The sequence below is a fragment of the Erythrolamprus reginae genome, chromosome 2, assembly GCF_031021105.1.
Source record: "Erythrolamprus reginae isolate rEryReg1 chromosome 2, rEryReg1.hap1, whole genome shotgun sequence".
NCBI lineage: Eukaryota > Metazoa > Chordata > Lepidosauria > Squamata > Dipsadidae > Erythrolamprus > Erythrolamprus reginae.
In genome coordinates, this window is record NC_091951.1 from 165,443,389 (window position 1) to 165,515,477 (window position 72,089).

A 72,089-nucleotide genomic window follows, 5' to 3' on the forward strand; every position below is an offset into this window, starting at 1 on the left:
TATAGTGTTGATTTGCTCTACTTCATTTATTGTTTGTCTGCCATTTTCCATAAATTATAAGGGCTATAAACTCAGCTGGATAACTTTCATGGTTTACAGCTTGCCTGTTTTATATGAGCATCAGACAGCATAGAAAAGAAGATTGTCCACAGAACTCTTTGCCTTTAGAATGGGAGTAAAAGTCATCTGTGAATAGAAGAAAATCTTTCCCTTAAAGGTCAGAAGAATGTGTGAACAGACCAGTGGTGGGTTCCGCATTCTTTTACTGCGGGTTTGCACAGGGAAATGCAGTGTGGGTGGGTGCATGTTGTACACCATGTGCATGCCATGCACGCATGCACAATACTACAAGAAGCTTCTGTGCATAAAACAAGATGGCAGCATCTATGGCTTCTTAAAAAAAGAGTTTAGATATAAAATATAGATCCTCGATTGTTTAAATGTTCACTTAAACGATGATTCAAAGTTATGACAGCTTGGGAAAAATGACTTACAACTTGTTCTCAGACCTAAAGACAGTTGCACCATTCCCAAGGTCACATGATCACAATTTGAGTGTAAATATTTCTGATTGTTTGCGGCATTATATGGTCACATAATTGTGATTTGCAACCTTTGTGCCGATTCCAGCAAAAACACTCATTGGGGGAGTTGGAATTGTTAACAACAGCATGATTCAGTTATTGACCGCTGTAAAAATCATCAACTCAAGGTATGATACAACAACTTATGATGAAAATTCCAGCTCCAATTGTGATTGTAAGTTGAGGGCTACTTATATGATATTTTTAGGCCTTGATCAAGGGACCACAGCAAAATTGGCAAACAGAGCTCTACTGAAGTAAATAGTGTTTGTGGCATCTAAAACAAATTTAGAATAAAAATAATTTAAAGAATGATAAAACATATCTAAAATCATGCAGAATCAAATCAAATCTTGTGAGATTTCAGAAAATTCATTTGGGATAAGGATAAGCTTGCAGAAAGAATCTGCATAGTTCCTTATGTTATAGTCATTAAAATCACTTTGCATATTAGCCAGAATAATGTTCTCCTGTCTTCAGTTGAAAATACAGTATCCAAAATTTCAAGTGTGAATCATTTTGACTTCAGTAAATGAATCAGAGAGATTTCTATTTAACCAAGAGATAAGCCATGAATGAAAGCATCTTCACCGAACAATTCGTTTCAAGACCAATTGGCTTAGGATTTCTTTCACACACACCCATGGATATTTCTCACATTAACAGCAGTCTTTAAGAAATTACTAATAGTAATGAGAACAAACAACATGGACACCCTCATGTTGTTTATTTCGCACTTTCACACAGTCTTTGTACATATATAGACATTTCTTCTCTAAACAGGTTGCATTTAAATATGCAAGACAAACGCATACTGCTGTTTTCCTCAATCCATCTTCTGTAACCAAAGAGGAATACAACTGCATCTGACAAATTGATTAGGAAAACTGTTGAATAGGGTGAAGGCAGACAGAAGCATCTTCAAAACAACAGCTCTTTATTTTGCAACTATTTACAATCCAGCAAAGGCTCTATCTGACAGACAGCCCTTTTATAAGGAGCTGTCAGTCTAGTCAGTCAGCAGTCAGTATTTTCCCATCAGAATGGAGGACTTGACTGATTGACTGTAGCCAATCTAGGTGGGATTGTAGTCGGTGACCCATTAGAAGTTCCAAAGCTACCAGTGGTGGCTCTGGCAGTTGCCTTGGTAGTCAGTCAGCCTCAGCTCTTGGTACTGCAGTTGTTTCTTCTGGATTCCCTGGACAGCATGGCCCAAGATGCAATGTTGAGAGACAACCCAGTGTCAATCTCCATGCTGCATGGTGAAACATAGAAACATAGAAACATAGAAGACTGACGGCAGAAAAAGACCTCATGATCCATCTAGTCTGCCCTTATACTATTTCCTGTATTTTTATCTTAGGATGGATATATGTTTATCCCAGGCATGTTTAAATTCAGTTACTGTGGATTTACCAACCACGTCTGCTGGAAGTTTGTTCCAAGGATCTACTACTCTTTCAGTAAAATAATATTTTCTCATGTTGCTTTTGATCTTTCCCCCAACTAACTTCAGATTGTGAACCCTTGAGCAGGATGGTAACTCGCAACTTCTTTCATTGTGGCATGATTGCTTGTCAGATTGTTGTTTGGCAGGTCTCAGTAGCACTGGCCCAGTCGGTTCTCTGTTGTAGTTACCAACCACCATGTTGAGGCTTCTTGGTGTAACCAGGCTTCCTCAGCGCTCCTAGTGTTTTTATTTTATTTTATTTTATTTTATTTTATTTTATTAATAGAGTTGAAAGGGACCGTTAGGTCATCGAGTCCAACCCCCTGCCTGAGCAGGAAACCCTACAGCACCCCAGCCAAATGGAAGTCCAATCTCCTCTTGAAGGTGTCCAGAGTTGGGGAGTTCACCACCTCCCCTGGCAGGCAGTTCCATTGGTTGATCGCTCTGACCATCAGGAAGTTCTTCCTTATTTCCAGGTTGAATCTCTCCTTGGTCAGCTTCCAACCATTGTTCCTCGTCCGGCCCTCTGGTGCCCTGGGGAATAAAGAGACCCCCTCCTCACCGTGGCAACCCCTCAAGTATCTGTAAACTGCTATCATGTCCCCTCTAGACCTTCTTTTTTCTAGGCTGTCCATGCCCAGTTCTCTCAATCTCTCTTCGTAAGTCTTGGTTTCGAGTCCCCTAATCATTTTGGTTGCTCTTTTTTGCACCTTCTCCAGAGTTTCGATGTCTTTTTTGTAGTGAGGTGATCAAAATTGGATGCAGTACTCCAGGTGGGGTCTGACCAGGGCATAGTAGAGTGGTATTAGTACTTCCCTGGTCTTGGAGCGTATTCCTCTGTTGATGCAGCTTAGGATTGAGTTGGCTTTTTTGGCTGCTGCTGCACATTGCTGACTCATGTTTAGTTGATTGTCCACCAAGACTCCAAGATCTCTTTCGCAGTCACTACTGCTGAGTGGGGTATCTCCCAGGCTGTATGTATGTCTAGGGTTCTTTTTTGCCGAGGTGGAGGACTCTGCATTTGTCGGTGTTGAACCTCATTTTGTTGGTATGGGCCCACTGTGATAGTCTGTCTAGGTCTTCTTGTACTCTGAGCCTGTCCTCAAGGGTGTTGGCTACCCCCGCCAGCTTGGTGTCATCTGCAAATTTTATTAGTTCCCCTTTTATTCCCTCGTCCAGGTCGTTGATGAAGATGTTAAAGAGTACAGGACCCAGGACAGAGCCCTGTGGTACTCCACTGTCTACTTTTTTCCATGTGGATTTGGTGCCGTTGAGGACAACTCGTTGGGTGCGGTTGGTCAGCCAACTGTTTATCCATCTACATGTGTAGTAATCTACTCCGTTTTTTTCTAGTTTGTGGATTAGGAGATTGTGGTTGACTTTATCGAAAGCCTTACTGAAGTCCAAGTATATGAGGTCCACTGAGTTGCGTTCGTCAACTGACTTGGTTATGGTGTTGAAAAATGATATGAGATTGGTTTGGCATGATTTGTTTCTGATGAATCCGTGCTGGCTATTGGATATGATCTTGTTTGTTTCTAGGAAGTGGGTAAGTTGTTTTTTGATTATTTTCTCCAGTATTTTTCCAGGTATAGAGGTCAGACTGATTGGTCTGTAGTTACCTGGGTCGGTCTTTTGCCTATGTTGAAGGCAGCTTGGTGCAGCAAAGTCTTGCTAGATGATTGCGACAGTCGTATCATTGACAGACAGCCTCGTAGTATCAGCAGTCAGTGTAGTGATGTTGCCCACAGCTGGCATCTGGCATCAGATGCATTTGCTGCTTCATACTTTTTCAATTAAAGTCAGCAAAATTCCTCATCACTGTCAGGTGAGAAGTCTCTTGCCGAACTCTCGCAATGCACACCAACCATCTTCCACATACTTTTCAGGCTGCTTGGTTGCTGTAACACCTTACTCAACCTAATGGATGCCTCAGCTGCCCTGGCCTCATCCAGAGCAATCTGGAAGTGAGGGTGGTCTTTGAAAGTAACCTCCATTGGAGGATAATGTCCCAAGTTCCACAGATCACTTGGTCAAGCAGTGGAACATACAATGGGCAACAGCCTTGTGGAATACACATGGGCAGCAACCTTGCAGAGTGTGGAACACACAATAGGCAGCAGACTTGCACAATGTGGCAACAAATTCATGAATGGACTCCCCCTCCTTCTGGTTCTGCAGGTGTGCTGTCGTACAAATTTGGAGGGTTTCAGGTCTTGAGCATTGTCTGTAGGGTGCAGCAGATGACTGTCTGGACCAACATTGGTTCGGTGAGTGCCTGGGTCATCTTGAACACATCTGTGCCACAGTAGCTCAGGAAGAGTGCTTGTTTGTGGTTGTCCAAAAGCGGAAGGAGGTCATTAGCCTCCATGAAGCATTTGAAGTGAGGCATGTAAGTGCTCCCATGCTGGGTTGAAGTGACTCGGTGGTGTGTGCGTCCTCATGTCAGCTGAGTTGACACTTTAGAAAGTCCATTTGTCAAAGATTTACTGCCCCAGGATGGATTGCAAGGTTGCCAGCTCTTTTGTGGCCTATCTGCCTTCCAATCTCACTGTTAAATAGGGTGAATGGAAGAGGCAGACAGAAGTGGCTTCAAAACAACAGCTCTTCATTTGGCAACTATTTACAACCCAGCAAAGGCTCTGTCTCACAGCCAGCCCTTTTATAGGGAGCTGCCAGACAATCTAGCCTGCCTGCCTGCCTGCCTGCCTGCCTGCCTGCCTGCCTGCCTGCCTGCCTGCCTGCCTGTCTGCCTGTCTGTCTGTCTATCTTCTATCTATCTTCTATCTATCTATCTATCTATCTATCTATCTATCTATCTATCTATCTATCTGATTGATTTCTATGCTGCCCTTCTCCTGAGACTCAGGACGCCTTACAACATTAGAAATCTACATAAAAACAGTTTACTGAAAGTCAACATTTCCCCTCCAGAGTGGAGGATCTGACTGAATCCTGTGTGCTTCAATCTGAGAATGTAACAAAAACAGAAGTGGAAGGAAAGATAAAACACAGAAATCTTATTACATTTTGCTTGAGATTCAGCCCAAATAGTCCAATGGTTACAAGAGATGGTATTTACCCAACAATCTGAAACTTCCAGAGTTTCAGAGAGTTTCTTGCAGTCTATTAATTTCCTTCTTGTTCCTGGTCAAAAGTGTGTTCAATAAAAAAAATGTTTCCAAATTATAAAGTCAAATTAGTACATGTTTATTTTAGCTCTTGGTCATCTCATAAAAGAACAAAGGTGCAACTAAATTCCCATACAGCAATAATGCCATGCCAAAAAAACCAGATTTGCAGGAAGAAGAACCACCTTGTTAAAACAAGAAAATTTGACTATTATTGTACTCACATTTGTACTCAAGACTTAAAAGAGCAAATTCAGTTTTACTCAGTAGCTGTTAGAGAATACTGTAGTGCCCTCTTTGGTGTTACCTCAGTAGTGGCAGACACAACAAATACATTCAATTAAAAATTAAATAAAAGCTCAGAAGTTACAAGTAGAGCTGAACTCTCCTCCTGGCAATGTGCAAAGCAAAAGATGATTTTTAAGCAAATATTTCTACTGTGGTGGAGAGCAATTAACTACCATGGAGAAGAAATAACTTTCCTCCTTACAGTCACTGGATACTCTTGATAAATTAATAATACAGTCTTAGCTTATGGCAATATAATATTAGTATACCTTCATTGGAATCATGTGCTTCCCCAAAAAGAAAATTGGGGTAGAAATGATAATAATGCAGAAGGAGACAGAGAGAAGAACATTGTAATTCACACAACCACTTCATAAAACCTGTTACAGCTCTGCCAACATTCATTAACTTGTAGCTTCAGTACACAGTAGATAGGTTAGGTTTATTGGTTAGGTTTATTGGATTTATATGCCGCCCCTCTCCGCAAACTCGGGGCGGCTCACAACAATAATAAAAAACAGTACAGTACATAATACTAAATCCAATGCCCACCCATCTAGTTACAATTTAAATTAATAGAAGGCCTAAATATCACTTTGCAGGTGGTTCCTCTGCAATTTTGAAGAGCCAAGAACCCTCCCTACCTTCCTCCCTCCCTCCCTTCCTTCTTTCCTTCCTTCCTTCCTTCCTTCCTTCCTTTACATATTATATTACTGTGTATATATGGCATGTAACTTTGTTTGCAAAGCCCATATGCAAACCAGTCAGAATGACCTCATACAGAATAAAGCTAACTTAAACTTTCTATCTCCTTCCTACTTCATATTAGAATTTCTTCTATTTTGAGGGAGAGAATTTTAAAAAGGAAGAAGAGAAAATCCACACTTGACCTTTACTGGATCCTGGAATGAGAACTAGAATCTAAACCACATTCGTTTTGTTTTTAAAGAAGATGGAGCAGTATAATAACAATATTTTCTACACTTTTAACAGGATTCAGCCATTTGTGCTGATAAATTTAAGAATACTTCAGCAAATAAATGCAGGATATATTCAATCTCCATAGCTTTCCTATATAATCCCTGGATTATCTTGACTTTTGGCTTGAACTAATTTAGAATAACTGATGATTTCTTTTCTTTTTCCCACAACTGTCCCAAACTGGCATTGAATTTAATATTAGATCTCAATAGCGATCAAATCTAATCGACCTCACAGTCCTTTACCAAAATGTTGCTTGTTGCCTAATCTCATAAATGAAGAAGCTTTCTTTAGTTAAATCAGCATGCAAAAAGCTTTTAGTCCTTCTCTCACTGCTTATCCCCCTTAGGTCCCAAAGCTTTGAAATCTGAAGGCATTTAGCATTGTAATCTCCCTCTTGATTGCTCTCAAATAATTGCATGTGGTTGCTTTCTTGTGGGTAACAAGTGATGGAATGTAGATCGTATGTCAATCTATTTTCTTGATTAACTGGGTTCAAAATGAGTTCCTCTGTTAGAAAGTGCTACGTGATCTTTTGAGTAACCCAAAGGCTACATCAGTCTTTGAAAAAAAATCAGTGAAGACCACACTGTATTTCAGGAGGGAATTTCAAGATTTTTACTGAGTAGAATGTGGACATTAAGCCTCTACAAGACTTTGTCTTGTTTTGTGTCATTGAAAAAAAGCAAAGCAACCAATCCAAAACTCCTATTTTGGCCCTAATCACAAAACAGATATTGGCAAGTCAAGTGCAGCCCCTGAGCCACACATTTTTCATCATTACCTTCAGTTGTGTTTAAGACAAAAATGCAAATACTATGTGATTTATTAGAAAAGTGCTACACAAAGTGTGTTTATTCCAGAACAGAGAAAGTTGAAGCTCCAATTTGAAATAGTGCGGCTATCAGACCTAAAACTAATTCTCACAAATTTCATATATATAGTGCATGAAAATTTTGCTGTTTACTTAATGCTACACACAAAAAAATACTCCAGCACAGCACATGCCCAACACCATCTATGCCTTTACCGCTATATCACGTATCCTGCAAACAATTCTCTGACCATACTATGGTTTAGCCAGTTTGATTGGAATTTGCACGTTTCTAATTAGTCAAGTAATACAAGCATCTTCAAATATTTTAAATTACTAATTCTCATTTTGTGTTACAGAACTGTTTTGTAGACTTTTCCTGACCTATTCTGCTCTAGTGATACTGTTTGTCCTGTCTGTTTGCCTGCCTGCCTGCCCATTCCTCCATCTATCCATCTATCAAAGCATTTATTTGTCTGTCTATCTGTCTGTCTGTCTGTCTGTCTGTCTGTCTGTCTGTCGGTCGGTCGGTCGGTCGGTCGATCTGATTTATTTGGCCTTAACTTGCTTGTACTTTAAACTCCATTAGCTTAGGATGGAACTTAGGATGGGGTCCAGGAGAAAAGATTTCTCTGTTATAGCACCATCCCTTTGGAACATCCTTCCCCACCTCCCGGGATGAGCTCTGCTCCCCCCTCCTGTCCTTCTGCAAGACCCGAAGACCTGGCTTTGCCAGTTGGCCTGGGGTCCCAACCACAGTGAAGGTGGCTACTATTATGGTAGTAGCAGACCCCATCTCTCCACTGTACATCCTGCTTCCTCTCCACCATCTTTTAATTCATATTGCTGTACTTTCATTGTTTTTTTACTGTTTTATTATTTTCACTGCTTTTAAAGTTAAATTTTTGTAGGTTTGTTTTACTGTTCTAAGTGGTCCAGAATAGCCACATGGAAAGGTATATGGCAAATAAACAAACAAACAAATATCATCAAAATGTAACTGTGCAGCAACTTACTTCAGTTAGCATCAAACCTTTAGAGTTTCACAAAGTGAATTTAGTTAGATATTTTCACAAAGTGCAGATTAGAGTTTCTTATTCACAACCTTTCTCTCTCTTTTTTATACATACACATATACACAAGATGTCTGGATTGAGGGGGGGGGGGGGGAATCTTGGCACTGAATATTTTTCCAAAAAAGAAATCTTGATCAAGGGAGAGACTGCACAGTACTGGAACAAAACTTTCCATTTTAATGAAATGCATTTTTCTTCTTCAGCAGAACAGGAAAGTGTGTGTTTGACAGGATATCATTTTTCACCATCTGTATAATGAAATCTCGCAATCTGGCCCAGGTGGGTTCATCCAGATCAGAAGGAAGAAACTGGAATTTGATTTTGTGATATTGCTGAAAGTTGATCACCGTGATTTTTTCCAGCATTCTTCTAAAGGTGATTCCACATACAGTAGCTCAACACTCTTAACATGTGAGGCACCATGAATGCTAGTCAGCCTTCACTCGTTTATTCAGGATGAGGAAACAAGCCTGAAAGGTAGGTATAATAATGAACATAGCTCAGTAGGTAAAGATCCTGAACTTGTCAGCTGGAAAGCTGACAGTCTAGGTTCAAGATCTTCATGATATAAGATAGGGTGAGCTCCCATTACTTGCCCCAGGTCCTGCCAACCATAGCAATTCCAAAGCATATAAATGAGTAGATAAATAGCTAACATTTCAGTGAGTAGATAAATAGCTAACATTTCAATGGGAAGGCAACTGTGTTTTCTGCACCTCGGCAGTCTCATGATCATGGAAGCATCTTTGGGCAAGCTAGGGGACAGAGTTGAGTACCATCCCCTAGAGTTGGATATGACTGGACATGGGAAGCCTTCACCTTTACCTTTAGATTGTTTGAAACGGAACTGAAATGAGGTCTCATTCTTCTCACTTCCTGTATCTATACCCCTTCCAAAAGTGATGACGCCATTTTTACTGGATCATATCACTGAATAAAAGTATTTAACATAATAAGGTTTTAACATGGTAAGACCTCCAAAATATCTTTAATCAGGGCTGGAACTCTATCCAACACAATTCTAGCTCAGGAAACAGTCAAAGAAAGAGAAGCGTCATAGAATTTTTGTCCTCCGTTTAACTGTGTTTAGCTCTGATTTATTATGATTTAGTCCAGTCTATGTTTCTGCAAACCAATTCCATATCCAATTTAGGGTTTTGTTGGGGTTTATTATCCTTTTGAAATATCTTCCACTCCCTAAACCGATTAAAAATATATGATTCTCCCATAATTGCTTTTTAGTTAACTAAAATAAGTTAATAGATATTACCAGTCTTCCCACTAAATAGGAAGAAGCTTAGCCACTTGCAGTAGGGAGCTACCAAACTAGCAGAATGCATGATCTAGCTGAATTTAATGTTCCGGTCTACACATTCTCTAAATCTGTGGAGTAAGACTTTGGGAAATTCCTACCTAAATTCCCCTTTCTATAGGCTAATTAGTTCTTATGATAGGATCTGAAGCTGTTAGAACTATTTAAAAAATAATGTTTTTTTTTTTAAAGCTTAATTCTACTATTCCTAGACATGTCATCTATGGCCACCTTTCTCTGTGCAACAAAGACATTTTATACAAAGTTAGAATGTTTAATCCATCCTTGTCCAGATCCATTTGAAGACTTTGTGTGAAGGTGCTAGGGGATTGAATATGACACTTTTACTTGCAGTTGTGGGGGTTGGTTTTTGTTTTTTATTTTCATTTCCGTTGAGAGAAACCAAGAGGCAGCACGGAGATTATCAGGACAACTGGCAATTTCATGGAATAGGAATAGGTCTATTCATTATCAAAGAGGTAAAACATTGTTTGCCAAGGAAGAGATTGTTCTTTGGGAGATAGAGAAGGCTTGGCTACACAGCAGCAGGGTGAATAGAATAGAATAGCATAGAATAGAATAGAATAGAATAGAATAGAACCAGAGTTGGAAAGGAGCTAAATAGATATGGATTATGAATTTTTTAAGATTATAAGGGGCGTACATAAGTGCACTGGTGTACCTTTCGTCCCCTGTCCAATTGTCTTTCCTATATATTTCATATATATTTTCTTTCTTTCATATATCCTCTCCTCTAAGTTCACTTTACCCTTATATATATTACTACATGTCTATTTTTCTTCCTATGAATTTGTGTATTGGACAAATGAATAAATAAAATAAATAAATAAATAAAATAAAATACTTGCTGATTAACATTATATTTATTGTACAGTATTGAAAATGAAAGTTACATGGTATTGCATGTGTGTGTGGAGAAAAATTGAAAAAAATTTTGAAAAAAAACCCTTCCAGTGTTGGAGCATTTATTTTTCTGGAGGCAAATTGTTCCACTGATTAATTGTTCTAACTGGATGGAAAATGATGATTCTGCAATGGACTAGCAGGAACCCTGCATGTCACCAACCTTCCTCAAATTCCTCTGCCATGCCAGTCTGAATGTTCCTGTAGGAAATGCTGCTGCATTTTTCCAGTTTTTTTAAAAAAACCTTTTTCATGCCAGATTACTTTGATCCGGCTTAGCCTGCTACAGCAATAAGTTAATACTATTTGTTGAGAGAGACTTGTCCTCATCCAATAGCTAATAGTCCATGTCAGTAGCAGAGCAAAGAGGCTGGGTTTAACCTTCCATAGTACTAAGAAGAAAGTTGATTTCTCTGAAGATATCTTTGAACGTGTCCTTAAAATTATAAAAAAAGCAGCTCAGATGTTGCTGCGATATACAACCGATTTTGATTTTTTGATGCCTAGCAAGAATTGTGGTAGAATGAATATTAGATCTGTGTTTCTCTATGCTAGAAAATTATCAATGTAGAAGCATATACATATATGGTAACTACCAACATTATCTTAAAAAGAAAATCTGTGGAGAGGGGCGGCATGCAAATCTAATAAATAAATAAATAAATAAATAAATAAATAAACAAACAAACAAATAAACAAATAAATAAATAAATAAATAAATAAATAAATAAATAAATAAATAAATAAATAAATAAATAAATAAATAAATAAATAAATAAATAAATAAATAAATAAATAAATAAACAAACAAACAAACAAACAAACAAACAAACAAACAAACAAATAAATAAAATTAGATAGCATGTACATGCATGGATGTTTAAAATAGTATGAATTTATTACTTTAAATATACTACTTAGTAGAGAAACTAAATAAAATACTTCTGACTTTTTGTATGTAGTGCAAATAGTCCTTAACATACGACCCCAACTGAGACCAGAATATCTGCTGTTTAGATAGCACTATCACACATATATACCACTTTGAAGTGCTTTACAGCCCACTCTACAGAGTCAGCATATTGCCCCTTTCCCCCAAGAATCTGTGTCCTTATTTTACTAACTTCGGAAGGATGAGAGAATCGACACTCATCAAAATTAACCTGCAATACTGCATTCTAACCATTCCACCACCTTGACTCTTGGTGGTGCAGTGGATGCAGCCTGCTTGCTTGATTATAATTATATTTATTTCAATTTATCATAATGAGGTTCACGGATGGCTTTAAATGTTTGTGTAATTCCTTCTACAGAGAAATTATTGAGTCTATCATCTGCACCTCTAGACCTGTCTGGTTCAGTCGACCTCTAGGTTGCTCCCTTGTGGGGTGCCTCAGGGGTCAGTCCTCTCCTCCCTGCTATTTAATATCTACATGAAACCACTGGGTGAGATCATTCAAGGGCATGGGGTGAGGTATCATCAGTACACTGATGATACCCAGCTGTACATCTCCACCCCATGTCCAGTCAGTGAAGCAGTGGAAGTGATGTGCCGGTGCCTGGAGGCTGTTGGGGTCTGGATGGGTGTCAACAGACTCAAACTCAACCCTGATAAGACAGAGTGGCTGTGGGTTTTGCCTCCCAAGGACAATTCCATCTGTCCGTCCATCACCCTGGAGGGGGAATTATTGACCCCCTCAGAGAGGGTTTGCAACTTGGGCGTCCTCCTCAATCCACAGCTAACATTAGAAAACCATCTTTCAGCTGTGGCGAGGGGGGCGTTTGCCCAGGTTCACCTGGTGCACCAGTTGCGGCCCTATTTGGACTGGGAGTCACTGCTCACTGTCACTCTTGCCCTCATCACCTCGAGGTTCGACTACTTTATCGCTCTCTACATGGGGCTACCTTTGAAGAGTGTTCAGAAACTTCAGATAGTGCAAAATGCAGCTGCGAGAGCAATCATGGGCTTCCCTAGGTATGTCCATGTCACACCAACACTCCGCAGTCTGCATTGCTTGCCGATCAGTTTCCGGTCACAATTCAGTGTTGGTCATGACCTATAAAGCCCTTCATGGCATCAGGCCAGAATATCTCCAAGACCGCCTTCTGCCGCATGAATCCCAGTGACTGGTTAGGTCCCACAGAGTTGGCCTTCTCCGGGTCCCGTCGACTAAACAATGTCATCTGGCAGGACCCAGGGGAAGAGCCTTCTCTGTGGCAGCCCCAACCCTCTGGAATCAGCTCCCCCTGGAGATTAGAATTGCCCCCACCCTCCTTGTCTTTCATAAACTTCTTAAAACCCACCTCTGCTGCCAGGCATGGGAGAACTGAGATATCTCCCCCGGGCCTATACAGTTTATGCATGGTATGTTTGTGTGTATGTTTTCTTTTAATAAGGGGTTTTTAGTGACTTTTAATTATTAGATTTGTTATATATTGTGTTATTATTGTTGTGAGCCGCCCCAAGTCTACGGAGAGGGGCGGCATACAAATCTAATAAATAATATTAATAATAACCCAACAAGACAGACACAGACTTCAGAGGACAATCAGAACTGCAGAAAAACAGTTATTGCCAACCTACCTTCCATTGGAAACAACCTTCTAAACTTTAGTTTTTATTTGATTTCAGCCTGCACAAACATATTAATTTCCCTTAAAATACATGGAAAATAGCCTACAGTTCAGAAATGATGGTAACACTATGTCAATATGCAACTGTTTAATTTGTGACAACTACAACAGCACTGAAAAAATGTGACTCACAACTGATTGTTGCATTTACAATTATTCCAACACCCCTATTACTGTCTGATCAAAGTTCAGATGCTTGGCAACTGGCATATATTTATAACAACTGCAATTTTTTTTTGGGGGGGGGGTGTCTTGTGAGCACCATTTGGAATCTTCCCAGGGGGCTTACAATAAGCAAAATCAATAGGGGGAAGCCAGATTGGTTGACCAACTGTATGATTCAGTTAACAATTTCAGTGATTCGCTTAACAACCATGGTCGTTAACTGACATGTTCAATTATTAATGATTGATGCACTACCTTCTCTGCAAGTTGGTCCCATGCTTGGTTACTTGGTTACCGACAGCTAGCTAGTTCCAATTTTGTGACTCTCCAATTAATCAAAAGCAACTTCATTTTAGCTGAAGTTGCGTTTAGATCAGTAGAATATAACCTCAGTGGATCTTTAATGAAAAGCAGAGAGAGGTTAAGCTTTGTCCTTTCCGCATGATGGATGCATCACCAGTTAGTAAGGGACTCCCTCCATTTCTCCATTTTCCTGCCATTACTTTTCATAACCTGCCTTTTGTTTCTGCCTTGATTTGAAAGACAGACAGAGAAACTTCATTTCAAAAATTCTTTGCAGCAGTCATTATATTAAAAAAAATATGTCCTGTGAGTGGCAGCATAAGGACAAATGGGCATTAATACTTTGATTAAAGTCCACTGTCACTTTTTTTGCCCAGCTGTTTACAATTAACTCCCTTTTGCTTCAATTGTGCCAAGCTCTCATCTGATTGCACATTAAGCAGGATTATAACATTAGATTTATTCAGGACCCATCTCTGTGTCCTCTCAAGCAACACACTCTCATGGGTGTGAAGTGTTTAATCTTCCAGATTTATTAGAAGGATCTGCCAGCTTTAAAACCATTGGTTTGGGTCATGCCTCAAAAGCTGCTTTATAAACAGGTTGAAATATCAGAGAGGAAGATTAAAAGATGGTGGAATTGAAACACAGAATACTAAAACGAGGGAGTGACCTTTACTTCTTTGCCTTGATTACAAATTAACACTTATCCTAGAACTGTGAGGGCAAACCGATGGCACACGTGCCACAAATGCATGTGGAGCCATATCGGAGGGCACGCGAGACTTTGCTTGAGTGTTAGCTCCAGCGCACATGCGCATGCTGGCCAGCTGACTTTTGGCCTTGGGAAAGGTCATTTCACCCTCCGGATGCTTTAGGGAAGCTTTGCTGAAATCCCAGAGTCAAAAAAATCACCCAATGGATAAACCGGAAGTTTGGAAAACCACACTTCCGGTTTGCCACTGTGCTGTGTTTTGCACTCCCAGAGCTTCAGGAAGCCTCCCTAAACATTCTGGAGAGCAAAAAACAGCACAACAGCAAACCAGAAGTGTGTTTTCCTGAACTTCCAGTTTGCCCATTTGGGTATTTTTTTTTCACCTATCAGGCTTCAGTAAGACCTGTGCACAGGCACGGGGGGTGCACATGCGTGGGGGAGGAGGGGAAGGGTTGGGGCCACATGCACCCACACCCACACACACCCTTTTTGGCATACGAACCAAAAAAGGTTCACCGTCACTGCCCTAGAAGGTAATAAAAAGCACTAAAGCAAACTGTTTTCAGGAATGATGAAATATTTCCCAGATTTCAGAGAAGATGCAAAGAACAACAAACTGAAAGCAGCATAAATTGAAATTACCTTGCTTCTCACTCTTGCAGCTTTTGAGACTACAGGCAAAAGCTCTCCCTAGATCTTGGGCTTTTATACACCAATGCTATTCTTCTATTCTATTCTTCACCTTCATTGCTTATTTGACCCCTATGACAATCATTAAGTGTTTTATGTACGCTGAGAGCATATGCACCAAGACAAATTCCTTGTGCGTCCAATCACACTTGGCCAATAAAAAAATGTATTCTATTCTATTCTATTCTAATAATACGTCTGAGGAAATATAACAACTGTTGCTCCACCAGCTATGGCTTTTCCTAGCTCTCCTTCCCAATGGTTTTTGAATCCTTCTCCTAAGAAAGGCTACATATATTCTTTCCAAATCCTTTTTCCAGAAGCTCTGTTATATAAACTAAACCCACCTCTGCCGTCAGGCATGGGGGAATTGAAACATCTCCCTCTTGCCCATGTTGTTTTGGTGTATGATTGATTGTGTGCTTGTTTTTTATATATATTGGGGTTGCTTTTATGAATTTTTTAACCTAAAACTGTAATTATATTGGTAAATATTAGATTTGTCACTATGTACTGTTTTTGGCATTGTTGTGAGCTGCCCCGAGTCTGCGGAGGGGGGCGGCATATAAATCCAATAAATCTAATCTAATCTAAACAGAAATAATTCACAGTCACCCAAATTACTCTGATTCAGCACTACCTAACAACATCACAACTGTTCTTGCATATTGTTGTGAAAATGCTAGCTCTTTGTTTTCCTGAGTTTAAATGTCAATTCAATGCATGCCAATTGCTGATTACATAAATTTAAACACATTAAAATCTGTAAAGATTCTCAGTCATCCAGGTCATGGTTATCCCAAAGATGCTTTTTCAAAGATGGACTTCCTTGGGGTTTTTTCTTTGAAGACGTTTCAATTCTCATCCAAGTAGGTTCTTCAGCTTTCAGAGGATAGTGAGGAATGGAAGGATTTATTTTCCTTTCAAACAGCATCCTTTTAGAGAGTGGTTGAAGCACTAAACCTCCAAGTGCTTCAACCATCCTGTGTCTAAAGGGATGCAAATGACCAGCTGTCTGCAAGGGAAATAAATCCTTCCATCCATCACTATCCTGTCAGTGCTGAAGATGCTTCGTGGATTAAAAGTGAAATGTCTTCAAAGAAAAAATAAGGAAGTCCAGGTGCCTCCTGAAAAAGCACCCTGGGGATAAAAACAGTAAAAATATTTTGGTTGGAAAGAGATTTCAATGTCATTGTATCAAAATAGGAACTGTCTTCAGTTTAGATACTGACTTAATTCACATCATAAGACAATATTGATCATGATTGGGAGAAGTTCTCATTAGAGATTACACACAAAAAAGCAACATGTCTCTTGATGGACACGCAGGCTCATTCAGTAGACAGAAGAAATATTAAAGGCGATTCAATTGATGTATTGAAGTAGAAAGTACTCTCTAAAGAATGATATTTACATTTTAGTCTATTTGTCAGATCCAATCTGTCCAAATCATAGAACAGTGCAGTTACCTGGGATTTCAACTCAGTTTCCCAGCAAACCATGAAGCAGGCACTCACAGTGAAATATCTTCTTCCTTGCCACCCCAAAAAAAGACAGAGGAAGTTATCAGTCTTCTTTTGAAAACCAATTTGTGCCTCAGAGATATGGGAGCCACACACACATACTTTGTTAGTTGTATGGAAAATAAGCCATAACTAAATGGAATTATCCTCTAAAATAGCCACCTTTTATTTCCCCCTGCAGTTGAGGAAGTTATTAAAGAGTGCTTTTGAAAATGCATAAAAAGTAGCTGCAGGTTAAGTGCCTGTTTTGCCCTCATTCAGGATAAAGCAGACTAAACAGCAGTATGTGTGAATCTAGCTATAGTGCCGCTTCATGAGCTACTCTTAAATATGATGCAATATATTATCTCTGCGAGGATGCAGAATACCTTTGCTACAATTATTTCTGAAAACCTGTAAAATAATGGAATGTGTGTCTCCCAGCACCTATATATATTAAAACAGATCTATAGATATTAAAACAGAAATTATAACTGTTTGTATCTGTCTGTCTTCCTATCATCTATGTAGTTAGGCACTGTATGACTAAAGCAAAGGTGTTCCTATCTGAAAGCTATAGTTTAAAGCATGAAGAAAGAAACAAATTTAAAAATTATTGCAATAATAGAGTACTACTAATAAAATATGTTACAAGCTAATAAAACTATATGGAGTATGAGACCTTTCATTGAAAGATCAACAGAGCTGAATGATTATCAAATCAATTCTAGAGCAGTAAGTCAACCATAAAACCAGAGAGGGAGGGAGGGACGGAACATTTGGACCAAATGTTCCCATTCTCCAAACACATTATCTGACTTTAGTTATTATTATAGAGCCGAGGTAGCACAGTGGTTAGAGTGCAGTACGGCAGGCTACTTCAGATGACTGTTAAATGAGGCTATCTGGCAGTTCAAATCTCACCAGCTCAAGGTTGACTCATCCTTCTGAGGTGGGTTAAACGAGGACCCAGATTGTTGGAAGCAATATGCTGACTTTGTAAACCGTTTAGAGATGGATGTAAATGCACTATGAAGTGGTATATAAGTCTAAGTGCTATTGCTATTATGCACCCAATTTCAGTTCCTCTCAACAGCTCTTGCATGCCTTCTCTTCCAATTTTTCAATTGTTCTATTGCGCAACAGATACCATTTCCACAAAGTTAGGATTATCCTAAATTTAAGGAGTCTGAGTTGGAGGTACTTTCCTTCGTATTCTGCTAACTTTTGAGACAACAGGCAAAGGTCCCCCTCGATTTTGGGCTTCTGCATCCAAATGTTATTCTTCTAATAATACATCTAAGGGAAAAGTAACAATTGTTGCTCCGTCAGCTATGGCCCTTCTTAGTTCTCCTTCCCAATGGATTTTAACCCTTGTCCTAAGAAAGGCTGCATATATTCTTTCCAAGTCCTTTTCCCGAAAGCTCGATTAGTTTTCTCCATATGAGGGTTGCCTATGGATATGAAATGCAAAAGTCCAAGTGATTCAAGAGAAAACTCTTTGCTGCCATTTGATGGCCTTCTGGATTTTGCAACAAAATGCTAACAACACTAAGGGACATTCACAGGTTTTTCATTCAATACAATACCATTTCAAAATGGAATGGAAGTCAAGGTATTATATTTATAAACTGTGGAGTTGCTGTTTTCCCGTTCAGATTGGAGAGAGAACCTGTGACAGTATCCCCATCGAGATATTACTGAATTAGAATTCACAGCAGCTCCCACTATTGGCTATACTGATTGGGCTTCTGGTCCCTTTAGTTGGCCTGGAATCTGGAGAGCTAGAAATTCATGATTATTGGTGAGGAATAACAGTACTTGTGCAAATGGCACCCCACCTTATGATGGATTGGATTGCATTTTTTATGTTTTTATCATATATATATATATATATATATATATATATATATATATATATATATATATATATACACACACACACACACACACACACACGCACGCACGCACGCACACACACACACTGTTCTGCCCTAGCTACAGATCAGAAAGAGCATAGCATATACACACAGTTAGTTTAAACCTATGTTTACTCAATTAACCACTACTAATAATATTGCTTAGTAGTTGACACACACAAACACAAGTTAAGGAAGTCTTTTCTTGAAAAAACAGCTCCTAATTAAATGTCATTAACTGCTAGCATAAGTCCCAAAAAATCATAAATTAAGTCTAAGCAATTAGTCCTGGATATCTCAAGAAGCTTACAAGGGTTGGCAAAATGCCTAGAAGCAGTTCGCAGGGAAAAAAGCCAAAATAGATAAGCTGAACAGACCTTTTCAGACCACAGAGGCACCTGAACAAACAAATGTTTCCTGCAGAGCTTTTGCTGTCGTCATCAGGGGCCAATTAGCCCCAAGCCTTACTATTGAGGAGACCTCCTCCTGAGGAACCATCCATGCCTTTTGGCAGCTCTGCCTGCCCGTGCATTAAGATCAGGCTCCTCCTCTTCTTCCTCATCACTGATGTGAGGTGCTGGAGGTTCTGAAGGCCCTGGCTGAACCTCTGCCTCTGTCATCAACTCCTTGCCAGCCTCCTCACTGTCCAACTCAAGAGCCAGCTGCACAGGCCACTGGCACAGCACCAGATCAGCCTCTTCATGGGAGGGAGGCTGTATACGCACACAACCACACACACTATATGTATATAGTATTATGTATAGAGTCCTTGGAGAGGGGCGGCATATAAATCCGATACACACACATACACACACACTAAAGAATAATGCCCTATAGTCTAGAAACAATTTTAAAGACCACTGGATCTCAAATTTACTTTTTATTTAATGTCACAGTCTGGCTCCATGCTCCGTGTGTGCTGAAGATGGAAAGACAGCACGTCCTAAACTATTTAGATATGATTGCTTTCAGTGATGTTCTGTCTGCGGCTAAAAAAAAGCTGAAGGGAAAACAGACTTATTTATCAAACATTAAAATAACAGCCTGTCTTTTATATAAATTTACTTAGAAAAAAATAAAAATGTCTAAAGCTAGAACTGGTAAGCAAAAAGGTATCGGACAGTTTGTTCTGCAGTTCTTTCCCTAACATTTTGTTAAAATAGTTTACTAATGAGACACCTACATGGAGCCATATAGCAAAATCTTCCACATAGGTTTTCTATACTGTACATTCCAGTATCCGAAGGGTCCTGAAAGCCCATATTGGATAGTCCATCATAACAATTTAAACAACTGGTCTGCTTTGCTCAATATTACCTTCATGGATTGACCAGCAGTAATTCTCCAGAATTTCAAACATAATTTTTTCTAGTTCTTTCTGGAATGGAAAACTATGTATTTTGGGGGTGAAAGTTCTCATCAAACCACTCTCAGGTAGTGATCCATCCATGATAAGTGTGAGATGGTAATATCTTCCAATTTCAGATCAAGTGGCCATGATGATTAAACAAAAGGCAAGTCCAATATTCCTCCCACCCATGGGGCTGACCTAAAGGGAGGCTTCTTTTAGTTCCGACCCTAAACGTGGGGCCAGGAAGATGGGCCTTTTCCATTGCTGTTCCTCTTCTATGGGACAACATTCATTCTGGGATCAGGTCAACACTAAATTTGTTGGTGTTTAGAGAACCATTAATCCTGAAGGCTGGCTGAGGAATTCTGGGAATTGAAATCCATAATATTAAAGTTGCCAAGTTTTGTTATGCCAGGCATCACGTTACAAGCCCCAATTAAGTCTGAAGTTGAAATTCAAACACACACACTCTTGTAAAGTAAAAATACGGTCCAAACACCCTTTTATCAGCCAAAGTGCTCTCCCACAAACCACAAACTTGGAAGGCTGTGATAAGCCAAAACAAAAGCAAAACAGATAAAGGCACAGTGAAGATGTCACAGCCACCCCCCTTTCAAGAATCCTCAAGCCAAACCTAACTGTGAATTAGTCCAAGAGTCCTTGTAAAATCCTGAAACAGTTGCAAGAGTCCTTGTAAAATCCTGACATAAAATACAGTTTTCTCTCTCTCTCCAAACGGATAAACTCCCACACCGAGAGGCAACAATGTTGGCAATTTATCAGCAGCCCCATTAGCCTAATTGCCACAGCCACAGGTGTTCTTCCTTATTTCCTATAATACTTGCGCAGTTGTTCCTTCCTTGACATCAACCTGCATCTGCGAACATCTATGAATGCCTCCTCCTCTGAATCTAACAATGATAATGATGATAATTCACTAATGGGGCAATTAGCTAATGGGCTGCCTGTAATTACCTCCTCCATTGATCCTACTTCACTTCCAGAATCTTCCCCTGACACAGACGCTTCACTGTCAGAAGCTGTTGGCAGTAAAACCGGCCTCTGATAATGTGAGGATTCTCCCACATCAACCCCCACAGTCCTTGGAGCAGGAGCTGGCCCAGAGCCAACCACAACAAGTTTGAGATCCCTACTTTGGATTTGCAAAACTACCTTTTCCTACTTTCTTCTTATTTCTTATTAGGTCAAACAAAGTCAAGTTCTCCCAATCCCATTTCTCCAAGAATGTTATCTGGGAGGATGTAGGAAATTGGCATTTTCAGTCACTGCCCCTATACTTTGGAAGTCTTTCTTTAAGGAGATCTGGGTTATTATTTACTTAAGATTTTCCTAAATTTTCCTTCCAGCCCTAGGAGAAAGCATATTATGAATATTGGGATGCATTGATGGACACAGACCCAAAGTCAAACAAACCAAGTATGCTTGGCTTGGTTTCTTATGATGATATTGTTGTGGTTGACTTGCATCCAGCTTCTTTGATCATGGACTTTGAGGAGAATGAACCGGGTCCATCTGGATATCATAGACCAGTGTGTTTATAAGAGGAATCAGAAAGTAAGAGTGAGGGAGAGTTAGGGCTGGGAGAACCTCCAGAGACTGCAGAACCCCCAACTGTGGTAATGTTTGAGTCAGATGAGGAGGGGAATATTGTGGACCCAAAATTAGATGCTAGGGTAAGAAGAAGGCAAGGGAGACAAGAATATCTCTGGCAATGTAGGGACTGAATACTTCTATGCACAGTTTGTCATCACTGATAGTATAAAAGGGAGGATTATGAAAAACCTCAGTGTAGAGAGAGAGAACTAGCAGCCGAAGAGTCTCTCTTAAATACTTCTGCAATCCTGAAATCCTGGTTTTTGAAGGCATTTGTGAGTACCTGTCAACACCAAAAACTAATGACTTGAATTTATTACCTTATGTTGGACACTCGTTATTAACTGTGCTGATAACGGTGGACTTTAAGCAGTTGGACTGACATTCCTATGATTTCATTGCTGTTTCCAGCATATTTCTTTATAAATATACATAGTGACTTTGTTTTTGAGTCTTCACTGGGGAAGACCTTCTCTGTGGCAGCTCCGACCCTTTGGAACCAACTGCCTCCAGGGTTCCGCATTATCTCCACCCTACCTATCTTCCGGAAAGCTGTTAAGACCTGGCTCTTCCAGCAGGCCTTGAATTAGGCTGATTGTAAGCTGGGGTGTCGCAGCAGGTGGAGTGCTGTACTGCAGACCACTGAAGTTGACTGTAGATCTGCAGGTCAGTGGTTCAAATCTCACCACTGGCTCAAGGTTGACTCAGCCTTCCATCCTTCCGAGGTGGGTAAAATGAGGACCCAGATTGTGGGGGCAATATGCTGGCTCTGTTACAAAGTGCTATTGCTAACATGTTGTAAGCTGCCCTGTGTCTAAGGAGAAGGGCGGCATAAAAATTGAATAAATAATAATGTATGTTTTTAATATTATTGTTATTATTGATTTTTATTATTAGATTTTAACTGTTTTTATTGTTGTATTTATTCTGATTGTTAGCTGCTCAGAGCCCATTTAGAGAGAACAGCATATAAATATGATGATGATAGATAGATAGATAGATAGATAGATAGATAGATAGATAGATAGATAGATAGATAGATAGATTACTGATAGCCAAGCCAAGAGATCTCCAATATCATGGCCCCCAAGTCAGGTTTTCAAGGCTTTTCAGAAACCCAGTGCGGACCTCTGGAAGTAGTTGGTTCCAAAGAGCCAGGGCCGTCACAGAGAAGTCCCATAAATAGTCTGGTCCTAAGCCATGTGGGGCTTTATAGGTAATAACCAACACCTTGAATTGTGACTGGAGACTAATCGGATGCCAGTGCAGTGCATGGAGTGTTGGAGTGATGTGGGTGTACTTTGGCACACCCACAACAGCTCGTGCCACTGCGTTCTCGACTAGCTGAAGTCCCCAAACATGTTTCAAGGGTAGCCCCATGTAGAGCACATTGCAATAATTGAGACGCCAGATGATAAAGGTGTGAGTGACAGTGAGCAGAGCTTCCTGTTCCAGGTAAGGCCACAGCTGGTGAACCAGCTGAGAGGTGTTGTTCAAGCCTCAGCTGTGGATCCAGGAGGACTCCCAGATTGCGAACCTTATCCGAAGGTGTTAATGTCCCCCCCCCCTCTCAAACCACAGATGGACAAATAGTATGGTCTTTTGGAGGGAATGTTCAAAACCACTGGGTCTTTTTGAGTTTGAGTCTGTTGACTCCCATCCAGACCCTCACAGCCTCCAGGCACCAGCATATCACATCGACCACTTCACTGAATTGACATGGGGTGGAGATGTACAACTGGGCGTCATGAGCATACTGCTGATACCTCACCCCATGGCATCAGATGATCTCACCCACTGGCTTCATGTAAATGTTAAATAGTAAGGGGGAGAGGACTGATCTCTGTCACACCCCACAAAGTAGGGGCCTAGAGGTGGACCTCTGCCCTCCCACTAACACTGACTGTGATTGACCGGAGAAGTAGGAAGAGAACAACCATAAAATGGTGCCTCCCATTCCCAGCCCCTCCAGCCATCACAGAAGGATACCATGGTTAATGGTATCGAAGGCTGCTGAGAGTTCAAGAAGCACCAGGATGGAGGAATGACTCATATTCCGGGCCCACCAGAAATCATGCATCAGCATGACCAAAGTGGGTTTTGTGCTGTAGCTGGGCCTGAAACCAGACTGAAAGGGGTCTAGACAATCAGTTTCCTCCAAGGACCACTGGAGCTGGAGTGCCACCACTTTCTCAACAACCTTACCCACAAAAGGCAGGTTGGAGACTGACCTAAAGTGCTTCAACACGGTTGGATCCATGGACGGTATCTTGAGAAGGTGTCTCACAACCACCTCTTTTAGTAGCTGCAGGAAGGACCCCTCACTCAAGGAAGCGCTAATCAATGCCTGGATCCAGTCGCATGTCACCTCCCTACTGACCAAAACCAGACAGGAGGGACACGGATCCAGCAAAAAAACTGGAGGAGCTAACACTCCAATGGCCTTGTCCACTTCCTCAGGTCAAATTCATCCCACGTAATAAGACTAAGACCTTGTTGAGATAAGTTAGAACTCACCCTACATTACAGCTACCATTTTGATGTTTTCTGAAATCAAAATTTTGCAGTTTTCTTTTGTTTTAAAAAAACCTACTAGTTTATTCAGCTGATTCAGATTATCTTTCTAGAAAATACCAACAGTTTATTACCAACACAATGTTTTTTCAAATTCAGATGGCCCTGACTTTGTTGCCTTTTTATTATTTCATAAGAGACCTGGTTCTTCTCTGGAGTGTCGAGCCTAAGTTTTAAGTGATCCCATTGTGATGTAATGATTGTTGTCTGTTAGGCTTTGCTCATGTGCACAGGTTTGTGGGTTTTGTTTTTGTTTTGCTTTAATCATCGTTATCCATATTGTATAGCCTGTTAGCTGCCCAGAGTCTCATGTTGATCAGGCAGCTATAGAAATCTATTTAATCAATCAATCAATCAATCAATCAATCAATCAATCAATGAATTAATTAAATTCAGTGTCTGAACAGATATTCCCCCCCCCTTGTCTGTAGTCTAAATGGCACAGCATATTATTGGCATCTTGAAGCACGCCCAGAGTGACAAACAAACTAGTGATAATTTCCAGAAGTAACCCGAGTTGTGACATTATTCATCTTGTCTGAAAGATTCAACAAGCATTTGCACAAAGAAAAGTTCCATTTTTGGCAGAAAACGGTGGCTCCACTTCAATTAACGTTCAGAACTTATATTTAAGGAATTTTTTTTTATTGGTCTGCAGGATGTCTCTCCAATTCTTGCTGGAATCAATATGCTGAAAGGCTGCAGATTCACTTGTAATAAAAGGGACATTATTTTTCATTATTTCCTCTCAGCATTATCACAGTGGAGCGCAGAAGAAAGTGCTTAGAACCCCAGTCCATTGCCATTGGACTGCTGAATTATTCCCAGTTGAGACTGGTTAAGAGAAGAGACGGAGAGTTTGAAAACAGTTGGATCCCAAATCAACCAACATTCATTTCCTAGAGGCCAGAGATGGGTTCCTACCAGTTTGGACCAGTTCTATAGAATAGGCAGTAACTTGGTGGCCTGGATTGCTGGAGTCGGCAGCGACCCAGGCCTGCCACCACCCCCCAAGCGCAGAAGCCTTTTTTTAGTGCTATGCATATGTATGGCACATCCCTGAGTGAACTGGCATTAACACAATCCAGAACTCACCCCCGCTAGAGGCGGTATGTCATGACAGGAAGCAGGGCAGATTTCATGATATCTGTAAAGACTGAGGTACTAGAATTAAAACAACACATTTAGAACTTTATTTACCATCCTATCTCATTGGCCCACATTTAGGTGTTAAGATTGCCACCCAATCACTGTTGCCTCAGTGAGCTAAGAATTTGATAGGTTGACCAGCATTCATAGCTCCCACAATTCTCAATCTCTGTAGGCTTGTCATACTCAATTTGATGTTAAGGCTTATTTGCCAGTCAGAAGATGTGCAACCAATTCATTTATTTGCTTTCTATAACTGGCAGATTCATCCACAATTCCATAGATTACTCAACATATCTTGCCACATGATAAGCCCTCTTTCCCAAAAGCATGAGTAAAATCAATTATATTGACATTATACATGTATCTGCCATATTTATCCAACACACAAGCAGTCCCTCAGTATTTCCCTTCTCTGTACTTCCAAAGGGATCTCCCCATTTCATTAATTTTATTTATTGTTTTGTTTAATATCCTGACTTTCTCTCAGGCAGAATATAACAATTATCCTCCCAATTACCATATTTTTGCAGTATAAGACGCATCTTTTGTCTCCCTAAAGGAGGCTGAAAATTTAGATGTGTCTTATACTCTGAATGTAGCTTTTTTCAAAGCTTTTTTTTTCAGCCCTAACTAGTTGTCACCGATCCTCCCAGCTCTTGCCGGCTTGCACTCTCTTTCATTTTTACTCTCTGCAAAGAATATTTTTCGAGCCCTAAGTCTTTGCAGGGTTTTTTTCATTGCTCTATTCGTTCCAAATAAGTTCCTTTCTAGCCATAACTAGGTACTAATGATGTTCCCAGCTCTTACTGGTTTGCAAGCTCTTTCATTCTGTTACTCTCTCCAAATATGATTTTTTAAAACCCTAACCAGGGGATAAAATAATGTGCTGAAGCTGATCAGACTAAGGAGGCAAGCCAGATGAATACTTGGTAGGCAGATTTCCCCCCTATTTTCCTCCAGAAAACCTAAGGTGCATTTTGTAGTCCAAAAAATACTATATTTTTCCCCATAATAAAATCATGAGATAGACAGAACTGAGAGAGTGAACCTGAAGTTATCCAGTGAATTTCCATGTTTGAGGGTGGATTAGAACATAAGCCTCCCCACCCATAGTTACAAAACCAGCTAAATAAGGAAAGCATAATATGTACAATCAAAGCTGATTTGTATAGCCCAGTGATGGCAAATCATTTTTGCTGTGGTGTGTGTGTGCTAGGATACGTGCACATACCCACACCCCTTCCCTCCCCCCCATTTATGCACACGCGCACATACACACATCTACCCTACCCACACACATGTGAACAGGTCTCACTGAAGCCTGGTACATGAAAAAATGCCCAAATGGGTGAACTAGAAGTTCAGGAATACACACTTCCAGTTTGTTCATTGTGCTGTTTTTTGCACTCTGGAGCTTCGGGAAGCTTCCCTGAACCCTCCAGAGTGCAAAGAAGAGCACAACAACAAACTGGAAGTGCATTTTTCCAAAATTCCAATTTGTCCATTGGGTGATTTATTTATTTATTTATTTTGCCTCCATGGCTTCAGGGAAGCGTCTGGAGAGCAAAACAGCCTTTCCCAAGGCCAAAAATCAGCTGGCCAGGGTGCACACGTATGCTGGGGCTAACACAGGGCAAAGTCTCACGTGCCCCCCAATATGGCTCCACGTGCCACCTGTGGCATGCGTGTCATAGATTCGCCATCACGGGTACAGCCCATGTCCATGGCAACTGATAAATCCATTAATTAAAAGATGTAAGTTTCAAATTTTATATATAATACTGCGGAGAGGGGCAGCATACAAATCCAATAAATGAATGAATGAATGAATGAATGAATGAATGAATGAATGAATGAATGAATGAATGAATAAATAAATAAACAAACAAATAAATAATGAAAACGTTTAACATATGGCTTCCACTTCCGGGGGAAGTAATAGTGAATTGAAAATGGTTCCATCTATGGTGGAATGAAGAGCCAGCAAGCAGATTGTAGTCTGTCCCCTCCAGGTAAGGAGAGTGCCTGAGATTGTCCAAAAGTGTTCCAGACAAGGGGTAGGCAAAGTTGGCATTTCTATGTCATGTGGACTTCAACTCCCAGAATTTCTGAGCTAGCATGATTGGCTCAGGAATTCTAGGAGTTGAAGTCCACAAGTCACAGAAGAGCCAACTTTGCCTATCCCTGTTCCAGACAATTATTGAGTAGTGGTGGCACAGTGGTTAGAATGCAGTATTACAGACTAATTTTGCTGACTGCCAACTGCTAGAAATTCAGCAGTTCGAGTCTCACCTGCCCAAGGTTGACTCAGTCTTCCATACTTCTGGGATTGAGAAAATGAGGACTCAGATTTCTGGGGGCAATATGCTGCCTCTGTCAACTGCTTAGACAAACTTATATACCACTTCACAGTGCCCTAAGTGCTATTGCTACTGCTATCCCTTGTAAGACACTGAGCTTGTCGAAATGTCAGCAGTTCAGTGGTTTGAATCCTTAATATAGGTCTCTTGCGTGAGCAGGGGGTTGAACTAGATGACCTCCAAGGTCTCTTCCAGGTCTGTTACTGTTACTGTTCAAGTACTGGGAGATAAGGGAAAGCCATCTTCATTCAAACTGCAGTCTGTGCCTTTATGGATAGTGGATTCTCATGTCCCTTTTTAATCTCTTTTGAAAATTCCTTGTTAACTGCTTTTCAAATCTTTGGAGTGATAAGTGAGATATCCCAAAGTAAGTTTCTTTCATTCCTTAGCAAAGTAAGTTTTGAGGGGTCCTTGGTACTTTCTGAAATTGGTTATTTTCTTGCAGACATTACACAAACTAAGTAACATCATCTAAAGAATAATCAGCTTCAATCTCTGTAAATTTAACCATAAACCTCTCTTGGTTTATTGGTGAGTCGCATGCAATTTATTTTGTTCTGCCATCTGGTTACAAATCCTTTCGCATCCCCAATCAGTATAATTATAGGCAGGTTGGTCCCGAAAACATAGTTCTACCCAATGTTTGCTTATGCTATGCAACAACAACAAAATACTGTGAAATGCATATTTTATTATAGCATAAAATATAGTAACTATGCGGCTTGCCTCAGCCGTTCCTTTTGCTGCTGAACAATCAAGAATTAGAATTAGATTCTTTCAATAGTTTACACAGTCCAATTGGGCAACCATAAGCAGTAAACAACTATCCATGGAAATAGACTTGAGCAATGTTGAAACTGTAGCTTTTGCTACAGCTCAGAGTTGAACTCTAGCACTGATGATGTTACCTAGTTGGGTAATGAAACATCTGCAAGAAAACAAGCTCAGAGAGCACCAAGCTCCTATTATCAGCATCAACTAGGGCAGGGGTATCAAGTTCACATTGCCATGGTGGTTCACATGATGTATCAGGACATTTTCCCTCTTCCCTAAACCAGGGTGGGTGTGGCCAGCACGTGATGCATTCATCCTGAGTCCTGGGAGTTTGACAGCCCCGAACTAGGGGTTAGCAAGAGATTCTATTTCTGCAGGGGCAGATATAGCAATCAGGTGGCTCTTTTTTAAAAAAAGCCCACACTTATAAAATAAGAGCTTTCTCAAGTAAGTAGAATGATCTCTAGATGGTGAGGTATCATTTTCCTCTCTATTGATTGATCCAACATATTTTGCCAAATTACAAATTGCTTTTTCTCCTAAAGCAGCTGTAAGTTTCTGTTACCATCAGCAAAAGGATTTTTTCCCTAAAGCAGCAGTCCCCAACTTTCAACAGTCAACAAAGCAGTGGAAGTGATGTGCCGGTGCTGGAGGCTGTTGGGGCCTGGACAAGACCGAGTGGCTGTGGGTCTTGCCTCCCAAGGACAATTCCATCTGTCCATCCATTACCCTGGGGGGTGGAACTATTGACCCCCTCAGAGAGGGTTCGCAACTTGGGTATCCTCCTCGATCCACAGCTGACATTGGAACATCATCTTTCGGCTGTGGCGAGGAGGGCGTTTGCCCAGGTCCGCCTGGTGCACCAGTTGCGGCCCTATTTGGACAGGGAGTCACTGCTCACAGTCGCTCATGCCCTCATCACCTCGAGGTTCGATTACTACAACGCTCTCTACATGGGGCTACCTCTGAAAAGTGTTCGGAAACTTCAGATCGTGCAGAACGTGGCCGCGAGAGCTATCGTGGGTCTTCCTAGATTTGCCCACGTTTCTGCAACACTCCGCAGTCTGCATTGGCTGCCGATCAGTTTCCAGTCACAATTCAAAGTGTTGGTTATGACCTTTAAATCCCTGCATGGCATTGGAGCAGAGTACCTCCGGAACCACCTGCTACCGCACGAATCCCAGCGACCGATAAGGTCCCACAGAGTTGGCCTTCTCCTGGTCCTGTTGACCAAACAATGTCATTTGGCGGGCCCCAGGGAAAGAGCCTTCTCTATGGCAGTCCCGGCCCTCTGGAATCAACTCCCCCCAGAGATTAGAATTGCCCCCACATTCCTTGTCTTTCGTAAATTACTCAAGACCCATCTATACCGCCAGGCATGGGGGAGTTGAGACACCTTTTCCCCAGGCTTTTTTTTAATATTTATGTTTGGGTATGTATATGTTGTTTGCTTTTTTAAAATATGATAGGGTTTTATGTGCTTTTTAATATTAGATTTGTTTTCGCTGGAATATTGTTTTTATTATTGTTGTGAGCCGCCCCGAGTCTTCGGAGAGTGGCGGCATACAAATCTAATAAATTGAATTGAATTGAATTGAATTGGCACCAATGACTGGTTTCGTGGAATACCATTTTTCCACAGATGGGAGATGATGGTGATTTTGCACACAACCTAGTTCCCGGCTGCGCATATTTCATCATTGCTACATAATATACATAATATTAAAAAATATTGCAAATAAGCAGTCAACTCCACAGGAAGACTTAAACTCTTTTTATTGAGGTCGGATAAAGTCACAGAATCTTACAAGTCTGATTCTGCTATTCTGCCTGAATTAGGGTGGAATCTGCCTAAGTTGCTTCCAAATGTTTTCTCATTGTTCTGGATTATTTTTTTTTTAATGTTTTAGGCAGCAGTTATTGCATATTTCTGTCAAGGTCATCCTCTGTACTGAATACAGATATACAGAAATCAGAAAGAAGTTGACTAACCAATGAATCATCCCTATAGTATCTAACTCTTTATTTGTAATGCAGGATCTTTATTTATAGCCCCCTCTCCCTTTCAACAACCTTTTCAAATAAGTGTTTAAAATAGGTTGTATGAATATTTGAAGCTTTCCAGATGCGCAGAGAAATTCATATGGGAATCCTCTATCACTTAGCTTCACCTTCTACTACTTCTTCTTTTTTTGTTTGTATTCTCTGATTCCCAGCATGCCACATATTTTTTTCCTCCTGATATTTTTCCAGGACAGTTATTGGATTAGAGATAATGATGTTGGTATTCTTGCCTTAAGCATTGTGATCTTTACCCTACATCAAAGTTTCAAAACTGAACCTTTTGAATTCCAAAAAAGGTCATTATTTCTTGGTATCCCTACTGTACTTCAGAGATTTCCCCAGCTTGTATGTTATGCCTGGCCTGCTACTTCTTAGGCCGGTTTTCCATGAGGCACGGAGATGTCTGTCTAATAGATTTTCCAGGGCTAGATAGGTTGCGTTCAAACTGAGACCAAAAGCCACACCTAGTCTCTCCAACTTTCAAAAACTTTGAGTTTGGCATCAAAGTCAGGCTGGCCATGTAATGGCCATATAAATTCTTTTTGTTACCAACAACAGGAAAGGAAAATTACAGAAAGAAATTTCATGTTACAATAATTCCAGAGCGTTAAAAGCTCCTTTGAGGCGCATTTACTTTTTTTAAAAAAATTCAGTGTTGCTTCTATTAAAAACAAAAAATTCACCTGGATTTAAAATGAAAACTAAGGGAGATGATACACATGCCTTTTTAACTAATTTAATAGCATTGCCCTTCTATCAAGGCTAGATATATGTTCTGATTATTAAGATTTTGAGGGAAACTTCAGTATTCCCTGAGTTTGGTTGTTAACTTGTAGTTTCATTAACCAAACTAGGTAACATCATCAATGCAACCAAGTTCAGAAAACACCAAAGACCCTTCATTTTTCGACTGAGATAGAAATATTCTCCCGTATTGGTATTAAGATTTTTAACCTTATGCATAAGAGGAGGGAGAAGGGAAACTCTGACTGCAAACCTCCACTGCCTTGTGGCTATATCCATCATTGGAATAGACTTCAGGAGTAAACCTTGAGATAAAAATCAGAGCAGGAGTCCCAGAAGCAGTTTGTGACTGTGTACAGCCACGTCCTGTGTACAGTGACGTAGCTGGAACCAATCATATTGGCTTTGCCATTCCATTGGATTATTTCAGAGACATGGAGAGGGGGATCTGCTGCTTGGATAACAGTCTGTTCTCCATACTAACCTACCCAGGCCTCGTCAACTCTGGAGATATTACTTCAGCTTTGCATACAGCATTTTAGGAACTCTTTCCAGAGCATGATACTATAGTCTTTCGAGACTGAAGGATGCCAGTGATGATACACACAGACAGACACAGAGTGAATATTCCAAATAGGTAAATAAAAGCATTGAGCAAATGTTTCCTCTTTCCTTTTTTTAAGGATTTTTTCTGGCAAAATTAAAAATTTTGAAGGAAATAATGAAGATTTGAAGATATGGCATAAAACATCTTTGCACCAAACGGACCACTTGTTATTCTTACCAGGTTTTTTTTTCTTCCTGACCAACAGACAGGGCTGGTAGCAGTGGATGAATTCCAATACCCATTAATCTCCCTCCCTTTCCTAACGGAGTTTATTTTTTTATTGAAGCTTAGAGCTCCTGCCTTTGATCTTTTGCCACACCATGTTGAAGTGATGATGCTCAGACAAGAAGCAGGAAATGCCCTTCCTACAGAAAGGGTGGGATGCAACCTTTAGAGCATGGGCAAATATGGGTTTATCACAGGCCCTGCCTAAAATTGGACCTTTTAAAAAAAAGACAAGGATGATAATTAACAACATATTGGCACTTAAACAGTGCTCTAATTTAAATGTTCAGTTTACAACCCCTGGCTTAATTACTTCACTAATATGTGGTTGGTCAGCCAGTTATGAATCCATCTGGTGATGATGCTGTCTAACCCACAATTTTCTACTTTATCTAGTAGTAGGTTATGCCTTACTGAAGTCCAAGTAAATTATATTGACAGTATTCCTTTGGTCCACTAATTTTGTCACTTTGTCAGAGAATGCAATAAGATTAGTCTGGCATGATCTGTTTTTGACAAAGCCATGTTGACTTTTGGTTATTACATGGTTTATTTATTTATTGTTTATTTATTTATTTATTTATTTATTGGATTTGTATGCTGCCCCTCCCTGATGACTCGTTTGCTTCTAGGTGTTTGCTGATTCATTGCTTGATTATCTTTTCCAGAATCTTCCCTGGTATTGAGGTCAAACTGATAGGTCTGTAGTTTCCTGGATCTTTTTTCTTTCTTTCTTTTTCCTTTTTTTGAAGATGGGCACCACATCAGCTCTTTTCCAGTCCTCTGGCAGTTCCCTGGTGCTCCAGGATCCTTGAAACGTGAAAGATATAGTTCAGTGGCTCTGAGATCACATCTGCCAATTCCTTCAGAACCTTGGAGTGTAATCCATCTGGTCCTGGTGATTTGAACTAGTCTAGGGTAAGCAGGTGTTCACTTACAATTTTCTTTCCTATTTTAACTTGTGTTCCTAAATCTGTTTTGTTTTTTTTGCGGTGTGGTTTTTGATAGGTTGGACTGTGTAAAGACAGATGCAAAAAAACATTAAGTAGTTCTGATTTCTCCCTGTTGCTTGTCACCTTCTTGCCACTTTCTCCCAGCAATGGACCAATTGTTGCCTTGACTTTTTTCTTGTTTTTAACATGTTGAAAGAAAGGTTTTTTTAAAACTTTTGTTGCAAGCCTTTGTTCATTGTGAACCTTAGCTTTCCCCACTTCATCTTTTACAGACTGGGGCTATTTGCTCATATTCTCCCTTAATAATTTGTCCCTCTTTCCACTTTTTATACTTGTCCAAATCAGCCAAAAACAGATACATAGAAATAAACCACATTTAATAGAGATAAACCACCATTCAAAACTAAGAAGGTTAGAAAAAAGAACATTTAATAAAATCTAATAATATAATGTATAGTTACATTATATATTATATTAAGTAATAATATAAATGTGTATAAGGAATATTATAAATGCTTATGAAAATTTGTAAAAATTCAAATATCTGTAAGCACGTTTAACTTCTGACAAGAGAGGGTTGGTAAAGAACCCCTATTTTTATTATTTATTTATTTATTTATTTATTTATTTATTTGACATCTATGCCACCCAATCCAAAAGGACTCAGGGTGGCATTTTGTTCTATGTTTGTTTGTGTCTTGTTTTGTCTCATAAAAAAAAACCTAAGAAGGAAACAAAAAAGATCAGCAGTCTTTCATATTCTCCAGCAGTCTTACACCCAGATAACTTACATCAAGCATACCACCGAATTTGGTATGGAAAGAGAGAAGCCATAAAAAAAAACAATGCATGATTGAAAACAACCTAGATCAAATAGAGGGCTGCACAAGAAAAAGAATCCCTTTGAATCTCTATGGCCATGGGAAAGGTAGTTGGGCAGGAATATGGGATATTGCTGACTGCTTCTTCTCCCTCCCTTCCACCGGTCCTCCCCTGTGTTTCATGGGACTACAAAATGCATAAAAATATATAGACACAGCATAAAGAGAGAACATAAACAGAACTACCCACAGAGAGAGACAATGCACATGCACCCACTCTGATTCTTGGATTTCAATCCAACATGGTGTTTGGTTACACAGAAAGCAATTCCAGGCACTTCCTATGCTTACTACTGGGAAAGTGGGTGGAAAGAATTCAAGAAGCTGTACTCTCCGAACCTTGTCTGCTTGGCTGGTTTTGAATACCCAATTGTGTTATCCACTTTTTAAAATATTAGTGCAGTAGTAATATTAACTAAATAGCAACTATCAACTATTCTCATCCATCAACCCAATATATTTTTCTATCACAGCCCTTTATTGACCAATCTGGATGAAATAGTTGAGAAAGGTTATTATTCCCAATTCAGTATTTCCTTACAGCAGTTTTATTCGGCAGTAATTGAGAGTCAATCTTTCTTTTGTCTTTTCCCATTGCTGCTTTAATTGCATATTTTAAAAGAGATTATGCTCATTATTCTTGATAAGCTGTAAGCCTAAGTGAATGAAGTATTATTAATTCAGACAAGTATAGGGTTCAAAGCCTAGGGAAGGCATTCTGGGCTTCCAACTTCTGGTACTGATGTAAGTAAAATAAATACTTGTGGTTTCCTACTTGCATGAAATGGAAAATGTCCAAGAGCTGCTGGTAAAAGGGGAAAGGGAGGGGAGGGGAGGGGAGGGGAGGGGAGGGAAGAAGAAAGAAATCCTAAATTTGTATTGAATGTAAGTCTTCATTAGACACAACAGAATTATTTGACATTTTGGGGTATCAATTGTTTATAAGGATAGATACCTGAATGACACCATGTTACCCATCCAAAACAACTCCAAATGACTTTGTGACCCACTAGTCAAAAATAAAAATAGAAATGGGGGGGGGGGCAAAAAAGTCTCCCTGGCTTAACTTTCATATTCAAGATATTTAGTTCTTGGATCTTTGTTCTGGCTAGCCAAATGCCTTAATACTCATGATGTAGTAGGTTATATGCCATCACCTTTAAATATACACAAAAATGTGTGCAGTCGTTTGTGAATTTGCCGTGCTTAATGTGTAGAGGATCCATTTACTACTCCACCTTCTGTTTGTCATTTATTTTTCCACTTTATAAATACTTATTGGAAATAACTTCTTGGAAGGCAGAAACCTTGTGGATTGTAAACATCAAGGAATTAAGATTGTTTAGGATACAGAGAAGTGGGAATAAACCACAGGGAAGAGAGAAAGGAAGAAACATTTAAAAGGAATATGGAGGTGTATTTCAAAATTCGCACTTGTTAGTCTGCAGAAAATTGCAGCTGAAGTGGCTGAAAGTTTGCTATTTCTGCAACTGATGATTTAATTAGGCATGTCTAAACTACAGTCAATCTGACAAAAGACAACCACACCAGATATTTAAAAATATCACCAATACGGCTGGTGGAACATACCATGCATCTGACCATTGCAGTTCTTTTAAATTCAGAACGGGTGTAAGGGGGGAGAGATAAATTTCTGGGCACTCACTAAGCTGATCGTCCAACCCAACTTTTGTTTTAAAAAATGGAATGAGAACCTGGTGTGATGAGATCCAAGTGGTAGTCTCCTGCATTGTTTTTATTTCTGAAAGTCCCTATACCACTTACTACTGCTACTACTACTACTACTACTACTACTACTACTTCTTCTTCTTCTTCTTCTTCTTTTTCTCCTCCTCCTCCTTCTCCCTCTCCCTCTCCCTCTCCTCGTCCTCGTCCTCGTCCTCCTCCTCCTTCTTCTTTGTCTTTAATTCATCTTTTAAAATGTAAATATTGAATGCCTACCACCCTTTGCGCTGTGTGAAATTATTTCTCACTACTGAATAAATAATAAAAATGAACAACCCAGAGACAACCCCACCCCCAATGGCAACTGCTTTTGAGAGCCAAAAATTATTCCAGAAATATATTCAAGGTTCAAAATATTGCCCAGATATCTAGACTGAAATATTGCCATGGGATGACCTAATTTTTCAAAGTGCTGTAGCTGCAGCAAAGTTCTACACCACATATCCCATAATCCATGGAACCAAAACCGATCATGTTTCCGAGGGGTCATCCCTGAGCTTGGTTACTTTCTTGCAGATGTTTCATTACCAAACTAGGTAACATCATCAGTGCTAAATGTTACCTAGCTGGATAGTGAAACATCTGCAAGAAAGCAACCAAGCTCAGGGATGACCCCCTCGGAAACATGATCAGTTTTGGTTCCATGGATTATGGGATATGTGGTGTAGAACTTTGCTGCAGCTACAGCACTTTGAAAAATTAGGTCATCCCATGGCAATATTTCAGTCTAGATATCTGGGCAACATTTTGAACCTTGAATATATTTCTGGAAGAGCACCAAGGTCTGCAAACTATGATCTTCAATGATATTCTCTTTTACTGAGACCAATCGTATGAATTGCTTCATTCTGTTCCTCCCAGGCAAAATTTGTCTTTATTTTTTTTTCACCTTCTAGTTAAACTTTTTCTGAGTATTTATTTTTATCAACGAAGAACTCATCTTCATCCAAATCCTGGAAACATCTACACAACAGGACTAGTTATTCCTTTCCCATCTAAGACCTCCATTGTGGAGCCTTTGGTGCTCTCTGAGGTCGGTTGGGTTTTTTTGCAGATGTTTCATTGCCAAGCTAGGTGCTAGATGTTACTTGGTAATGAAATGTCTACAAGAAAACAACCAAGCTAGAGAGCACCAATGACTCCCTACTTCAACTCTAAGCTATACATATTTTTTTCTATTAGAATTGCTTATCACATTCTAGGAGCAGGGCAGATAAACCATGAGGTCACCCAGTTAGCCAGGTAGTCATACTGGATTTGGCATTTTTGTCCATCTATCAAATCCTTTCCAAGGATCTGCTTGGAAAGCAGATTAGAAAGAAAGCAGATTGATTGGAAAGGAGCCGCTCCGAGTCTTCGGAGAGGAGTGGCATACAAATTTAATTAATAATAATAATAATAATAATAATAATAATAATAATGAACCCAGTGGTACTTGGCACGCTGGGCACAGTGCCAAAGGATCTCAGCGGACATTTGAAAACTATCGGAATTGACAAAATCTCCATCTGTCAATTACAAAAGGCTGCTTTACTGGGATCGGCAAACATAATTCACCGCTACATCACGCAGTCCTAGGTGCTTGGGAAGCACCCAACTGGTGATGAAATACGAAATCCGGCATAGTGATCTCGTTTGCTGAGTTGTATTGAAATAATAATAATAATAATAATAATAATAATAATAATAATAATAATAATAATAATAATCTGGGATAGGCAGATGTTTTATGGTTTTAGAAGTATTGTCACTGGATGTAAATTGTTCTGAGCAAAACTGCCTTTTCCAATTGATTGATGGTGAATTTGTCAACACTGATGGCCTTCTTCTTGTTGGGCTTGATCTCTAATAATAGATCATTATTTCTTTGTTTTCAAACACTGTATGTTTGTGATGGGTAAACACTTTTCTTTTCAGAAGTTCTGCAGCTGCTGGCCCTGATTGCTCAGCCAACAGTCTTGAATCCTGTAATCCATTTTCACTAGATCTCCAGGAACTCCAACACCTGGCGGGATCTTTGTTGACCCAGGAAACAACTAAGCAGCTATGCTGGCTGGAGAATTGAAATTGAAGTCCACAAGTCTTAAAGTTGCCAGGTTTGAAGACCTTTGACCTAGTTAAAAGCTGACACTCCATATCAATTAGCAGGCAGATGAGATATGAAGATAGTAGTTCTCCTATTATTCATCACACTCCAACGATGTAACAAACATAAGAAAAATATTCTACATATTTTAAACATCTTTGATTTCTTTCAAAATGCAAATATTTAAGGAATGAGGAGAAGGTTCTAAGAAATATCTTACTTTCTTTAAATTCGGGGACGGGGGGGGGATCCTCTGAAAAACCAACCAAAATTGAAAAGTATATGCAGCAAAAGATCTAGAAACTCTGGTTAAAGCCATAAATCTCACCCCACCACCCACCACCCCCAGCTATGGTTTCTTCCTTATGGAAAATCATAGCAACCCTACTAAGTACTAAGTGATTTGAGAAAAGACAGAAATCCTCATGATATCTAATTTCAATATCTGGAGATACGATGCCCAATCTTGGCTTGTGCTGGAACCATTAGAGGTGGTGATGGGGGGAGGGTGTCAATTGGTCTGATGGTTGGAGATTCTGGAGTTATAGTCGCAACTCATCTGAAGGGCACAAGGTGGAAAAAGGCTGCTGCTGGTTGGCTTGGTTTCAAAGATCAAGAGCATGGAAACAGCAACCCCGGCCCTCAAATGAGAGCCATCTGGACATGCCCTTAATCTAATCAGTTTCCTGGCAGACAGTACAGAAGGAATGCATCTAGTATAGCGTGGTTTTGTCCCACTTCTTTCCATCAATTTTGCCCCAGATCTTTTTCCTTCTTTCATATGGTTCCTCAAGGGCCACAAGAATTTTCCATTTTCTTGGCCTGATGTCTCTGTTCTTCACACGCATAGCCCACTTGTCTTGCTGTGCAGTTTCTGCTATTGAAATTATTCTGACCCCACTTTCTCCTTTCCCCACCTCCTGGTTTTAAAGATCAATCAGCCCTTCCTGCCACAATGCTCTTCCCCTCTCCCCTGGAAAAAAAAATACCCATGAGTACAAAATTCCCAGTGGATAGACCACAGGGACACATTTTCCATTGAATGTACCACAACAACAGTCTTTCCATTCAATATACCACAAAGCTAATACTTTCGAGGTATCAAAATGCTAAGATGAACTCAATGTTCATCTTGGATTCATTATATCATATATATGTGTGTGTGTGTGTGTGTGTGTGTGTATGTATGCATGTATGTATACGTGTATGTGTGTGTGTGTGCGTGTATACACACACACACACACACACATGTATATTCAAATACTCAGATGAAGGCAAAATCTTTATTGAGTGGTGAGTGTATGTATTGCTTATATTAAATGAGACTGTTTGTGTGTGTCTAAGAGCAAGAGAGAAAAACACAGGATAAAATCAGGAGTCTGGTTATGATCAAGAAAATGTGGTGTTTGTTTTGTGAATGCAAACAAAATATATTTAATGATGATTATGATGAAGAAGAAGAAGGAGGAGGAGAAAGAGGAGGAGGAGGAGGAGAAGGAAGAAGAAGAAGAAGAACAACAACAACAACAACAACAACAGCAGCAGCAGCAGCAACAACAACAATGAAGAAAAAGAAGAAGAAGAAGAAGAAGAAGAAGAAGAAGAAGAAGAAGAAGAAGAAGAAGAAGAAGACACAGTGAAGAGAAAGAACTAAAAAAAATACAAAATATCACAACCTGGCCATTGAAACTATATGGCTATGGATGAAACATGTAACAGTGATACCCATTGTCATTGGGACACATGGTACCATGTCCAAGAATTTCACAAAACACATCAAGAAATGGCAGCTTTCTGCAATAATACCAGCAGAACTGCAAAAAACTGCACTACTCAAAACATTATATATTTTAAGAAGATGCTTGGTTAATACCTAGGACACTGGCAGCAACCTGTATCAACCGTAAGCAAAAGTCAATGGTATTTGTGACACTTTTTAAAATGTTCAGTTGAAATAATAATAATAATAATAATAATAATAATAATAATAATAATAATGGGGTGTGGATCATGGATGTCACCATACTAGGTGACAGTCAAATTGATGAAAAACAACATGAAAAACATAGCCAATATCAGGATCTTAAAAACAAACTACGATGACTCTGGCATAAACAAGTAGTAATCGGCATACTGGGTGCTGTGCCAAAAGACTTCAGCTGGCATTTGAAAACAATAAACATTGACAAAATCATGATCTGTCAGTTGCAAAAGGCCACCATTCTTTGATCTGCACGCAACATATGAAAATACATCATAAAGTCCTAAATTCTTTGGAAGTATTCAACTTGTGATATTGTAATATGAAATCCAGTGTATAAATCTCATTTCCTGTGTATTTCTGGGGGGGTTTGTGAATAAAATAATAATAATATAATTATGGCACAATTCTGTTGCACAAATGATCCATTTGAATTTATGCAAAAACTATAACAATCCATATTGCTACAAACTGGTGGGAACACAAGCCTGAAAAAGTCGCTGAAAATCAGTTGGTCAAGATCTTGTGGGATTTTCACATACAAATGGATAAGATACTGGTGCATAATACATCAGACATTATGCTGGTTGAAAAAGACAAGGTGACTATCATCGATATTGCAGTACCAGGGGATAGCAAGATCGATGAAAAAGAAACAGGAATAAATCACAAAATACCAGAACTTAAAAAGCGAAATTCAACGATTATGGCACAGACCAACAGTGGTTATTCCAGTATTGATTGGAACACTGGGTGCTGTTCCGAAAGCACTGGAATTATATTTAAAACAGCTTAAAATTGACAACCACCATCACTCAAATGCAGAAAGCCCGCACTGCTCAGATCAGCACATGTACTTTGAAAATATATTATGATGTTCTAGCCACCTGGGTTGGGCTCGACTAGTAATTAATGCCAAATCCGGCAAAACAAATACAAATAAATAATAATAATAATAATAATAATGATGATGATGATGATGATAGCTAGAAATGACCCCACACCTGAAAAAGCAAAATTCTTGACAGCCTTTAAAGGCGCTTAAGCAGCTGTATTAGAAATGGCTGTAAAAGTACTTAACATTCACTGGCTGGAAATGCAACCTGTAATAAAAACAATTTTAACATCACAGAAGCCAAAAACCACACGTACAAGTGCATGTACTGATGTATGCATAAAACATCAGCATTTAGTCTGATCCAGGCAACAAATGTTAGATTGAGAAACTGACATGATTATATTCAAATGCGCTTATACTGTAATCAGAGCGAGATAAAAACATCTCCCATGAATTCATCTAATCTTCTGATGACTTCCAAAACTTGCCCATATATTGTTCTTTGTGACAATAGGAAAAGTTTTGCCAGCCATCTTTTAGAATGATGACCCCCTCTTTAACCAATAGCCCATGAGATGTCAGGCACAAAGAATCTGGACCATACGTAAGGTTGCAGCATAGAACATTTATCCAGGCCTATACACAAGGTTCTGGTCGATTAAATTCAACACTAAATGGGTGTCCGTACACACTTCCATCTTTTTTTGGTAATTTTCGGGGATTTTTTTTTACATTTGGATGGCTTCTCCTCATCCTCTGCTGTGGAAAAAAAGCCCACCCATCTGCCTGTGAGTTAATACCGACCTTTATTTCTTCATCTGAAGCAGAGCTTAGTACCCCAAAGCACAGCTGAGCAGCTCCTTAGCTGCTGAAACCACCTTCTGAGCATGTGCAAGAGTCAAATCATATGTGCATGCAAGCAAGTGGAGAGAGTGACCCGGTGGCAAAGGTAAGTGGAACCCACCCTGGCTAAAAAGTACACCTGTAACTATATAGAGAGTTGCACAATAGACTTTACAACAGCAGGCAAGACCTACAATCAAGTCAACAATGAGCCACAATGTTTTCTAAGGCAGAAAGAACTGTGAGCCAAAGTTAGATATGGAAAAATACGAGGCTAAAAACAGGCATGAAGGGGGGGAATGGGATTGGATAGATAGTGGAGAGGGGGGGGACTTGGAGACAATTCTCTTTTGGCAAGATCCATGGAAAATAAAAGTGCAGAATAGTAAACTCCTTTAAGAATGCTCCGTGATCTCTGGCCAGCGCCAGTTTCAACTTCAGAGGCTCTACCAGAAAGGGTTCAATTTGCATTCAATGGCTTCTCAGCAAAGCACCTTGTGGCCAGCCTACTTTCTTTTCCTGGAAAGGCAACACATGACACAAAATCATGGAGAAACAGCTGAGATCGACGCTGAAGAGTAAGTGCTGATAAGGATCACAGACAGTCCCATTACAAAGCTTATATGAGGAGAGGATGAGCCCTGAATGCAGGCAATGAAATCGCTGGGCAATATTTTAAAGGACTTTAGGGAGAGAAAATAGGTATGAAAATGCCACAGTTTTCATCTTTTAAAAAAAAAATTCAACAGTAATATAAAATATATCCTACAGAAATATTGATCCATACTTAAATAAACAGGTTAGGCTGTCCAATCTCCAGTGATGGAGCACCCACAGTGTCTGAAGGCAACTTCCATTCCATTGATTAATTGTTCTAGCCATCATGGAATTTCTTCTTTGTTCTAGATTGCTTCTCTCCTTGGTTAGTTTTTATCCATTGCTTCTTTTTTTAAAAACCAAAAAAGTTAAATACTAGGGCTGTGATGGTGAACCTATGGCATGGATGCCATCTTTGAGGGCACGCGAGACATTGCCCTATGTCAGCTCCAGTGTGCATGTGTGTGCTGGCCAGCTGATTTTTGGTGTTCTGTGGGGCGGGGGGAGACCCTTTTCTCCCCTTTCCTTTTCCTTTTCAGGAAAGCCTCTGGAGCCTGTGAATGGTGAAAAACAGACCCAACAGGCCTACCAGTTGAGCATTGGGATGTTTTTTTGTCCTCCCTAAGTTTCAGGAGGCTTTCCTGAAGCCTGGGGAAAGTGAAAAATGACATAAAATGATAAAATGACAAAAAGATATGGAAATCTGGTCTTAATTACAAATTTCTCTAATTGGTAGAATAGCCACGATAAAAATCACTTATGCTCAAAACTGGAAAGCAGACACAGTCCCTTGGAGCTCAATGGTAATAACAAAAATACTAGAGAGTGCGCAAATGTACAAGTTAACCATGGAAATACATGACAAAGAGGAATCAGAATTTAACAAAATATGGTCTAATTGGTATAATTGGTTGGAACACAAAAATAAATTTAAATAGTAATGTTAAGATAGGTTAAAGCCGTCTTTTCTGAAAAACCAGCTGTTAATTAAACTGCATTAGCAGCTAGCATAAGTCCATGAATTCATACATTAAGTCTAAGCAAATAGTATTGGATATATCAAGAAGCTTACAATGGTTGGCAAAATGCCTAGAAGCAGTCCGCAGGAAGACAAAGGCACATGAACAAACTAACTAACTTTGTTTCCTGCAATGGTTTTGCTGTTGTCATCGTCATTCCTTAAATAGATTAGGGGAGTGGCCAATTAACCCCAAGCCTTATTCCCTAGGAGACCTCCTCCTGAGGAACCATTCCTGCCTTTTGGCAGCTCTTCGTTCCGGTGCATTACGAAGAAGCACCTCCTCTTCTTTCTCATCACTGATCGGAGATGCTGGAGGTTCTGAAGACCCAGGCTGAAACTCTGCCTGTGGTACTGAGTCCTCTCTAGCCTCTTCATTAACTGACTTGGGTGCCAGCTGCACAGGCTGCTGGCGCATCACCACATCAGCCTCTTCTGGGGTGGGATCCACTACCAGCTCTACAAGCTGCTGATGGGCCACAATATTATTTAAGAGGTATTTTGCATATCTTGTGGGGCCTCTGTTGATTAGAATTGGTGATTCTACTACCAAGATCCTGAGATTACTGAGGAATGAAGGAAATCAGATGATCCCAATAGGATGTTTAGAGACTAATAATTCACTTTTTTCAGATGGTTCTACCATCCCATAACAAATTGGCTTACGAATTGATAGTGCACAGACAGCCAACAAGTCATTTGCCATCTAGAAGTATGTTATTACTATGCTCTTCATATTTTAGGAAATTATTTTAGAAAAGTTGATGTTGTGATTTGTCTTCACAGAGGTAAAGCAGAATCTCTGTATTGTTGCCTTTCTGACTTAAGGGTTTCAGATAAGGGGGAAAAAATAACAGCACAACACCTATAGAAAACTTCTAAGAATTATATTAATAGACAGTTCCAAGTTGCTGCTCCACCATTCAACAAACCACAAATTGACAAGATATCAGGCTTACTGTGTAAGCTTCCTAGAGGGTTTTTAAAAATCTTATTAAGTATATTCCTGTGTAGAAAAATTGACCATCCTAAGTGAGCTGTCTATCTCTATGCGATTTGTGATTTTGGAAATACATATCTTAAAACAACAACAACAATATCATCTTCTCAGCACCTCCTATTGTCCAGTGACTTTCCTACACTACTAAGGAATTTTGTGAGCAAATCCATACCTATATCTATCGGTTGGTTGGTCAATAGATAGATAGATAGATAGATAGATAGATAGATAGATAGATAGATAGATAGATAGATGGATGGATGGATGGATGGATGGATGGATGGATGGATGGATGGATGGATGGACGGACGGACGGACGGACGGACGGACGGACGGACAGACAGACAGACAGACAGACAGACAGACAGATAGATAGATAGATAGATAGATAGAAATATATACACTGCTCAAAAAAATAAAGGGAACACTCAAATAACACATCCTTGATCTGAAAAAAAGAAATATTCTCATTGAATACTTGGAGTTATGTTCTGTTGTTTAAGTATTCCCTTTATTTTTTTTTTAGCAGTGTATGTTTTAAATTAAACAATTTTGTGTGGTGCATCTATTTTTTTACAAAAATATAGTAAATAGAATCATTTATATGGTGAACACTGAAAAGCATCGGACATTATATGATGATCCAAATCACTTACATTACCAGCTACAAAAGTCTAATATGTTTCCACTTGCTTTTAGACACCTTTTTTCACTAACTGAACAGATAATCCTCTACTTACAACCACAACTGAGCCCAAAGGTTGTTAAGCAAGACAGCTATTAAGTAAGTTTTCTGTCCTATTTTACAACCTTTCTTGCCACAGTTGTTAAAACTGTACATTATGTTAGTAACATGTTTGTTAGCTAATCTGACTTCCCCATTGACTTTGCTTGCCAGAAGGTCTCAAACGGTGATCACGTGATCTCTCAGGACACTACAACTGTCATAAATACGAGTTAGTTGCCACCTGTCTGAATGTTGATCATATGACCATGGGGGATGCTGCAACAGTTGTGTGAAAAACAGTCGGTGAGGTTGTTCCTGGTGCTCTCTGAGCTTGCTGTGTTTTCTTGCAGATGTTTCATTACCCAAACTAGATAACATCATCAGTGCTAGTGACTCGTTAAGCCACTGTTTTTCAGTTCCGTTGTAATTTCAAATACTCACTAAACAAACCAGGGGTGGGTTCCTCCCAGTTTGGACAAGATCGCCCAAACTATTAGCAACCCGCTGGTGACATGATGATAGCATCACAGATCCTGTTCAGTCGGTGCTGGTCCATGGGTGCTGCCATTTTTTCTTGGGAATTTTTGGCCATTTTTTCCATGTTTGGATGGCTTCTCCTCTTCCACTGGTTGAAAAAGAGCCCTCCACCTGCCCCCATATTAATACTGACCTTTATTTCTTCGCCCGAAACGCAGTTGATCAGATCATCAGCAGTGTTTCGGGCTGAATCCTGCTACTGAACGTGCACAGAAGCAAAATTGCACAAGTGGAAACACACCAGGAGTGGTTCCAACTGGTGCCCCAGGGTGTGCAGCTCTAGTAGTGGCCTGCCAATTGTGCAATTTGTGCATGACTGCTCCGGTGCTGTCTTAGCCAGTCCATCGGGCAGCGTCATTTCCCCCCCCAAATTTTGGGCCCTTTTTTTGCTTCCTGTGCATGTGCAGAAGCAAAATCTCATGAGGGGACACTCAAACACATGAGATGCATGGAAGCAAAAAATTGCCAAAATTGCACATGCGCAAGCATCCCCTCATAAGATTTCAGGGTTTTTTTAGCTTCCTGCATATGTACGGAAGCAAAATCGTGTGAAGGGGCATACAGGCAGGTGTCTGAATTGCCAGGATGCATGCGCAGCACACTAGTATGTCAATAAGAGGAATCCACCCCAATGCACACATGCACACAAGCAGAGTAAGTGCATGCATGCAAAACATCACAATGCAAACTGGTGGCGAAGGTAAGTGGAATTCACTCCTGAAACAAACCATTATAAGTTGAGGACTACCTGTACGTTATCAGTGAAAAATCTACAATCCTGAGCAAAAGATAAGCTTCCTATCAAGGCATTGCTGAATTTTAACAGTTCTTCGATTCAGCGGCTGTGGGTTCTCCTCGCCATTCTTGGATGTCTGCTGAAACCCGCCCATTAGTACTTCCCTATTTCTACATGAAAGAGATGGCAAATTGGCAGGTATTTTGTAAAAGAAGCCTGAATAAATCCCAGCTGTTACAATATGATCAGTCTATTTTTGCAAAAATAGATGTGTGGTGCTTGCTCTGGGGAGTATTTGATTTCACCCTAGAAGTATGTGATTTATTAAATTAGAAGACACACCTAGTGTTATTCCAAGTTCTCTTAAATGTGCTGTAAGCTTTTAATTAACTTGCAATATGTTATTTTAGTAACTCCTTTTCCAGTGGCTTTGAATATAGAGAGTGCCAGAAAGTTATATCTTCAGTAGAAAATAGGCTTAGACAAAACAATATGTCCACCACCCACCAAGACATAGAAACAGCAACATAGAAGATTGATGACAGAAAAAGACCTCATGGTCCATCTGTCCTTACATTATTTCCTGTATTTTATCTTCGGATGGATATACGTTTATCCCAGGCATGTTTAAATTCAGTTACTGTGGATTTACCAACCACATCAGCCGCCATTGATTCAATCAGGTGCAATTCATATTTTACAATGCAATATGGCTCTTCTCGTTCATTTGTAACTTTATGAGTATTGAAGAAGCACAGTCCCATTGCAAAGCTTATTTTTGTCAAGACAATCAGGGTGACCTGTGATAAACTACCCTTTGCGATCAGGCTATACAAGAATTTCAGCACAGTACAGGAGAATAGATGACATTTCCAATTTCTCTTCACAATATGGGCATCTTCAAACGCTGTCTGCAATGTTATTTAATTGACTGCCTGTGGTGACACTATATCATTCAATAGGATTAGAAGTAGACCATTGAATTATCATCCTGTGCATTTTACTATGGTCATTTATTCTCTAGGTTTGGTGTATGATGTGTGTGGGAAGAGAAGAAAATGCACCAGCCTCATAGAAATAGGAAAGAACAGTTGGTGTGATTAAATTAAATTAGTAACAATTAGTAACAATTAAATTAGTAACAATTAGTAACAATTAAATTAGTAACAATTAGTAACAATTAGTAACAATTGCAAAAAAAAGTTCTAGAAGTGCTTAAAACACACTCCTGGACTGGATTTAACATATGCATGAGATGGGACTAGACCTAGGATGGTTATCAGGGACAGGAGACCTGGTGGTGCAGTAGTTAAATTGAAGTATTGCAGTATAATTCTGCCCACAGCCAGAAGTTGACTCACTTTCTACCCTTCCGAGGTCAATAAAATGAGGGCATAGATTGTTTTTGGAGGGGGAACATGCAAATAATGCTTTTATTGTAAACAGAGTGCTATTAAAGTGCTATGGGGTAGTATATATAGTAATGCTAAATGCTATTGTTACTCTTATTCCTATTGCCTTCAGAGGCAGTTCAGATCTACCTGGATGTCATTTCAGACATGCTTGTTTTGTTAGCATTTTTCTTTTATTTACTTTCTTTCTTTCTTTGTGATGGCTCCAATGGGAAGCTTCAGGAGAAAAATGAGATTTTCCTTTAATCGAATAAGCTCAGCCGTCTCAGTTAGTACTGCCTTTTGCCAAAGCAACATTTAAATCCTGTCTCATCTGCATCTTGAATATCTACTGTACCTAAAATGACCTTACCTTATTTGCCCTGAAAGATCAGGTCTTGACTTTGTTTCACCATGCTATGTCTTATTCCAGGGATGTCAAACTCACACCATCATGGTGGTGTCTCGTGAAATATTGCAACTTTTCCCCCCTTTGCTAAACCAGGCGTGTGTGTGACCAGCATGTGATGCATCCAGCCAGTGGACCAGGCATTTGACAGCCCTGCCTTAATTCAGTCTTGCTTTGCTCCAGTAATACCTGGGCTTGCCCAGCTATTTTTCAGATTGTCACTGACATGATCATAGTACAAAAAAGCCCAGCCTCTTTTTCCTGAAACCTACTGTATTTTTCAGAGTATAAGATACCCCACCCCACCCCAAAAAAGAGGTTACATCTTGTATTCCGAATGTAGCTTTTTCTAAGCTTTTTTTTCTAGCCCTAACAAGGTGCTAATGATTTTCCCCACTCTTTCTGATTTGCAGACTTGTTTTCATTGCAACTCCCTCTGACAATGTTTATTTTCCAGCCCTAACAAGGTGCTTACAATCTCCCTGGCTTGCAGGATTTTTTTCATTTCTATTCCCTCCAAAGAGGCTTTTTCCAACTCTATGTCTTTGCAGGCTTGTTTTCATTGCTACTCCCTCCAAAAAATGTTTTTTCAGTCCTAACCAGGGGGTAAAATAATGTGTGGAAGCTGACCAGACTAAGGATGCTAGCCAGATGAATATCTGGTAGGTAGATTTCCCCCCCTCCAATTTTTCTCCCCCAAAACTAAAGTGCTTCATATACTCCGGTGCGTGTTATACTTTGAAAAATATGGTAACATTGTATTAGTAGCCATTTTTTTTATGGCAGAGGGAAGTGTCTTGAAAGCTCCTGAAAATGGAAGCTTTTAAAAAAATAACAATTAGGAATATCTGTTGCAACTATTTGACAATGAGAACTAATATACGATCTATGTCTGTTATCTATAAAATCTGTGCAATTCCTCCCCCCACCCCCCAAAAAAAAGACGAGGAAGGGAATTTGTACAGCAAATCCATATTCAGTAAATAACCTGACTAGTGTTGCAGAAGAGTCAAACTTTACTTTCAAGTTTATAGATTGAGCAACAAGCAAAAATGTCATGACTTTCCTTTATTCATCTACTAATGCACAGCAGGTAGAACACAAGTAGAAGAATATTTGCTCAGAGAACAGAGTGGGAGTTTCTTCTCGTTAACCTTATTGCTATACCAGAATCCAGACAGTTCTCTCAAAGAAATAGGCTAACAAGAAACCATGTCAATTTTATTGTGTTAGCCTTCCATTTATTTTTTCTGAAATTCAGTATCATATCATACCACCTTTAGGAACCTTTCGTTCCACTCTTCTAAAACCACATATTAAATATTTCTAAACCCTACACAAACAATCCTATATTTTTTGTGTGTTTCTCCTATCCTTTCTAAGTATGTTTCTCCTATCTTTTCAAACAATTATCCATGATATAATATATTTCTGTGCACAGAATAACATGGTTTTCATCAATATTTGTCATTCTGTATGCATTTTATTCAAGTTGGCATTCTTGGGTGTGATTTCTGATTGGTTGAGCAAGTAGGGAGGTGGCAGTATCAAAAATATCAAGATGGCAGCCATGACTGTGCAATTGAAGCCCTGCCCCTTTATCACACTTAAAAAGGGGTAGGGTGTCTATCACAAGATATACTAAAGAATAATTAGATTGTGAATTATGTAATCAGTATTGGGGTAGAGATTATGTCTTAAATTAAGCTAGCAATAAAATGTGTCATACCAAATGTCTATGGAGATTCTCAGTCATCAAAGTCATGGTCGTCCCAAAGGTGCTTTTTCAAGAGGTAACTGGGCTTTCTTTGAAGACGTTTTGCTTCTCATCCAAAAAGCTTCTTCAGCTCTGCAAAATACCAGAGCTGAAGAAGCTTTTTGGATGAGAAGCGAAATGTCTTCAAAGAAGAAGAAGAAACCAGCAAGTCCGGTTGCCTCTTGAAAAACCATCTTTGGGTGTGTCAAATTAAATTGTTCCGTCCCATTTCCCTAGCTAGATGTCATAGATTGAAATTTCCTCCTCCTCATTGTTGTGATTGGCTCTGGCCCAGCTCCTGCCCCAGGGAATCAGGAGGTGGATGCAGGGGAAAATTCAACATGTCACAGGCCTGTGTTACTGCCGACAGAATCAGTTCAGAGTTTAGTTTCCTCGGACGAAGAAGAAGGTGGGAGTGACTCGGCAGAGGAGGGCTTGGCACACAACCCATGCAGTCAATCTCCCTTATCTTCCATTGATTCAGATGATGACAATTTGGACCCATGCAAGTGCAGAATTATGCATAGAAGAGACCAAGTAAGAACATATTACAGGAAATAAGGGAGGCCACCTGTGTTTGGGTGGGGCTCCAGCAATTAGGGCTGCTGCTATAAATAGCAGCATGTGGGTTTGGCCGTTGTGGAAGAATATCTGATCGGAGTTCATCAGGAATCTTGTGTTGCTGGACTTTGTTGCTTTTTCATGCCTTTGAAACCAAAGCAGAGCAACGTGTGTGTGTGTCTCACTTCGTTGGAAGAAGAAGGGGTTCGAAGTGTCTTCACAGCTGCTTAAGGGAGATTGTACAGACTACCCAGTTGTTTTGGGAAGAGTGCTCTTTGCAATACAAAAAGAGTGCTTTGTTTATTTTGAATTTTGTGATAAAGAACATTGTTTTGAATTTTCAAATGTGTGTGTGTGTCTGAAATTTGTACCCTTGAATTTTTGGGAGGCTCTTATCAGAGAGCCCGGCAGAACACTCATTATTAGTAACACCAATATGTTTCATAAGATGGCCTGCTGTAAAAGCAGATCCGTGGATGTAAAATACTAGACTATAGTGAAGACTATAATTGACAACTACATTCAGAAGTGGTACTGTTTGGGAATTTTAAACTGTGGATTTTATGAAGATTTTTGAAGAGGTAGTCCTTGGCTTCCAACCACCACTGAGCCCAACATTTCTGTTGTCAAACAAGTCAGCAGTTGCATTTTGCCCCAAGTTATGACCTTTTCTGCCACAATTCTTACATGGATCACTGCAGTTGTTAAGTGACTCACACAATCATTAAATAAATATGGCTTCTTCCTTTGCTTGTTAGAAGCCCATTTAAAAATAGTGATCAAGTGAACTTGGGACCTTGGGATGATGCAACTGTCATAAATATATGTCGGTTGGCAAGTGCTCAAATTTTTATCATGTGACCGTAGGGGGTGCTGCGATGGTCGTAAGTATGGAAACAGGTCATAAGTCACTATTTTCAATGCTGTTGTAACTTCAAACACTGACCAAACAAATTGTTGTAATTTGAGGACTACCTGTATTGCTTGGGAATAAACATTGTTGTGCTGAAGAAACAAAGGGCCATTCCAAAGTTTAAAAAAAGATAAAAATGTATTTATCATCTGCAGTTCTGTATCAACCATGTCCATGTGGCTACAAGCATTAGGATAGCTACCTGTCAGGTCCAGCAACTTTTACCTAGATCCATTTGTTTGTTATTTTTATTATTGCTATTTCTAGATGGCTTCTGGGCCTTCCAGAAGTAAGTTTACAGCAGGATCATGGGCATCCTCAAGAGTTGATGGGGCTCAAAAAAGATCATTATCCATTATCTCCATAGGAAATCCAATAATGAGAAAGATGGATCTGTTGGTTAGATACTGAAAAGTGTGAGAAGAAATTGCCTCCCTGTCTGCTTATCCTTTGTGAGTGTAAACAATTCCCCTCCCTCTTTCCTTTTCACGGAGTCAATGAAAACGATATAAACATCCCTGGTTTACTTTTCTCAGATTTTTTCTGAACCACAAAGCAGAAAGCTTATTTCAGAAGCCAGTACATATTGTAACTTACTTGTGATCCAGAATCCAGTACAAATACAAAACCAAATGATATTTCCAGCTAGTCAATCCAGCTCTTTAAAGAAAAAGAAATGAGGACTTTTGGTTTTCCTAAGACAGGGTGTTGCCAAGAAATTCACCAAACAATGCCTGGGCATTTAGGAAATACTCAAACTCTGGGAAAACATCTGCAGCACCGCCAAACTTTGAGGAACGTTTTCATGCGTCAGTTCCTAAAACATAGATCCATTAAAAGAAGTTCTATAAAAAGAATATGAGTGTTAAAGATCTACCTTATGGATTCCTGGATCTTCCCATTCATTTCTGGATCCTGCTTTTGACAACAACAACCCAGCTTTTCCACTACATTGGTCTTTTGACTTTTTAAAACTATTATTAAGGTGCCATTGAAAATCCTGTTCAAATGTTCTGCTCTGAAACAAGAGATTTCAAATTATTTTTATCAAGTTATTCAAAACAAGAGTGAGGAACTTGGGTGATGGCCAAATGGGAAATAGACATTTGCTTGGTAGAGCATGATTTTGAACAGGATGATGATGATGATGATGATGATGATGATGATGATGATGATATCCATTCAGTCAAGTCCAACTCTTGGAGATTCTATGAGCCAATTCTCTCTATGTCTTCCAATCATGCACTATTTCTTTGAGTTGTTCTATGCTCTGGCTGGTCTCAGTTTTGATGGTGTCTAGACACCTTGTTTGGTGATTTTGCTTTCCGATGACATATCTCTGATATAATACATTCCAGTACTTGCTTGTTCACAATGCAACAAAATACCAAAAGTAACACACACACACACACACACAATTTTTAAAACCTTTAAAAAAATAAGAAATATAATCTGCAGAATACCCTCAGTTTCCCTAGTAATGTAGCCACTTTATAGGTTTCATACCCACATTCCCAGATCTCCAGGCCAGATGGCAGAGCCATGTCTTCAAGCCATTCTGGAAGGCCAGCTGGCCAATCAATTTAACTATTTTTATTTGTCCTTGTATTGATTTTAAAATAATGACAAACAAACGTAAAAAAAAAAAAGATAAAAATACATGCATTGTCAAAAGAAGAAAAAGAAAAAGGATCTACCAACATATTCCCATAAAGCAGAAAGTGACTCCATAGTATAATGGCCTCTGGGACAAAAAATTTAAGACCTCCAGCCTTTCACCTTATAACCTCAGCCATCCATTATAACATCATTTTTTTAAAAAACGTGGCCCTTTGCCACATTTTAAATATCAAATGTGGCCCTTGGCCAATAAATAAGTCACAATTTCCTTCTAGATTAGAAAGATATTTGCTTATCTTCTTAGTCTCACAGTTTAATTTTAAGGTATTTATTTCTTAGATCTGTTTGTCACCCAATTTTGCCTCAATATGGCAAACTGTCTGAAATACCTCTCATTTTTCATAGGAGGAAGACAATAAAGTTGAAGAAATAGTTATGTATTGTCCTCCTACTATCTGTTAACTCTTAGTCTTTTAGAATGTTGTGTTTTTTCAGTAAATTGATGGATGGAAATCTTCTTTCTTCATGTGTTTTCTAATGTAAGTTCTTTTTGCAAACTGTCACTTCTTTGCTTGTCCTCCTCCTCTTCCTCCTCCTCTTCCTCTAAACTAAAATGCTGCTGTTTGTTTGTTTGTTTTTTTCAAATTGAAAAATTCATTTTTCTTTCCTGATCTGATAAGGAGAGTCCAAACATTTTATCCCACATATCTTGGATTCTTGTTGCTCTCCCTGCTTCTTCCTTTCCAAGTGCAATTTAAAAATACTGTGAGATCATGAACTTGAGCACACAATTATTTTGTCTGATTGTGGGATCAAGATTGTGAAAATCTAGAATTTTGCATAGCGCAAAAGTAACTTTCTTATTTGGCTCTGAGCAAGAGTAAGGTGGGAGGTTACATCTAAAATCAATATAAATTACCACAGTAAATATTGAAGCTATACTATAAAAGCTGACAGAGTTTAACTGTCTAATACCTCAGGTAATACAACTTGTTTTTACATTTTTCTATCTAATCTGATGATCTCCACAGACATAAACAATAGATTATAGGAAGGTAAAAATAGCTTATTCACTACAGAAAGTTCTTGTCATCTGGAGGACTCATGAAATGTCGTATGCATTGCACATTAAAAACTGAGCTGCCTTTAGCCTCACTTGTTAAAAACAATTAACCTGTTTCTAAACTTCAGGGGTGATGATATAATACTGATTTTCGCAAACTTCTTTTTAAGAGACTGTTGGGTCTTTCCTTCACACTTTTGACTGCTCCAATGTATAGAATGTGCAGTGGTTTCATCTGCAGTATTTGACAGCTTTTCTGGAGCTCTTGCCAGAGTTGGTAAGTGAATCATAGATGTTCTTAAGTTAGTAACACTGTTGTTAACTAATTCAGGCTTCTCCGTGGATTTTGCTTTTCAGAAGACTACAAAAGGTGGTACCTGCAACCGTCACAAATACATGCCAGTTACCAAGCATCTCAATTTTGGTCATGTGACCATGAAGGTGCTGCAACAGTCTTAAGTGTAAAAAACGGTCATATGTCACTTTTTTCAGTGCCATTGTGTTGTGGTTAGCTCTGGCCCAGCTCCTGCCCCAAGGAATGTGCAGGTGGATGTATGGGAAACATCCACATGCCGCAGGCCTGTTTTGCTCTCAATGGAATCTACCGATGAAGTCTCCTCTGACCAAGGAAGTGTGAGTGACAGGGAAGAGGGGAGTTTGGCAGACAGATCAATCATCTGTATCATCCTTGGATTCTGAACAAGAATTAATGACACATCCATGCATGCGTAGAGTGATGCATAGGAGACAACAATTGAAGGATTATTACAAGAGAAAATGAGGCCATCTGTGGTTTGGTGGGACTGCTGTAATTAGTGCTACAGATAAAAGTGCAACCTGGTGTTTCAGCCTCATGGCAGTTTATCTGATTCATTGTTTCGTCAATATCGTGGTTTTTGTGCTGTTCAAGATTGTGTGTGGACTCTCTGGACTTTAGAATTCGACTCAATTTCCCAGTTATTGGGTGAGCAATTGGATTGCATTTAACCTATGCCTTGTGTGTACCAGTAAATCCCTTTGACATTTAAAAAGGAAGCTGTTTCTGTTTTTCTGTTTATAAAAACTTTTGGGTTTTCCTTTTATCTTGTGGTGTGTGTCTTCCTGGACTAATTACCCTGTAATTACGGGCGGTTGAAACACGCCGGCAGAACACGTTGTAACTTTGAACAGACACTAAATGAATTGTTGTAACTCGAGGACTACCTGTATATGGAACACAAGGTGAGCAGGAAGCAGCCAGCAACATTTGTGTCTCCTTTTTCAAGCCAGTGGCCAAATGTTTTCTATAAATAAAACAAATATTGCACATATGGTACATTTGGAACATAAGGAAAAACTTTGCAAATAGTTTTCTATTACCTGTAGCTAATTGGGACAGCAACTCATCTGTTCCTTCCTTTGTTTCTGTCCCCCACCCCCTTTAGATGCAGGAGTGGGGAGGGGACATTTTCAAACCAACAAAAATTTAATGTTTATAGCAGCTTGAGATCTGGAAAACCAACTCAAGAAACACTTAATGTTTAGATCTACTTAGTGGTTGGAAAAAACAACTGCTTTAATGCACCAGTAAGTGGAAACATCAACTCCTTGTAAACAAACCTTTAGCATGAAGATATTTCTCAGTAGTGGAAAACTCGCGTTGGATGGAGGAGATTCATTTCAGAGACTGTGCAAACTGATTGAGGGCTGAAGGGGTAACCGCATTTTGCCACTGGATATGACACTAATGTACCAAAATATTTTCCACACTGGTTGTTTGCTTAAGAGAAAATGTGGAAAGTATAGAATGCACGCAGATTAGATGTATGCTGTGTTTACCTCTACAGTTTCAACAAAATTAAAATAACAGAAAATGATTTTGCGAGATTTAAAAATATGTAACTGTGAATTTTGTGAGGTTGTAAAGCTTATTCTTGCATCCTGAGTACTTTCCATTTGGTGGAATATTGCCCTAGAACAGAGGTCTGCAATCTGCAAGTCCTAAGTTGCATGAGGTTCTTTGGGCCATTCGCTGCAACTCCCTGTCACTCTGTTGTGGCAGAGGGATGAAAGAGTCATCATCCTGTGATGGCAGTGGCATGGCCGGAGCTTTAGTGCAGAAGCGAAGAGCGCCTCTACTTGCCTTTGTGCGGCAACATCATTCCGCCTTTGTTGCAGTACATTTGCTGTTGCTGCCAGCAAAGAGGGCTGGGAGAGAACAGTAGGGGTGGATCTGGGTGGGGGCCCTCTCCCAAGCCTGGCCTTCCTTGTCTTTTGTTGGTGGGGCCAAGAGAAAGAAGGGGGCATTGTGATGAAGTGTTCCCCTACTCCTCCCCTACCAAATACCAATCTCCACCCCCGTCCCTGTCATAAATGGCATTCCCCAGGGAAGCGTACTAGGTCGTACTCTCTTCATTCTCTACATCAATTACCTCTGTGACCATATCGAAAGCAACTCTGTTTTTTTTGCCGACGATGTGAAACTTTTCAACACCACTGACAACACACTCACTCTCCAAAAAGACCTGGACTTTGTTTCAGACTGGTCTAACACCTGGCAACTTCAAATATCAACCAACAAATGCTCTACCCTCCACATCGGCAAAAAGAATCCAAACCGCACATACGAACTGAATAAACAATCTCTCACTGCCAACCCACACTCAGTAAAAGACCTTGGAATACTAATATCAAATGACCTAAGTGCTAAAGCCCACTGTAACAATATCGCCAAAAAAGCTTCTAGAGTTGTTAACCTGATCCTACGCAGCTTCTGCTCAGGCAATCTCACACTACTCACAAGAGCCTACAAAACTTTTGCCAGACCCATCTTAGACTACTGCTCATCTGTCTGAAACCCATACCATATCTCAGACATCAACACCCTTGAAAATGTCACTCCTCCACTCGAAACAGAATATCCTACGAAAATAGACTAACAATCCTGAGCCTAGAAAGCCTAGAACTATGGGGCCTAAAACACAATTTGAGTATTGCCCACAAGATCATATGCTACAATGTCCTACCGGTCAATGACTACTTCAGCTTCAACCGCAACAACACAAGAGCACACAACAGATTCAAACTTAATACAAACCGTTCCAAACTTGACTGTAAAAAATATGATTTCAACAATCGAGTTATCGAAGCATGGAACTCATTGCCGGACTCAATTGTGTCAACCCCTAACCCCCAACACTTCTCCCTTAGACTCTCCACGATTGACCTCTCCAGGTTCCTAAGAGGCCAGTAAGGGGCATACATAAGTGCACTGGTGTGCTTTTCGTCCCCTGTCCAATTGTCTTTCCTTTCTCTCACTTATCATATATATTTTCTTTCTTTTATATATCCTCTCCTCTAAGTTCACTTTACCCTTATATATATTACTAGATGTCTATTTTTCTTCCTATGTATTTGTGTATTGGACAAATGAATGAATGAACGAACAAACAAACAAACAAACAAACAAACAAACAAACAAACAGTAGCCCTGGGGAGGGGAGATGGCCCAGCAGAAGTGGCCTCATTGGGAAGTTGGACAGCAGAGAGGCCTGGCCCAGCTCTCACAGTGAAAAGCATTCCACTGTGAGAGAAATGCACTGCTTTCTGTTTCCTGTTGCTTCCCCAGGCAGCAATGGCTGGGACTGAGGGAGGAGTAGAGGCATCAGGGTTTCTCCCCCACCCTCAGCAAGCCAGACCTGGAGGAATGCAGAGAGTTGTGGATGAGAGCCAGCTCAGACATCGCCCCAACATACATTTCCATTCCTTCTATGTCCCAAAGTAGGTTTGAGTGGGGAGAAGGGAGCAGGGGGAAGGGGGAAGGGTAGGAGGAAAGGAGAAGCCCAGCTGGCTTTCCTTTGGCATGGAGCAGGAGGAAGACCCAGTATCCCCTCCATGGCCTGCCCTGGTACAAGCTGATAGAGTGGTTGAGCCTGTAGCCTAGAGGGCAGAGACCCCGGGTTCAAATCCCAGTAAAAAGGGTGTGGCTACCTGATGAAGGCATATATAATTTTCAAATCGACTTAAAACTTTTCTGAAATGGCCTGAAATGACTGTGCTTCTGTCCAGCATTTTGCAAGCTTCGGGGAGGCAAAGGAGAAAAGAATATTTCACCTGAAAACTGAGGAAGACTATAAAAACATTGACATGTTTCATTAGGATGAATGAGACAGCTGAAGTCTGCCCCAGCATCTCATTTTTATGCATTGAAAAAGAATTATCAGATTCTGCTTCTGAACAATAAGACTTCTTCTCTATGTTTCCTCTTCCTGTCTGTAAAAGATCTCATTCTAACCGTAGTGATCTGGCGTAGACAGAAAGAGGAAGCAATAACATTTGGAACAAGTCTGCTACTTGCAATCTTGTTCTTGCTATGTTTTGTTTGTTTTTTTGCTATGAAAACATGAAGCAGAAAAATACATGTAATATAGCAATGGCTAGCATTGTGTGTATGTTTGGTTTTATAATAAGGGTTTTTAGTTGTTTGATTATTGGATTGTCACATGCTGTTTTTATCATTGTTGTTAGCCGCCCTGAGTCTACAGAGAGGGGCGGCATACAAATCCAATAAATTATTATTATTATTATTATTATTATTATTATTATTATTATTATTATTATTCCCTTCCCATGAATCAAGAAAACGTAATGTGGCTTCAAGAAATAGTAAATGTAATAAGCCACATAATGAAGCAATAAATTGTTATGTGGTTTTAATATATCTTTAAGAGTATAAAAGAGGTAGTCCTTGACTTACAACAATCCATGTAGTTATTGTTCAAAGTTACAACAGCACTGAAAAAAGTGACTTATGCCCATTGTTCACATTTCTGATCGTCGCGGCATCTCTATGACCAAATTCAGACATTTGGCAATTGAATCATATTTATGATGGTTGCAATGTCCTGTGGACATGTGATCAACTTTTGTGATCTTCTGACGACCAAAGTCAATGGGAAAGCCAGATTCACTTAACAACTGTGTTACTAATTTATGAACTGCACTGATTCATTTAACAATTGTGTCAAGAAAGGTTGTAAAATGGGGCAAAACTCACTTTACAATTCTCACTTAGCAACAGAAATTTTGGGTTCAGTTGTGGTTATAAGTCAAGGACTACCTGTATGAACAAGTTCAAACCTCTCCACAACCTCTCTTTCTTGATTCCAAAATCCCCCAGCATCTCATGATTGTACCACTAAAATACAATTGCCAATTTCAGTTTACAGATGTTGATGCAGTTCAGATTTGTGGAAGGCAGGGGCGGATTACTCCTACCTCTACTACCAGTGTGCTGCACGCACAGCTTCAAATGTACTCCATGTGTGTGTGTGTGTGCTCCAGTGAAATTTTGCTCCTGTGCATGCGCAGGAAGAAAAATCTTGCAAGGGGATACACGCGCATGTGAGATTTAAGCTGATGTTTTTTGCTTCCATGCATGCGCAGAAGCAAAAAACTCACATGTGTGCAGGTCCCCTCGTGGGATTTTTCTTCCTGCTCATGTGCAAACAAAATCTCACTGGAATGTGCATTCTCACATGCAGCACACCCAAAGCTGCATGCGCAGCTCAAGTTTTATTACTGGTGCAGCATCCTTTACTGTTCTGGTAGCAAGCCACTACTGGTGGAAGGATATGAACCTTGGAAATAGTAATAGTTTGCTTCCTGGACATCTCTGCTTCCATTCTTAGCCATTTAACTCTCTCCAAAATTCCACCAGCAAACCCTAAGTTAGGAAAATTCAACTACACGAAAAGTTCTAAAGTTCCACACTGCTACTCTAAAAGTTCTGTCCAGGGTCTTCTCAATCTTCCCCATCACTGAGTGCAACCAATTTCTTTTCTTCCTTAGAAATGAGGAAAAATGGAATTTAAGTTCTGCTATATGCCTAGAATTAAGTATGAAATGAAGCTACACCTCTAGCCTGTCAAATGGAGCTGCCATGAATGGAACTGAAGAGCTAAACCTTCTTAGAATGAGCCAAGAGGAAATCTAAATAGGTATTTAGGAAATTGCACACCAATGCACCACCATGATAAAGGGCAGCCCTCTAAATACAGGAAGTAGTGCACCCTAAAATATTAAACAGTATTTTTTCCTATATGAGTCTTACAGCTAACACCCTGTGACCATTTTTGATGGTGAACACATCCATTTCTCTTTCCCCAGTGAAGGTCTTTCTCCCAACACAATTATTTCCTGCCGGTAATAAATTGGCTTCATGCAAGGCTAGTGTTTGTGTGTGGCTCTAAAAGTACCCAACACATTGATTTCACACCCGTGTGACCAGAGGCCACTTGCCGCTCCCACATCCCACTGGTCTTTTTCCACAACTTGTTACACATTGTGCTCATGCACGTTACAACCAGTGATCTTACAACAAAGGCGAGTCATTAATCCTAGCCTCTGACTAAGCTCCAGGAATTAGATTAGGTAATTTCCTAGCATAAATCTCTATTTTCCTAAAGAATTTTTAATAGACTACAAGAAACAAAGAGGGCTGCTAAAATTCCTAAGGAAGCATGTAGTTACTTTCCCCTAATATTACCTTATCTTCACTGTTCTTCCCACTCCACCTTGTTCATCATCTTTTATGGTTAAAAATAATGCATGTACACTGAGAGAAATGCTTCTTAATTCTGTGGTTTCAAACAAAACTTTATAGCAAGGTTACCATTGAAAGGAGATTAATCAGAGTGCTTCTGATGTTGTTCCATAATTTGCTAATTTCAAGGAATTTATTAGCTATTTACTAATATGAGCCGAGGTGGCGCAGTGGGTGGAGTGCAGTACTACAGGCCACTAAAGCTGACTGCTAGATCTGCAGGTCAGTGGTTCAAATCTCATCACCGGCTCAAGGTTGACTCAGCCTTTCCATCCTTCCGAGGTGGGTAAAATAAGGACCCGGATTGTGGGGGCAATATGCTGGCTCTGTTAAAAAGTGCTATTGCTAACATGTTGTATGCTGCCCTGAGTCTAAGGAGAAGGAGGGCATAAAATTTGGATAAATAAATAAATACATAAATAAATAATACAGCTCTGCTAATGATACTAATTTATTAGACAAGCATGAAAATACTCAGAAATGTACAAAATGCCTTATTTAGGATTCAACATTCTGTTGTTGTTGCTTTAAACAATGATTAATCCATTGCTAAAAGATGCAGGTTAAACATGAGGAGAAAACTCTTCTTTTTGTCTGTGGAGATTCTCGGTTATCCAGGTCATGGGTGTCCCAAAGATGCTTTTTCAAAAGGTAACTGGACTTTCTTTGTTTTTACCTGAAGACATTTTACTTCTCATTTAAGAAGCTTCTTCAATTCTGGATTACCCTAACCCTAAACCTAAATATAACCCATTCAAAACTGGAGAAGTTTCTTGGATGAGAAGTGAAACATCTTCAAGCAAAGACAAAGAAAGTCCAGTGGTGTTTTGAAAAAGCACCTTTGGGACAACCCCGACCTGGATAACTGAGAATCTCCACAGACAAAAAGAGGAAGAGTTTTCTGCTCATGTTTAACTTCCATCTTCTAGCAATGGATTAATCATTGTAAAAAAAAAATTACAGAGTGCTGAATTTCATAAGCAAAAAAAGTCCAGTCACTTTTTGAAAAAGCACCTTTGGGCTGGTTTTCTTCTTCTTTTCCCTCAGCAGCTATTCTCAATCACTATTTCTCAATTTGACTTCCTCAAGATGCACAAAGGCTACATTTCCAGAATACCTCAGACTAGCTTCTTTGAGGATTGGTGGTACCAAACATTCTGATCAGCCTAATCAAATGAAATAATGATTTTTTAAAAAATCTTTCCCCCTTTTATTGTTTTGTTTTTTAAAAAAATAGAAAAAAAAGGGGGGGTATTATTTTGGACAAGATTTCCAACAATGCACCCCTCTCACTCCTCATCCATCCTGCTGTTTTTTGCTTCATTAAGGACAAGTAATAAATGGAGATAGAGGCTGAATTAGGGGAGTTTTTCCATAAAAATAACATGCTATGGTTATTATTTATATTATTTTTTAAATAATTTTAATCTTTTTATAAAATATATTTTACAATTATATTTTTATAAATGTTATAACAAATAATAAATGCAGGATTCAAACATCAAATAAGTAAACAAATAAATAAATACGTAAATTCTTCACAATGGAAGCCAGTGATAAAAGCATAAAAAGACAGCAAAATAAGCAACTGTATGTCACATACACATCATGCAATTCTAATCCTGTGAGGGAATTAATATCTACCAAGAACTCATTTTTGATCACGGCTATATTGCTATCCCGATAAATCCAGCAGGAACCTAAAAATTACATTTAATGTTGACATCCACAGGAACCAGTTCTTGTCTGTGGCCCTAAAGAAAAATACTTTTGGTGTACTTACTAACGTGCCAGAATTAGAAATAGGGAATTCTATCTTTCAAATCCTAAAGAGATGAATTCAGTAAATTCAGGCAACTAGTAAGAAAAGCTGAAAAACCTTTTGGCTCTGCGGGAGCGGTCTTTCCTAAACCTCAAATCATGAGATTGAATAATGATGAATGAGAGATTAATTGGGGCTAAAGCAGCATTTGTCATTGACTGCTCCACCCAGGATCTTAAGAAGCTCCTTTCCTAGCCTACAAGTTTCTATTTGGAGCAGCATTTGCTCTGTGTAGTTGCTTAGTGGCTGGCAACCATTCAGTGCAGTAAGACTTCTTGAATATATTGGTTTTGGATATCATCACTGCACAGAGACTGTTTCTAATATCTGGGTGTTTTGCATACTCTCCAGCTGCACTACATTATCCTATTTACTTCCATAAGTTGCTTCTAAATTCCTACATACTTTTTAACTCTGCTGAAAATACCCTCCCTGGAAGCATTTCTGGGGTGAGTGATTCATATTTTAAAAAAAGAAAGAAAGAAACTACTGGAAACCACAAGTGCCCAATAAGGAGTATTTTGCCGATTGAATACCTGATACAGCAACAGTCCCTATGGGATCCGGGAAGTAAATCTGTAGTACTCTTATTACCTCATCAACTGTGTACAAAAATAGTTTTCTCTACTCGGTAGCATTGTATCAGAAAATTATCCTAACAGCCCAGAATTTATTTCTGTGCAAGATTAAATGCGATAGCTACTTTCACTTTTGGGTCACTGGCAACATTTGCTTCAAGTACCACAGGAAATTCTGATAAAATTTGCTCACTTCTTTAAAAGCTTCTCAGTTGCATGATTAAAACCCAGCTTCTTCATCAGACTTGATACAAAAAACCTTTAAAGATGTTTTGATCTGAGTAAGTGGAAGAGTAAGCTAAATCCAAGCCTAGAGTTGTAAATTACCAGTACTTTACCAAATAAAGAAGAGTCCTTAGACCAGGGGTCCCCAAACCTGGCAAGTTTAAGACTTGTGGACTTCAACTCCCAGAATTCTCTAGCCAGCTATACTGGCTAGAGAATTCTGGGAGTTAAAGTCCACAAGTCTTAAAATTGCCAAGTTTGAAGACCTCTGCCTTTGTCAGCAATGAAACAGTCTACCTGTTTCAAACAGGTAGTTTTCCAAGCAGAAGGAATAATACAGGAGGTTGCGATTTGCAACACCATTTGCTGAGTAAACCTCACGTCTCTTCATACCCTGGAAGGTTGAGTCTTACCCACGTTTAGATAGCACATGATTAATCCAGAGTTGACACTATTATTCCCAAGAAGTACATTAAAAAAGGTTTTTTTAAAATGCAAATATTTCCACTTCCAATCATGTCTGAGTACAGGGGGTAATGCACTTTGTGGCAGTGCAGTGATTGCTGTGCAGTGTGCAGTGTCAGAATTCTGCTGACTGCTTACTGCTGACAGTTTGCCAGTTCAATTCTCACCAGCTCAAGGTCAACTCAGCCTACCATCTTTCCTAGTTCGGTAAAATGTGGACCTAGATTGTTGGGGCTGATATGCTGATTTTAAACCAGTTTGAGAGGGCTACAAAGCACTGTGAAGTGGTATATAAGTCTAAGTACTATTGCTACCTCAGTTTACCAGCCAAGGGAGACAGCATTGTCAGAAGACGTTTCCTTAGTCATGTGGCTGGCATTACTATATGCCGAGGGACATGAAGTGCTGCTGCCTTCTCACTGAAGTGGAATCTATTTCTCTACTCATATTTTGCATGCTTTTGAAATGCTAGGAAGACAGGAACTGAGGTAAGAATGGGAGCTCACCTCATCATGTGGTACTTGTGTCTTGAACTGCCAACCTTCCAGGCTCTTAACCGCTAGGCCACCACTGCCCCCTTAAGGAGTACATTAATTCTGTGCTATGTAGCCCACTGGAATTCCACTTGGTGACACTTTCAATCTTTGGTCATCATCCTCATCCTTGCAGCATAATTTTAAACAACTCAAATTCAAAAAAATATATAATAGCATCCTAATACATATTGTGTCTCCATTAACAAATCTGGATTTGATATAACCTTATGGAGGCACAAAAGTTAGCAATAAAATGTGATTCCCGGACACTTGTCATTTAAGAAAACATCTAGATAAGAAAGATCAGAGTGGCTAGGGAGTCTTTCTGTTGAACAACAAATTAATTTAAGCAGAGTTTCTCAAGGAGTTAAAGTTTCAGTTTTTAGACTTTGGATTTTGACTCAGATTTTTCTGCAAAAGATGGTAGAGGTTCATATTCAGGATTTTTACATCAAGAATTTTCTATGGATGGGAAGGTTCACCAGCTTTTTTCTCTGCCAACATGAATCTGAAAATCAGAAAAATCAGAAAATTATTATAAAATCTAATGCCTTTGAGAAGTTTTTTGGATTCCCCCCTCCCCGCCCTAAATGATAATAAAGCAACAACTAAAATCATGTCAAGTGAAAGAAAATTCTACTGTCCCATATATGTTGATGGATATTCCAAACAGCATGTACAACCAACAGCATGAAATTTCCCCTGGTGTCTTCTATAAAAGCCTTAAAAGTCTACTGATTTGATTACTATTACAGAGACATTGTCTGATAGAAATGCTGTATATTCTCTATGCTTTATCTAGAATCAGAGGTATGTTTCAAAGACTTTTGTAGTATATTTAGTATCTATACAATTTACTATGGGCAAATCCACAACGTGTATTCTAACTGAATTTGGAAGATATTAATGGCTGACAGATGCCAGGAGGAAATTGTGGTCATTAGTATAATTATTAGAGTTCTAAGTCACCTTTCCTACAGGATTACAAGATGAATAATATAAGCGGTCAGTCCTCATTTAATTCTCAACCTGAGTTGGATCTAAAATATGGTGAGTGACCCAGAGTCACCTGTGAACTTCCAGAGGTGAGGATAGATTTGAATTTCCATCTCCACAGTCTCAGTTCAAAGCTTAGTCATACATCATGCTAATCCCAAATACTAACAGTTTTATTTACCTAATCCTAGACTGTAGGCTATCTGATAATAGCAACTAACCAACATTGCCTCATTCAAAAGCTAAGCAGAGTAAATCGTGTTAATGCATACATTATATACATCAACAGAGAAACCCAGGAGTCTTGTTTATATGAAATATTTTAAAAATATCTCATAGAAAGCAAATTATTTCTGTCTTGTTACCAAAAAAAAGTTGTTTTGTTACCAACAGCTCGACTCAACAGAGTCTTATAATGTAATTGTCATCTTGGGTTTGTACTATAGAGACAGAAATATGTTTAGTGGCTAAATTAGAATAACAATTATATAATGCCCTTGATGGCAATTGGCAACTGGTAATTTGATTGATTAATATCAAATTGATGTCAACTCCTAACAGCTACACATCATGAAAACTTTAATTAGCCACATAATAATCCCCATTAACAATCTGAAAAAACCTTCAACTCTTCCTCCGTAGCATATTGGATGCCAGCCCACCTGATTTTCTGTATTATGTAAAACAATGAAAATTCTGAAACATGCTGTTCTCCCTTATTTTTCCTGTAGCAGAAAAATGTTTTTTTTCCTTTGACATCTTCAATATTACTGGCATTGTTATAGGATTGTCTGTCACATATATATGAAGTCTATATGGTCTGATGGTCTGATTGGCATAGGGGGTGGATTTTTTAAAGGACCCAGATTCTGGGTCCTCTTACAATACATTTTTACATGCAATATTCTCTGACCAGTACGTCTCAACTCTTGGGATGCTGTTGTATATATAAATATGTGTAGGTAAATGCATGACAATTTGTCCTCCTCCTCCTGCTCTTCCTCCTCTTGCTCTTCCTTCTTCTTTGCCTCTTCCTCCTTCTGTTCTTTCTCCTCCTCCTCCTTCTACTCTTCCTCCTCCTCCACTCCTCCCCCCTCCTTCTACTCTTTCTTTCCAAAGTCTGAAAAAGTTGGAAAGCCTCTGCTCCCGTCTACCAAAAGTATATATATGCACATGGTTCAAGGCCTACAAATGGTAGCACAGATCTGCTATAGATCTCCAACCTATTCTGAAACAGGATGGAAAGGCCCAAGCACTGACGCAGAAAGCCTACAGATGTTAAACTGAACTGATTTGCACCTGGTCATCTTCTCTCAAAGGTTTTGCCATTTCAAGGACAATCCCTAACAAGTTTAAATGTCAAAGAAATATTTTGCTTTTTTTCAAATATTAAATAAATTTCAGAAGTGGGTGGCAAGCAATCCTTTACATAAAATGTCCCAGTTTATAAACCAGCAATTAGTTAAGTCAAAGCTCAAAAGCGACATTTTTTTTCAAAGCATTTTTTTGAGCCAAAAGGATTCTTGTTTAAACACTTTACATTTTACAACATTCTTATGCAAAATGTTTGATGTGTCACACGTGTGTGTCAAAAAAGTTATAAAACTTATCCCAGTTCAACCTAAGCATTATAAACAATGTAAATGCGAAGGAATGGCCAGTTTATTATTTCAATAATCTGTGGATTTTTAAGTCAGTCATGATCTTAAAATTTTCTCTGGAACATTCAGAAAGAGGCATTCAGTTTTGTATTTTTATTAGTTTATTCATTGGGTGTTTATTCATTCAATTCCCATTTGGATTCGATTCATCCTGTTCCCCCCCAGCAAACATACAGAAATACATTTTGCCCACACAACAACACTCTAGTTAGCTAGGTTAAATTAAAGGCAGAATCGGGGAGATGCAAAGAAGTATCATAGAAATGAGACATAGAAATATAGAAGATTGACTGGAGAAAAAGACCTCATGGTCCATCTAGTCTACCCTTATACTATTTCCTGTATTTTATCTTAGGATGGATATATGTTTATCCCAGGCATGTTTAAATTCAGTTACTGAAGATTTACCATCCATATCTGCTTGATGTTTATTCTAAGCATCTACTACTCTTTCAGTAAAATAACATTTTCTCATGTTGCTTCTGATCTTTCCCCCAACTAACCTCAGATTGTGCCCCCTTGTTCTTGTGTTCACTTTCCCATTAAAAACACTTCCCTCCTGAACCTTATTTAACCTTTTAACATATTTAAATGTTTCAATCATGTCCCCCCCTTTCCATTCTATCCTCCGGACTATACAGATTGAGTTCATTAAGTCTTTCCTGATAAGTTTTATACTTAAGACCTTCCACCATTTTTGTAGCCCATCTTTGGACCCATTCATATCAATACTGTATCTTGTTGTAGGTGAGGTTGTGGAAAACTGCCAATACAATTCTGTATTAGCAAAAACTTCAGAAGAGAAGGATTTAGGGGTAGTGATTTCTCAAAATGGATGAACAGTGCGGTCAGGCAGTGGTGAAAGCATAAAATGTTGTGTGGCAGTTTCAACCTGAGGTATTCTGGTCTCATTCTAATGCTGTTTATGCAGTCTGAGATCCTGTTTTTAGAAAATCTAGACTATTAAAAAAATAAAAAAGCTAATTCACTTTCCAAACTTTCCGTAAATGGAAAATGGCAAATAGATGAAAAAAGGAAAAGGGAGGTGACTTGACAGATCAGTCTAATTTCTAACAAAAGCCTCATATTGAATCCCTTTTATTTAGTAATGGGCATATATAACTGTTTCTCCTCTCCAGATCCCATTTATCATCTCAAATCTTCAGAGATTTTTTTCCCTCTGGTATTTCCCCCCCGCTTCCTTTCCTAGCATATCATGCTCTGCTTTGTACATCAATGCACAGTTTTAATGTTTGGACAATATGTGTTTTTGGCAAGAGACTCCCAATTTCATGGTGTTCCTGAGGAAAAGGAATCTATTCACCTGGTTTTCTGCAACCATCGTAGAATTTATCAGCTTGCCTCAGCCGACATCTGTTATGTATAAGAAGAAGGAGATTAAAGTTTCAAGGATACTATCGTCTTATGGGTATTATTCACATCCCATTTTTCCATGATGTCATTGGGCAGAGTTCAGAATATTTCCCCAAATACAGGGTGGTATTGATTTTCTCAAGTAATACTTCTTGAAAACGTCTAAATCGGGCAAAATCAAGCTTGTCTCCGTCAGATGTTTTATATTAAAGAAAGGCTATAGAGTCTTCGGAGAGGGGCGGCATACAAATCTAATAAAATAAATAAATATACAGGCAGTCCTTGACTTATAACAGTTCATTTAGTGACTGTTTGAAGTTACAAAAGCATTGTCAAAAGTGACATGACCATTTTCCCACACTTATGACCCTTGGAGTATCTCCATGGTCATGTGATTTATATAAGGATGCTTGGCAACTGACACTTTGACAGTTGCAGTATCCCAGGGTCACATGATCACCTTCTGCAACCTTCTGACAAGGAAAGTCAGTATGGGCCCACAGAGTTGGCCTTCTCCCATCTGCCAAAACAATGTCAACTGGAAGGACCTTGGGGAAAAGTCTTCTCTGTGGAGGCTCCGACCCTTTGGAATGAACTGCCCCCAGAGATCCATTCTGTTAAATATTCTTGTAGTAGGGCAGACTTTCAATGTATACATAACATGCCCTGATTGGTTACTTGTTTCTGGCGGGAACTTTGTTGCCATGTCAAGTTGTGGATTCCTGCCGGCTGTTCCCTATAAATAGTTAAAGACGCGCGCTTTCCTCTCAACAACTTTTACACTGTGTATTTTGACAGTTAAGTGTGGATAGCGTCTATTTGACAGTGAACAATAAACAAGAGGGGTTTTTTTATTATTTATTATTTATTATTTATTATTTATTATTTATTATTTATTATTTATTATTTATTATTTATTATTTATTATTTATTATTTATTATTTATTATTTATTATTTATTATTTATTATTTATTGTTTATTGTTTATTGTTTATTGTTTATTGTTTATTGTTTATTGTTTATTGTTTATTGTTTATTGTTTATTGTTTATTGTTTATTGTTTATTGTTTATTGTTTATTGTTTATTGTTTATTGTTTATTGTTTATTGTTTATTGTTTACTGTTTACTGTTTACTGTTTACTGTTTACTGTTTACTGTTTACTATTTACTATTTACTATTTACTATTTACTATTTACTATTTACTATTTACTATTTACTATTTACTATTTACTATTTACTATTTACTATTTACTATTTACTATTTACTATTTACTATTTATTATTTAGATTTGTACGCTGCCCCTCTCCGCAGACTCGGGGCAGCTCACAACAAGACACAACAAATCGTAACAAATCCAAATAAATTTAAATATTTAAAAAGTTTTAAAAGAACCCCAATATACTAACACAGACACACACAAACATACCATGCATAAATTGTACATGCCCAGGGGAGGTGTTTTAGTTCCCCCATGCCTGACGGCAAAGGTGGGTTTTAAGGAGTTTACGGAAGGCAGGGAGAGTAGGGGCAGTTCTAATCTCTGGGGGGAGTTGGTTCCAGTGAGTCGGGGGCACCACAGAGAAGGCTTTTCCCCTGGGGCCCGCCAACCGACATTGTTTAGTTGACGGGACCCGGAGAAGGCCCACTCTGTGGGACCTAATCGGTCGCTGGGATTTGTGCGGCAGGAGGCGGTCTCGGAGATATTCTGGTCCAGTGCCATGAAGGGCTTTAAAGGTCATAACCAACACTTTGAATTGTGACCGGAAATTGATCGGCAGCCAATGCAGACTGCGGAGTGATGGCGAAACATGGGCATACCTAGGTAAGCCTATGACTGCTCTCGCAGCTGCATTCTGCACGATCTGAAGTTTCCGAACACTTTTCAAAGGTAGCCCCATGTAGAGAGCATTACAGTAGTCGAACCTCGAGGTGATGAGGGCATGAGTGACTGTGAGCAATGAGTCCCGGTCCAGGTAGGGCCGCAACTGGTGCACCAGGCGAACCTGGGCAAACGCCCCCCTTGCCACAGCTGAAAGATGGTTCTCTAATGTGAGCTGTGGATCGAGGAGGATGCCCAAGTTGCGGACCCTCTCCGAGGGGGTCAATAATTCCCCCCCCCCAGGGTAATGGACGGACAGATGGAATTGTCCTTGGGAGGCAAAACCCACAGCCACTCCGTCTTATCCGGGTTGAGTTTGAGTCTGTTGACACCCATCCAGGCCCCAACAGCCTCCAGACACCGGCACATCACTTCCGCTGCTTCGTTGACTGGGCATGGGGTGGAGATGTAACGCTGGGTATCATCAGCGTACTGATGATATCTCACCCCATGCCCTTGGATGATCTCACCCAGCGGTTTCATGTAGATATTAAATAGCAGGGGGGAGAGGACTGACCCCTGAGGCACCCCACAAGGGAGAGACCTCGGAGTCGACCTCTGACCCCTCACTAACACCGACTGCGACCGACCGGAGAGGTAGGAGGAGAACCACTGAAGGACAGTGCCTCCCACTCCCAACCCCTCCAGCTGGTGCAGAAGGATACCATGGTCGATGGTATCGAAAGCCACTGAGAGGTCAAGGAGCACCAGGACAGAGGATAAACCCCTGTCCCGGGCCCACCAGAGATCATCCATCAACGCGACCAAAGCAGTTTCCGTGCTGTAACCGGGCCTGAAACCCGACTGCTGGGGACCTAGATAGTCGGCTTCTTCCAAGGACCGTTTCTCTACATTATTGCCTCTTCTGAGTCATTTTACATTCTATCTCCACCCTACCGGTCTTCCGGAAAGTTCTTAAGACCTGGCTTTTCTGGCAGGCCTGGAATTGGAAATGACTGCATATGTATACATGTTATTTTAGGATATTATATATTTTATTGCATTGTTGTTTATTATTGTTGTTTTTATTTCCTAGTATTTATGACTATTGTTAGCCACCCTGAGTCATTTTTGGAGTGGGCGGCATACAAATACAAATACAAATACAAATACAAATACAAATACAAATACAAATACAAATACAAATACAAATACAAATACAAATACAAATACAAATACAAAAATACAAATACAAATACAAATACAAATACAAATACAAATAAAAGTATACATACATGTATACTTACATACATACATACATACATACATACATACATACATATATACATACATACATACATACATAAAGTCAATGGGGAAACCAGCTTCACTTAACAGCCATGTTGTTAACTTAACAACTGCAGTAATTCGGTTAACAAATATGACAAGAAAAGTTGCAAAATGGAGCAAATTTCTCCCTTAGAAACATACATTTTGGCTCAATTGTGGTTGTAAATTGAGGACTGCATGGATTGGCTGCATATTATAAAACCTGAATCCAAAGTATTGAGCATGAGAAAGATTGCCTTAGTACTTTCAACTCAATAAAGATACATTTGAGTTCATAAACGTGTGATCTTTTAGATAACAATGAATTCCAATTTCCAGCAATTCTAGCCAGTATTCCTATGGGTAATGCAAGCTGGGAGTTGTAGTTAAGCAACAGTGGGAGATTAAAGATTATTTTCTTGCTAAGAGAAATAAAAGCTCATTTTATTTATCAGTAATTTTGCTGTTTAAACACCCACTGGCAAGAACAGTTGAAAGCAAACATAGATTGTTCACTTAGCTGAAGTTGAAATTGAATATCCACCAGAGAAGAAAATTCAGTAATTCATATAACTCTAAATAGGGTAGTGCTGAGTAATATAATTACATAAACTGGTAGGACTCCTATTAATTTTTTAAAATTAATATTAATCTGAAAATTTTTCTTCTTGGCCAATGGGAAGTGTATTTGCTATCGTACTGAATGTGTAAGAACAGAGGTGCCTTTTAATTATGTTAAATTGTCTAAAATGAAGTCCCCTCTAACTCATTATGTACTTCCTTAATGTATATTGTTACTTATTCGTGAGATTTGTTTTTTTCACTTTATATTTTTGTATACTGCCGCATTCCATAGTGTCCGTCAATGGTTTTGAAAGAAAAAGAAGTATAATCATTGGAACAGCTAAAACAATCAAGAATCAGCTATAGGACATCACTACAGAAGAGAGAAAGCTAAACTTTGCAGCATTCTATAACAGAGCAACCCCTAGGCTGAGCTCATTTCTTCAACTACCACTGAGTGCAACTGACCCCCTCAAGGAGGAGCAGAATCACTGCAAGGTGTTGCCCCCATTCCCAATCTGATAC